The 71,808-nt window shown below is 42.4% G+C and overlaps 3 protein-coding genes and 1 pseudogene across 3 annotated transcripts; 3 read left to right on the top strand and 1 right to left on the bottom strand.

Moving 5' to 3' along the window:
* Nucleotides 1-18,229: 18,229 nt before the first annotated feature.
* LOC121052826 lies at nt 18,230-23,613 on the top strand. The gene is made up of 4 exons (XM_040518715.1): nt 18,230-18,542; nt 21,362-22,546; nt 22,757-22,828; nt 22,937-23,613. Exons 1-4 carry the CDS (start codon nt 18,230-18,232, stop codon nt 23,611-23,613), a joined length of 2,247 nt encoding a protein of 748 aa, XP_040374649.1.
* An 8,232-nt stretch (nt 23,614-31,845) lies between these two features.
* Nucleotides 31,846-34,069, bottom strand: LOC112199103 (inosine-5'-monophosphate dehydrogenase). The gene is made up of 7 exons (XM_024340161.1): nt 33,767-34,069; nt 33,386-33,447; nt 32,834-32,864; nt 32,421-32,549; nt 32,204-32,308; nt 31,980-32,093; nt 31,846-31,878 (listed from the first exon to the last, which is right to left on the bottom strand). The coding sequence occupies exons 1-7, from the start codon at nt 34,067-34,069 to the stop codon at nt 31,846-31,848; spliced, it is 777 nt and encodes a 258-aa protein (XP_024195929.1).
* A 12,366-nt stretch (nt 34,070-46,435) lies between these two features.
* On the top strand, nt 46,436-48,502 carry LOC112199102. The gene is made up of 3 exons (XM_024340159.1): nt 46,436-46,558; nt 46,685-46,920; nt 48,334-48,502. The coding sequence occupies exons 1-3, from the start codon at nt 46,436-46,438 to the stop codon at nt 48,500-48,502; spliced, it is 528 nt and encodes a 175-aa protein (XP_024195927.1).
* Nucleotides 48,503-69,960: 21,458 nt separating this feature from the next.
* Nucleotides 69,961-71,808, top strand: part of LOC112198588 — a 3,003-nt pseudogene continuing 1,155 nt past the window's right edge.

The following is a 71,808-nucleotide window of genomic DNA, read 5'->3' as shown; positions in this document are numbered from 1 at the left end:
GGACCTTGGCTTGAGCTGAGTATACCATGTGAATGCAGATCCTTTAAGGGATTGGACGAATTGTCTAACCAAGAAAGCATCCACCTATGAAGTTCCTTCGTGTTGACGTTTTAAGTTCAGCAGTAGCTAAACCTTTACTAACACTTGTCCGATGGGCAGACCGCTATCAGAGGGCGTTAAGTAAAATACAGAGGGCGTCAAATAGAGACCGCGCTGGGCGGTCTTCTCTTCTCTGATGCCTAAGTTAGTCAATGTATTTATGTTGACAAAGTGACAGCAGGTAAGTATTAATTGCGTAATCAATGAGGAGAGAGGAGAGAACTTTTTATAGGTGAGGAGGGAACTGATCTTCTCCATGTTTTCGATGTGGGACTGATGTACTTCAGTCCGCAGCTTCTGAAGCTACTGATGCCAACTTGGCGTGGCGCGTGGCTCAGGCGATAGCCTGTTTGGCTGTGTTTATGTGGGTAACTCCTTTGGCGGGAGTTGGTACCGCTAGTGGTAGCATGAGCGTGGCTCATTATAGCTAATTATGCTTGTGAATGCCTATGTAAGTACAAGTCCCCCAAGTCCCCAGTCAAGGAGGGTAATCTTGGTTGGGGATTTGCCTAGCTGTTCGAAGCGTTGCTTCTGCCAGTCTTGTAAAGCATAATTAGTGTCAGTGAGTTGTCAACCATGGATTTACTGAGAAAACACTTTTTACCCTTCCGGGAGGGCCCCTGCTAGGCCCTCTAGGGAGTCCCCCACTCCCCGGCTAAGATAGACCTTCGTTTGGTCAGCGTATTGTTTGGTGAGGGGAGCTGCGTTGAGCAGAGGGTGTTGGGTAGCGAACCCAATCTGTGATACCCAAGTAGTGGGGGTCAACGTGCCTGATCAGGGCCATGGAGACTGTTGACACATCCCCCTACCTGTCCCAGAGGATCATGTTTTGACTGCAACGCCGCGTTGCGATCGTTGTCAAAGTGAGGCGTTGCCTCAGGAATCGCCGCTGGCGGAAGTCCCTCCGCTGATGATAAGTGGCCGGAATTGTCACTAGGACCTGCCTGGCAGTAGCCTGGTGTATGGCGTTGTGGTCAGCTGCGACAGTCTTCCCAAGTGTTGAGGGAGGAGTCTTGCTTGCAAGATGGAAAGGGAGAAGTTCCGCTAGCAGAGTTGCACTTAGCGGAGACTATCTAGCTTGCCAGATGGAAAGGGAGAAGTTCCGCTAGTGGAGTTGCTCTTAGCGGAGACTATCTCGCTTGCAAGATGGAAAGGGAGAAGTTCTGCTAGCGGGGTTGCACTTAGCGGAGACTATCTCGCTTGTAAGATGGAAAGTTTAGCGGAGACTATCTCGCCAAGTATTCCGATGATTGATTTTCTTTTTTCAATAGATATCTTAGACAGACGCTTAGTGTGATGGTGCCTGTCACGTGGTGTACATGTATTGGATTAGCGTGCGTGATAACGTTTTTCAGCACGCCCGTCACGCCCGTCACCTCGTCATTAATGCGAGTAATTATTGATTTTGTAACTGAGGCGTCGCCTCGGTTAATCCGGAGAGTAAGTGCGCTTGTGGGGTACGTGTACGGTTGTGGTGCGATGTCGTTTTTCAGCGGATGGCCGAGATTAACTTGATGTGGACATAAAATGGGGGGAAATCTGTAGGTTTGACACTTTGTAACCTTTGCTTTTATCGTCATCTTCAAGCTTGGCCCTATGTTCTGAGAAGCAGATTGCCAGTACTTCGTGAAGTTGTCGATCGTCGAAGCACGAAAGTTATTTGAAGCAGAGACACACCTTTGATTTCGCCACAACCTTCATCTTTAAGGTTGGTACCCCGAATCTCACCCATGTTCCATTGAATTTGTGTTTGGTTTCGTTGATTTTTTTGGGTTTTCGATTTGGGGTGCTCTGTTCTTTTTGACATGGTATGAGGGTGTGAGGTGGGTTGTGGGGGTGATTTTTGGTGTTTGATAGCGAGATGGGGTTTTAGGGATTTCCTAGATGGTCGAATCTGTGCTGACTGTACAAATGTGTTGTGTTCTTGTTTTGGTAGTTTCTGGGAAATTGTTCTTGATGTTCTTGGGTACAACTAACATAGGGATAGCCTAGATCTTGTATGCACTGACTGGCTTTGGGTTTTAGGGATTGGGATAGCTAGCGTCGTAGAGATTTCGAGCAGCGAGGATTCCGGGTCTTGATTATCTTATTTGCTGCTTCGACTTGGTCGTTGGTTTGGGGGTGAGCGACAGATGCGAAACTCATCTTGGTGCCCAAATTAGCGGTGAAAGATATGAGTTCCTTGTTGTTGAACTGCGTGCCGTTATCTGTGATGATGGTGTAGGGGACACCATAGCGGCAGTAGATGTTCTTCCAGAGGAAGTGAGTTACCTTGGCGGTGGTTATTGCCGTTAGTGGTTCTGCCTCGATCCACTTACTATTGTAGTCAATGGCAACAATGATATACTTGAACTGGCCTTTGGCGGTTTGGAATTTGCCCATTAAGTCAAGGCCCCACGTCGAGTGAATCCATGGGCCAATGATGATCGACAGTGGTTCCGCCGGGCATGTGGGAGATCGACATATTGTTGACATTTGTGGCAAGATTTTGATATCCTTCTGGCGTCGTTGCCGAGTGTGGGCTAAAAGTAGCCTTGTCACATTATGCGGTTGGCCAAGGACCTGGCACCCGAGTGGTTGCCGCATTCTCCGCCGTGTATCATTATCAGCATGACCTTTCCCTCCTCTGGGGTTAGACACTAGAGGTTGGGGTGGGTGAACCCCTAGCGGTAAAGCTTGCCATTTTGGATGTTGTAGCGAGTTGCTCTCTGCTTGAGCTGTTGGGCTTCGACCTTGTCATCTGGCAATGTTCCATTACGCTTGTACTCGATGATCTCTTTCATCCAACCGGGATTGACCTCAATGTAAAAGATTTCCGCTAGGGTTTTTGTGATGCTAGGTCTGTCAAGATACTACACCCTTATGTCCGCTGGAATCTGGTGTGGCTGAGCATTTGCTAGTCTTGCCAGTGAATCAGCCTTGGCGTTCTTTTCCCTGGGGATTTGTGTGATGGTGTGAAATTTGAATTTTTTGAGGAGCGTCTTGACGTATCCAAAGTATGCAGCCAACTGTTGGTCCTTGGCCTAGAAACTGTCGTTGACCTAGTTAACAAAAAGCTGAGAGTCGCTGAATATATTGACGCTGTCAGCTCCTGAGTCTATGGCGAGGAGTAAGCCGGCAATGAGGGCTTCATACTTCGCCATGTTGTTTGAGGCTTTGAAATTGAACTTCAACGTGTATTCCACGTCTAGTCCCCCTGGTCCTGTCAGGATAACTCCGGCGTCGCTGGCCTTGGCACAGGCGGAGCCATCCACGTGTAGGTTCCAGTCTGATTGCTGGGGGGCTGGCTCCTCTGCGATTGTCATTGCTGTGGTGGGCTGTGCTTCTATGTTGGGATCATCCTACCGCTCAGTGAGCTCAGCAATGAAGTCCGCCACCGTTTGGCCCTTCATGGCGGCTCTTGGTTTGTAGTCAATGTCGAACTCGCTGAGCTCAATGGCACACTTGCTGAGGCGCCCCGAGTGATCAAGGTTCTACATTACTTGCCTCAGTGGTTGATTCGTTAAGACATGAATTGTGTGAGCTTGAAAATACTGGCAGAGGTGCCTAGCGGCGATGATGAGTGCAAGAGCGAGCTGTTCCAGGGGTGGATATCTTGTTTAGGCCTTGTTCATGCCTTTGCTGGCGTAGAATACGGGGAGCTCATCCTGGCCTTCCCGCCTGACAATGATGCAGCTTACCACTGTCTGTGATACCGCTAGGTATATGTATGTGTCTCCCCCTGTACAGGAATGGAGAGGAGTGGTACTGCCACCAAGTACTCCTTTAAGCTTTGGAATGCTGTCTCATAGTCCAGGTTCCAATCGATGACCTTCTTGTGGGTTGTCTTCAGGACTTTGAAAAATGGGAGACATCAGTCAGTGAGTCTGGAGATAAACCGAGAGACGGCGGTTAGTTTGCCCTGGAGACTCTGAACGTGCTTCTTCCATTCTGGAGCCTTCATGTTGAGGATGGCTTGTACCTTGTCAGGGTTGGCCTCTATGCCCTACTCACTGACTATGTAACCTAGAAATTTGCTAGCGGTGACGCCGAAGAAGCATTTTTCTGGGTTGAGGCACATACCGTAGGCCAAGAGAATGGCGAATATAATTCTGAGGTTTGCTATATGTCCGCTGGCCTTTATGCTTTTTACCAACATATCGGCCATATAGACCTTGATGATTTTGCACATGTGCCCCGCAAACATAGCATTCATCAGCCGCTGGTAAGTTGCCCCGGCGTTCTTCAAACCGAACGACATGACATTGTAGTAGTATAGGTCTTTGTCAGTGGTGAAGGAGGTGTGCTATTGGTTACCAGGGTGCATCTTGATCTGATTGTAGCCGGAGAAGGCATCCATCATGCTGAGTAGCTCGTGGCCAGTTGTTGCATTGACCAGTTGGTCTATGCGGGGTAGTGGGAAACTATCTTTGCGGCATGCCTTGTTGAGGCCCTTGAAGTCGACACACATTCGCCACTTTCCGCTGGGTTTTTTGACCATGACCAAGTTGGAAATCCACTGCGGGTAATTTACTTGGCAGATGAATCCAATGCTCTGGAGCTTGGCAACCTCCTCTCCTATATAATGATATCTTTCTTCATCAAAGGCCCTCCACGCTGCTTGGTAGGGTAGGCGGATGGTTTGATACTTAATTTGTGAGTGATGATCTCGGGGGAGATGCTTGGCATGTCAGCATAGGACCATGCAAAGACGGCGGCGTTGTCACGTAGAAACTGGGTGAGTTCAGCCGCTACCTCTGGGTCGAGCTGAGCGCCGATGCGGACTATTCGCTCGGGTGCTCGTCAGAGATGTTGATAACCCTTAAGGATGTCTCCGGGTTGATCGGCTCCTTTTTGACATACTTCTTCTCGTCATCTCTGGGGTCTTCGAAGATATTTGGCGCCGCTGTATGATTTCCCAATGTTAAGATTTCATGGCGGCGTGCTGATCGTGCCACGGTTGTGGAATAGCACTCTCGTGCCAGTTGTTGGCTTCCCCTCACACAACCTGTTCTGTTGGGAGTGGGGAACTTCATGAGGAGCATGTACTCGGTGATGATGTACCTGAGTTTGTTAAGTGTCGGTCGACTGATGATGGCATTGTATGAGCTGAAACAGTCCACAATGATGAATTTTGTGTGGATCTCCGCCGTTCGTGGACTGGCGCCGATAACTAGTCGCGTATAGTAAGAGCCCAATGGCTATGTGACATCACCGGAGAAGCTAAGCAATGGCTCATGATCCTGCATTAGTTTTCAATTCCGTCGGAGTTTGTCGTAGCACCTGTTGAAGATGACATTTACAGCGGACCCGCTGTCGACAAGGATCCTTCCTACTGACCATTTTGTGTCGATCAAGAATGGATCGTCGTGGGGTAGATGTACTCCACGCTCCTCATCCTCTGAGAAGGTAATGGGCTCCCAACTAGATTTGGGGAGCTTAGCGGACCTTTCATAGCGGATATTGCACACCTCCTTAGGGTAGTTGGCACGCGCGTAGCGCTTCTTTGCCCTGTGAGACATATTGGTGATTGGAGCACCACCGTCGATGGTGTTGATGCGGCCTAAGGGCTCAATGTTAGCGATCACAGGTGGTGGTTGGTGTACCTTGAATTGCTCCATTTTATCGTCTCGGTATAAGGTTTCAATGGCTGTTTTGAGGGTGTTGCAATTGTTGGTGTTGTGGCCAACAATTAGTCGGGGTTCAAGAGGTGGTCCCATTCCCCGCAGCTCTAGTGGGTTCAACGGTACTTGCATCTGTATGATTGGTCTGTGTACCAGTCCGCCGGTGATGGGCTGACTGCGCCTAGTGCTAAAAGACTGCTCGCTTTGCGCTGGGTTAGTGTTTTCTTCCAGCGCCTTCTTCAGCTCGTCAAATTTTGACATCAGCGTGGCCACTTGCTTTTGGGCCTCGGCCTTTTCTCTAAGCTCCTGCTCATGCTCTCTATTTTCCTTGTGAAGGTCCACTAGTGCCAGCTCATACATAGCGGCGAGGTCCTGCACCGGGGGTCGATTGCCGCTCGACTGAGCCTCCGCTGTAGTTTGAGTTGGCGGGGTCTGGTAACTGGCCTGGGGTTCCCCGCTGGGGTTGACCGGTGTGTTGAATAGTGCGTGGTTAATGTTAACCGCTGGATTAACGTTGACCGTGGGGTTGGTGGGGTGGGGATTGGCGGATTGATTCGCTTGCTCCTCAGTGTTTCCCCGGCTACCGTTAGTCATGGTGGATGTGGTGGGATGGCCTTTTGTTCGAGGATTCCCACAGACAGCGCCAATGTTGATGTTTTAAGTTCAGCGGTAGCTAAACCTTTACTAACGCTTGTCTGATGGGCGGACCGCTGTCAGTGATACTCAGAGTCCCCGCTACCTGTCAAGTAAAATACAGAGGGTGTCAAAGGGAGACCGCGCTGGGCGGTCTTCTTTTCTCTGATGCCTAAGTTAGTCAATGTATTTATGTTGACAAAGTGACAGCAGGTAAGTATTAATTGCGTAATCAATGAGGAGAGAACCTTTTATAGGTGAGGAGGGAACTGATCTTCTCCATGTTTTCGATGTGGGACTGATGTGCTTCAGTCCCCAACTTCTGAAGCTACTGATGCCAACTTGGCGTGGCACGTAGCGGCGCGTCAGCAGCGATCTGAAGGCTAGCCGGGGCTCAGGCTATAACCTGTTTGGCTGTGTTTCTGTGGGTCACTCCTTTGGTGGGAGTTGGTACCGCTAGTGGTAGCATAAGTGTGGCTTATTATAGCTAATTATGCTTGTGAATGCCTATGTAAGTACACTCCGCAAGCTGAGTAGAAGTGAGCTAAATGCTCTTGCGGGGAACTATTTATCCCATCGAATTTGTCGAATGTTGGCTTCTGATATCCTTTTAGGAAAGGTATCGTGTCATAATGGTCGGGGTATGGCCTGCGATACCTGAGAACCGGTGTAGACAAGGACATCTGGAATTCTTTGATTCCCACAGCTATCAATATTGTTATCCCTTCAGGTGTGAACATACTCATGTCATCTTTACTAAACGAAGAACCACCCATATCAATCCTGGGAGGCTCTTTATCCTTGTCTTTTTTATTCATAAGCAGAGCACACTTGGCCACAAGCTCCGCAATTTCAGCCAACTTTTTCTTGGCTTCAGCCTCAACCTCCACAAGCCTCTTGGCTTCTGCCTCTTTTTCAACTTGCCTTTGGAGGGCGTCTTTCTCAAGCTGCGCCAGCCTTGTTACCAACTCTTGCATCTGCTTTTGCATTTGCTCTTCTGGGTTTGACGGCGTTGCCATGAATACATGTGCATTGTCAGAATCACCACTTTCACTAGACGCTGCAACATGTGACCGAGGCATTAACGCTTGTGTGGAGCCTTCTTTAGGCATTGATGCTTCATATAAAAGATTACCCTTCTAGGACACATATAAAGGACTGTCCTTCAGAGACAATTATCCCTCTTCTGATGTTGTACTTGTTGACGATGTACCAGGTGTCACCCTTTTAGCCATATTGCGGGTAACCAGTCCAGGGTAAGAATCACCTCCATAAACTGGATACTCCTTGTTCTTGGCTCCCTTTGGACTCCCTGGAGCTTTTGGTGGTGCGTCGAGGGCTTTCACTATCTCCTCAGCTAGTTTCGTTGGGTCTAGGTCTTGTCTCTCCTCTGATGCTGCTTGTTGTGATGGCACGGTTGACCTTTGTGAGTTTCCATGTAAAGGACGAGATTCGCGCTTATCCTTTGAATCATCTTCATCACTTCCCTTGGTGGAAGTTACCATCACGGTCTCTACGATGGGCAGGAAACCAGGGATCGTGCCAACCATGAAATAAGAGGGCATTGGGGCCCTCGCAGCTTTAGGGGCCTTATGGTTTTGGCTAGCCTCCATCCCAGGAGGTGCAAGTTGGGCAATCTCCGCCAAGATGGCTTCAATTATCTTTGCATTGGCATCCTTCTTCCTCTGAGCCCTGGCGGCTCTTTTCCTTTGGTTCCTCAAAGCATTTTTGGAAGGGGTTTTGAGAATCTGGGTCTTGACAGACTTCACAACTGCCTTATTTTGTTTTCCTCCAAGCTTTGGCTTTGTCACAGTGTTAATGACATGAGCATGGCCAATCACAAATGGCATACGGTGGCCGGTCCGCTTTGGGTGGTCAAGAGTAGCTGGGAGCTTGTGGAAGAAAATAGTAATTTGTGGTGCCATTATTGATTTGTTTCTTGCAAAGCACACACAAAAAATTAGTAACTTTATAAAAGGTGATGACAGGGAAAATGGGTCCCACTGGGCGTGCCAAAAATTATGTTGAGCAAAAATTGTAAATTAATATACCCAACACAATTTTGCTCTATCTTATTGACAAAATAGAACTTTTATTATGTCAGGTTTGGACCATTGAAGATAACAATAATCTCTTAATTACAATTCCTCACTTTAAGGGAAAACCCTTTCATTCCAAGTACAAAGTTAACATATGGAGATGTGTGTGTTTGTGAAAAATTGCGGCTGCACCTGGGTTGTTTTACAGGCTGCCTACGTACCCTTGAAGGGATCAAGCCACTCGTAGTTCAAGTTTTTGTGGTTTGGAGTTTCAACAAGTAGATGACCTATCAAAACAATTTTGGTTAGGTGTTTTAGTGAATTTGGTTTTAAAAGAACCAGGGATTGGGTTTAAGTTGTGGTTGCATCCAGATTTAAATCTAGATTGCCTACATACACTGTAAAGGGATCAAACCATTGTAGTTCATGCATTTTGGGAATTTGGGATTTTTCTTGGTTTTGTACCAAAAGGATATATTTTTTTTTTTAGGTTTCGGAGCATTTTTTTAACGAAATCAAAGCCTGGGTATTTGGAAATGGAACCCATAGCGTCATGCTTTGCCGAATTCTTCCAATGGGCCCAAATTTTGAATTGGGCTTCTTTTGTATCCTCGTGAATCATATTCCTCGATTCATGAAGCTTTCTTGACCCCAAACTTAATACGGGGACTTTCGATGCACCAAGTGAACTCTGAGTCTCGATTTTAGAATCCAGAGACATGCATAAACTTTTATTTTTGGCATCAGAAACACTTCTAAAAGGCCTTAAGGCTCTCAGAGGCCAATTGATATTTTTTCTTCACTTATTATTCTTTTTACTTTTTCTTTCCTCACAAATGCTCCGCTTCAATTTCCACCATCCCCAAACCCAAGCAAATACGAGCTTGGAATGTCATTCTTGGCGAGTCAAATCAAAGATGGATTTGAAGACCGAAATCAACTTGGAGATGGGATTGAAGATAGAGTCGCAACTATATTCTTGCCCAAGGAGGATTTCAGAGCCTGCAATTGAGATTTCTGCACACAAACTGGGTGAGGATTTCATCCTTCATTTCACTCCTTTGTTTGATTTGTGTACAACAAAACTGAAATTTTCTTCTCGGTCCTTCTCATCGGCGACTCGGGGAATTGAATATTGTTTTCTGGTGTTGTGATGTCGAACAACGCAAAGGTACACTTTGGGTTGCGAAAGCAATACTCCAGCCTTTTACTTTTCAGGTGTGTTTATGATCATAATTTTGAAGAGGGAATCCATGCTCCCACTGATAAGTCCCTGCGATTAACATTTTTTTTTTGGGCGTTATATGGGAAACTTTACATCTCATCGTGGTCAGGTAATCAAAGCCTCTGGACTCCCAATATTGGTTTTGTTGGTTTCGTTGGTTTCGTTTTGGTGCGTCTGGTTTAGAAGTAAAGACTGGCTCTTTTTTTATTATTAATTTTGCTTCTTTTTGTCTTTTCTTCTTTGTGGTGTTATTGCACACAACACACTTTGCACAGAGAGAATTCATGATTAATTAAACATTCATACTTGGTTGTAAGATTACAAACCAAGATATTTCTTCCTCTACTTTCTCATGTCGGCACCTCTCGAATATTTCTTGCAATAATATTGGTTCAGGACTTGTTGCCCTCTCCTTGAATACATTTAATTTGGCTTTGGAATATGCCTTGAATGATAGTGCACTTTCAACACATTTTTGACGAACAATGAGCCAAATTGTCTCCAATTAAACCTTCAAGTTGGTTCTTGTCAGTCCAGTCCACCGCTAGACTTTCACTACTTTTTTTTTGTTGACACCGCTTCGCAGCTTTTTGGATGACGAATGCTACCAAACTTAAGCACATAATTGGGCTCTGTAGTTTGCAAATTCTTATCTTTCTTTCTTCTCTTGACACACTGCACACACAAACACATACTTGTCATCCCTTGAGATCAAGTCTTGGTCTGTCTCATTTGGTTGTCTCGACCATTTGCAAATATAAGAACCTGTCCATCTGACTTGTCTTGGAATTGGCTGCCACAGAGACTGTGATTAGTTTTGACAACTTGTGACCAGCCTTGCAATCCCACTGCCCGGCCAGTTTTCTTTCTTGTTTGTCACCTTTCAATGTTAAAAGCCTCAGACTATCTCTTTGGTTATTTTGGCTTTGTTCTTGGAATTAAATGCTTCAAAGCTTGTATTTAGCTTTAACAAGTTTATTTCCTGTGCAGGCTCAAGTCGGACCAGGTGATAGTAGCCACAACATTCTAAAGGTGAGTTTCTTCTTTAGAGTATTAGCTGTTTCAACTTATTTGCAGACATTAAATTTAAATTCTTCTGTATAATGATCTTGTCTAGCCACGCCATAGAAATTTGGTTCTTGGACCAATTGAACAGCAGCTGCTTTCACCTTAGGACGATAACCTTGCTTTTTAGGTTTGAGGTGCGGATTCAGCTTCCAGCAAGTCTCCCTAACATGCCCAAGGTCGATGCAATAAGAACACTGAGGACGAGAACGGTTGGTGAAGCCTGGTGGAGGTCCTTGCTGATGAACTGGTACTGATTTCTGCTGCTGAAGAAAAGGTGCTAGTGCTTGAACAGCTAGGCTAGATACTTCAACTTGCGCCTGTTTGAGACTTTCCTGTTAAGACTCATCCTTACGAATGTATGTGAAAGCTGTGGTCAAGCTAGGAGGATCTGACATTCTAAGCAACTCTCCCTTGGCACTGCTATGCTTCTCATCAATCCCTCTCAGGAATACATGAACCCTTTCTAGCTCCTTCTCCTTCTGGTACCACACAAGATCTTCCTGATTCTTGATCTTGCAAGGACGCTTCTGATCAATTTCAGCCCATATATTCTTAAGCTTGGTGAAATACACAGCTACTGGTTGCCCATGTTGTTGCATACTAGCTGCTTTACACATTAATTCATGAACCTGTATAAAATCGGACTCGTTGGTATACAAATCCCCCAACGTCTTCCATATTGTTTCAGCAGTCTCACATTCTTCCACCAACTGTAGCACATCTTCAGTCATGGCTTTGAAAAAGAGAGCCATCACAGATCCATCATCATCCTCCCAATTAGCATAAGTGGCCGCATCTTCCTCACTAGGAGCTTTGATTGTCCCAGTCACGTGCCCCATCTTCCTCACTAGGAGCTTTGATGGACAGACATAATCTTTTTCCATGTTCGAAAATTGGTACCATTGAGTTTTGGACCTCCAAAAGAACCCCCGCCGGAATTTCAAACAGAAACCTCAATCTTTTGGACCTCATTGATCTTAGAACCCTGTCCTTCACTTCCATCACCACCCATCGCAACACTATAGTAGCAGTAATCACACAATCACAGATTATGCAGCGGAAAAGACAGAAGACTCAAAGAGAAAGATTATAATAGAGCGTGCAGATTTTTTTTTTTTTTTAGAACCTGTTGCACGGATCGGGTTGATGCACGGGTTTACAGCAACTTGGTAATGGGTCGGGTTGACTTGTTGCCGGGGTGACGCCTTGGTTGCAGAAGAAGCCGCCGGTCTAGTAATCACAGAACAACGCTGGGCAGGTAATCAAGAGAGGACGACGCTGGTCTGGATTGATGAAAGGAGCGGCGGCGATCTGGGGTTGAAGCCGACGCCGAATGGGCAAGAGAACGCCGACTGAATCGAAAGAAGAGATGACTGGGCAAGAGAGCACCGACTGGGAAAGAGGAGCGCCGACGTCGACTGGGCAAGAGCAGCGACGGTGGTCTTGGGCTGAAGATGAGGCCGGCTGAACTCTGAACTAGAGGAGCGACGACGATCTGTTGGATTGACACAAGGTCGGTCTCTAAAGAGACGAAGACCCGTCTTGATTAATAGTAAAAGACGAAAAAGAAACAAACCCAAATAAAGGGGTTTAGCTATGTATCAATTCCTCGGATTGAGGAAAAGAAAAGAAACTAAGGAGATAAACTCCTTTCGGATCTTTGCTCTGATACCAAGTCAAAGAGAGTAAGAACTTTGGAAATATTGAGAGAATAAATTGTTTGATATTTCATTACACCCATTCTGTGGTGTATATAAACATATTACAACTGTACTACAACGTACTACAACTACTGTACTACACAACATATACAAGGTAAGTAATTATAACAATATATTCCCTTGTAGTCTATTCCTAATAGAGGATGATGACTCACACTAACAGAATTGTATTTATTTTGATATCGTATTTCCATGTTTTTGCAGGTGGATGCGAGAAGAGCAACTATAGTGCAGCCAAGTATCAGAACTCCGGGATTCAAACTCAAGGGTGACGCTTTCTTTTTGTTTACCCATAGGTTTGTTTAGAATAGGTATTTTGGAATGGGGGTTGGGACTGGCTCTTTTTGGCTGTGGAGTTTTGAAAAGGTGCAGGGGAGGAGTTATATGTGGTGTTTAAGTGGAATTGACAGAGTTCCTGTTATCATTTTTATATTGAACCACGACCCTATGGTGATTCACAAAGGGCCCTCTTTCAGTTTGGTGTATTAAAAAGCCAAAACTTGAGGATAATATCAGCACCCTAAGGCACGCAGTGTCAAAGTAAGGCACCGCCACCGGAGCATTGAAAGCAATTTCGGCACCCTAAGGCACACCGAGTGGAGTTCTGAAACAGTATTGGCACCGTAGGCACCGCCACCTGAGCTTCGAAAGTAGTTTTGGCACCCTATGGCACACCGAATGAAGCTCTGAAACAGTATTGGCACCGAAAGGTACCGCCACTGGAGCTTTGAAAGTGGTAAAACCATAAAGAGACGGATTCTCCACCTTTGATTCCTATGGAACACGTTGCGGCTTCTTCTGTCTCCTTTGATTTCCTTCTCCTTCTGCTTTTTTTTTTCTCTTCTTTTTTTGTACGGCCTTTTTGGCTTCTTATATAGTGCATTGACGGTATGATTGAGTTTTAGAGAGCACTTAGCTTCAACATTTAATTGTGGTACAGATATCAAGTGGTGAGATAAAGCAGGAACATATAAGACATTATGTAGCTCTAATGTAGGTGTAAGTCTAACCGAACTGGTTCCCAACACAGGGAAGGCTTCACCATTTGCATTGGTAACTTTAGACACAGGTGGTGGTGACAAGTGGGTGAAATAGGATTTATCATAAGTCATATGGTCCGATGCCCTAGAATCAATGAGCCAGGTATCTTCCCCAATAAAATCAGAAATATGTAAAGCAACACCAATCTTACCACGTCCAACCATGGATACAGAAGGATTACCAGCAGCAGTTGAGTGATCTCACCCCTCCACACCATAGTAATAAGGATTTTGGACTAAATGAGCACGTCCTTGTTGATTAAGTGCTGGTTTTCCCCAAGATGCGGGATATCCATTTAGCTTGTGACATTTAGCTTTAATGTGCCCTAACTGTTTGTAGTAGTTGCAGAAAGGACGATTACCAGTAGGTGATGTAAAGCTAGAGTGAGGACGCAACTGTTGAGTATATGGCGGCATATATTTAGGTGCTGTAGGATTAGACTGAACTGTGACACTAGACAATTCAAAGTGAATTGCATGAGCACTTTCTAGTTGAGCCTCATCCTTGTGAATATAGGCAAAGGCTCCATCAAGGGAAGGAGGAGTAGCAAGCCTTAACAACTCACCTTTTGCGCTAGCATGTTTGGAATCAAGTCCATTCAGAAATATATGCACCCGCAACAAATCGTTCTCCTCATTGTGCAGCTTGATATCATCAGCATTCTTCATCTTATTAGGGCGCCTTTGATCAATCTCCAACCAGATGTTCTTCAAAGCAGCAAAATAAAGGGACACACGTTGTCCATTCTGAGTCATCTTGAATGCCTTGGTGTGGCGTAATCATCAGCTTAAGATATAGACTGAGTTCAAGATGAGGATTAGCTATCACAATTCGATCTGGACAGGGAGTGATGTCGCTGAAGTCCATATAAATGGGTTGGCTCCAGTCTTTAGATTCCCCATTCTCTCTGCCTGCGCACCAAATCGGGTACTAATTTACCTTCTTCTTTTTTTCCCATATATAGTTGGAAGCATTTATGCTAATCGATTTTCTTGTTTTCTTCTTATCAGAGGCCTTGATTTCTTACCCCTATTCACGAAATGCATCTATCAGAGCTATTGGTGTCGAACCCAGAACTAGTGAGAAAACATCCTTTCGACCCAATTTATGCACCACCGATTCATGATTTAGTGACGCCACCGTTTGATTGCAAAACTTGTTTCTTTATGCATGTTTGCATCTTGGTTTCTCTTGTCTTTAACTCTCATTCATAGACAAGGCTGCAGCATACTTTAATTATGGATGAGTCATGATCAGCTTTCCACCATCAAACAAAAGAAAAGAATTTACTCTTTGACATGGCTACCATTATTTTGTCTTTTTGCATTGTCAAACCATGGCACCACCTTATGCTTAAGGTGGAAAGTTTATTTCAAGCTTGCAGCACATTTAACAAACCATTATTTATGTTGCTCCGACCTGCAGCAAATGTGTTCAATTACATATTTTGAAGGTTTTGACTTTGACAAAATATGTGTGAAGCCATTTGTAACTATCTGCATGTTTTAAGATATTCCTCCACCGCCAAGCTTCATGGCTACTTGAGAAGTGTTTTCTGCTTCTTAAATTGAATGTCATTGCCACATGCTTCTTGAACTTTTATTTTTGGCTTGTCTTGAAAGAGACTTGTAGCCTAGCGCAAGCTTCTGCTCTGCTGCCAATAGGTGGAATTAAGCTTCCATTCTTTTGGTGTAGCCGTGACCATGAAACCAAAAGCAAGGACTTCATTTTGCTGAGCATGAGATTGCTTTTCCATCTTGCAGACATCATTTTGAAGGAAAACATTGCAGGCGGTATTCGAACCATTGCTTTATAGAGGTAAGTTTTAACTTCATCAAATGTTGCAGCTTGGCCACATCTTTTCTTTAGGAGTGAATAGGCACGTTCCATCCTTCATAGAAGCTGGTCCACCCCTCAAACATCTCTGCTAATATCTCGTGCCAGGTAATAGGAATCAAACGACCCCCATCACTCTCCCATTTTGTGGCTGCAGTCTAGTGATTCGAGGGAGAGCCAACTGAACATGCCGAAGACTTTGTGATCAAGGGTGAGCTAAGTCGAATACCCTTCCGTAAAACATAGCAACTTCGCCTTCTGTGACACCATTTTGATGATGAATTTGCTGCAGGTGGAGTGATTTCTTCCTTTGGTTTTGAAACTCTTCACGGGGATCATCTTGGAGTAGCTTCCCCACTATTGTGAACCCAAGAACTTTGCACATTTGTCCTTGGCGTGAACCAGCAGCCCACGGCTTTCAGTTGACGCTTACTTCCACCACCCATACACAGAACGCACCGCAATATAGGCATCGGAAGCAAGCGGAGCAAAGTACATAGGTGAGCCATCTGCTTTTCTTCTTTTGCCATCAGAAAGTTGTCGAAATTCCTCCTCCATGAGTGTGCTTCCTGAATTCTTTGAACCTGCAACTTTTTGTGAACACGAAGGTGTTTCGACAATGTTTTTTGGTTTGTTGTTTGTATTTTTTTTTTTCCTAATTTTTGGTGGGCAGCAGTAGTGTGTTTAAGGTTTTGCGGCTTTGTTGTTGGTGTATTTGTCTTTGGGGGGTGTTTGAGCCCAAAAGTATTTTTTGGCAAGATCCCTTTAGGGGATTTAGCGTAGTGGCCCAATACATGCGACCCAAAGATAAGCCTACTTGGATTTGGGTTACAGCTTCACCCAATCCGGGATCCATAAGGAAAACGAGCCTTTATTGGAATCAAGTAGTGGAGATTGAATAGGAAACTTCAATCAATAATCCTTCTATGACATAGAACAATCGAAACCCTAGGGTATAAATACCAGGTTTCAAGGACGAATCAAGGACAACTCTTCAATCAACTAATCGTACAGATTATCAAAGCCTCTCCAGAGCAAACCTACCTGCAACCTAGTTGCAAACAAGCGAAGCAAGGGTAACGCCCTCGCAACCCAGAGAAGCTAAAGTCACACTTTAGCAAAACCCGTGCTTTGTCCAAACTTCCCAGTGATTGCTCTGCTCAACCTACAACATTGAGTATCGATTCAGTGTCGCGAAGAGATCACAACCAAAGCCCTTATCCATAAGGCAAGAAGTCCTTTTCCAAAAGGCATAGAGAAGAACCTAGTGACGAGGTTGGTGCTCTCCTCGTCCACGGCGTTTGAGAAGAAGCCAGGTCAAGGGATTCCCCAACGAATGCACCCCACGGTGCTGGCACGCCTGCACAGACGCTTAAAAGAGACAGTTTGCACCCAACTAGTTTTGGAGCCAAACATTTTGACACTCCCAGTGGGACCATATATAGCGTTTCTTCGTGATCGCAACCATTGGGAAGTCGAGCGCAAATCCTTACCGAAAGGTTTACGTTACTTGCCCGAAGCACAAGACCTCTAGTTACAGTCCGCATTCTCGTGCAGATTGTCGTGGTCTTTCCGATGAACAGGTGATTCAAAGGTTCTCATTTAACCTGCAATCATCAGACATGTCAGCTAAACAGGGCGGAACTCCCCAGCTCGCTACTGAGGATAAAGAAACCCCTGTCGTCTAGCCTAAATAGGCGGGAAGCGCATTCGACACCACCCAGGTAGTCCCGAGCGCGGAGATGATTGAGCCCTATGTGCCCATTCTTGTCCCAAAGAATGAGAGCATAGAGGAGCGGCTTGCTATTTTTCAGCAGAATTCTACTTTGTATAGCGAGAGGACAAGAAAGGTATTGGCGGCACAGCAAAGGAGGATGGATGAGCTTTTGTAAGAATCGCAGCAGACCAGAGAGCAACTGGCCGACATGTCCAAGCAAAGTTAAGAGCACCATAGGGAGCTTATGGGCATGATAGGTGGTCAAGCCGCCTAAAGCAAACAAATTTCTGCTTATATTGCGAGCCAAACCAAGCAGACTGCATCAGAATTGGCCGGTCTTCGCAAAGATAGGTCCAACCTTGCGACTGAGGCCGCCATGTAGAGAGCTGAGCTGAACTAGGCTAAAGAAGTTTTGAATAAGGCGTTAGGAGATCCTAGTGCCATCCTTGGCTCGCTTGGTCAACCCTCAGGATCTGGTAAGTACATACCACCTAATGCTCGCGAGAAGGTTAGCAGCAGTACCGCTACACCATCTACAAATGCCACAGCCTCGTTAACCAAAAGTAGAGAAAAAGCCCTGGTCATTGGTGTTAACAAGGCTACTCCTCCGGCTCCGCAAAAGAATAGGACTCTGAAAATCGGTGAAGGCACTCCTGCTGATCCTATTGTGTTTACTCAATATGACAGTGATGGAGCGGAGAATGCTTATGAAAAGCTCCCAGGGAATTACAATGGCATTGACCAGGCTGGCAATCCGATCAGGATAACAGCTATGGTAAAGGATGTGACCGCGCCAGCTGTGACCCTTCAACAGTCTACTATTCCCCCCACAATTCGCCTTGGGGAAGGAACAGCGGCTGCTAGCCAAGCCATTCCTTTGCAAACCACCCGCCAGACTGTGGCGACTCCTCCTCCTGGTCCAGATTATGTGAAACGCGAAGAGGTTGAGGAGATGATCAAGTTGGCCAACCCTAGGGGCCCATCTAGATGGGGTTTACGAAGGACCTTTCCCACAGCACATAATGCTCGCACCTTTCCCTCGAGGTTATAAAAATATCATATTTTCTACTTTTTCAGGGGAGGATACTGAGAATGCGGTAACCCATCTGGCCAGGTTTAGGGTGTAATGCGGCCAGTACCAAAATGATGACATCCTCAAGTGCAAGATCTTTGGCACCTCTCTTTCTGGAGCAGCCTTTAGATGGTTTTCTAAACTCTGACCAAGATCAGTGGCGGATTGGCTAGTAATGGAAAAACTCTTCCGAGAAACTTTCGGGGCTGTCGAGCCTGAGGATGATTTGGCTTTTCAAACTCAGATGGCCCAACAGCCTACTGAGTCTACTGTCGCTTATCTCCAACGCTTCCAGATCCAGAAGGCCAAACTAAGCATGGTGTTGTCTGAGAAAGAACTAGTTAAGTTGGCCATCAATGGCTTGGAACCCCGCCAGCGAAAGAAGAAACATGGTAGCATGATCCAGTCAATGGGTGAGCTTATCATACAGGTGGGTAGCTTTGAGCATCTTCTCAGAGAAACCGACGTGAGAAAGAATGCGTCCAAAGGTACCTACATACCAGGAAAACACCGCCAGCTACCTATGATCCTTACTATCATCATCAAGGGGAAGAATCTTTCCATGATGAAGATGATGAAGAGGAGAATGATGTCTCCTCATTTGAACTGACTGGAAGGATGAACTGTTACACCCCATATCTGATATACCTTTTTACTGAGTTACATGAAATTCTTTATGGTTACCGTTCGCGGTTATAATTTTAACGTTTAGGGGGTGCTTAAAAATTGACTTTTTATGAGTTAAAAATTTGAGAAAATTTCCTTCATGAAAGTTGTAGAGGATGTTAAACAGAGCGCGTGCATATGTGGTACGTAAAAATCGGAGTTCGTATGCAAAAGTTATGAGTGAATTACGAAAATTACTGTTCATGGTAAATTTTTGATATATAAGGAAAGTTACCCGGGTAGGTTTCCAAAACCGGAAACCCACCCCTCTTTCTCTCTCTCTCTCCCCGACTCTTCCTCCCCTCTCGGCCGAATTCTTTCCCCTTCGATTTCTTCCTCTTCCGGTCGACTCCGGACGTAATCCGGCCACCCCCAAGCTCGGTTTCTTCCCCCGGTCACGTCTGTGGAGGTATCTTTGGACGATTAGGCCGGAAAAGCTCGGATCGAAGGAAATTCCTCCCCGGTTGCAGTTTTGGGATTTTGCCGATTTCCGGCCATTCCGGCCACCTCCGGCCGCCATATTCCCATCGAAGGTACGGTTTTTGATGGTGATTATTTTCCCTAAGGTGGTTCGTTCCAATTTGCATGGTAGAAGCCGAATTGATAATTTGCCATTCTAGGGTTCTTGGAACTTCGGGGCTTTCCTTCAACGGCTCGATTCGGCCACTTAGAGGTAAAATTGATCAATGCTATAGTTGAGAAGTTGTTTGGGTCTGTTGAGATGATGTTGATGCCGGAATTTGGTGGTCATTGGAGAAGGTCGCCGCCGGCGCGTGGTCCCACGTGCCGCCACTGTAGGTAGCGCGTGGAGGCGCGTATAGCAGGGTTTTAGATGTCGTTTTAATCCCCAATACCAGTTAATGATTGTAGAGTGTAATGTGTGAAGTTTGGTTGACATCGGAGGAATTTCGGATTGAGTTTAAATTGTATAATTAACGGTTTACGTGAATTCGAACGCCGGAATTATTTCGAATTCACTCGAGAATTAATTCATCGGTGATTGAATATTGACGGAGTATTAAGGATGGATGTTGTAGAGTGTTGAGAAGTCGGTTTTAGGATGGGGGATTATTTTGAATTACCAATTATAAGTATCGTAAAGTTAAAGTTCCGTCCTGTGAATTATATATATTTATGAATGTTATTCGTACAGGACGAGAGGAGTCTCCACACGAGGAGAATCACGAGCGACGTCAGGATTGACCGCATATTGTGAGTGGACCTTTGATTTTAATTGATGCATGCAAATTATATTCCGCAAGTTTTGAGTTTATCGATTTATCAATTTAATTATCGAGCATTTTATTTTGGTTTGGATTATTGAATGATTTATTGGTTTGAACTTTTGAATTTAGATTCATTATGCTCGATTTAAGGATTTGATTTATGCGGATTCGGAAATCGATACTTATTTATACCCTATTTATATTTGAACCTGAGATGAGCTTGGCGTGCGAGGTCACGTCTTTATTCATTGGATTCCGAATTTTTCGAAATAAGTGGGGAAATTATACAGATTTACTGGCTTTTGACGATCTTCTTCCTCACCATACGCGGGTCATGTGAATAGGTCTCCTCCTCACTTACTTTGTGTTTGTGAGTGGCAGTGAGGTAGCTTTCTCCTCCTCACGTGGGTGGTAGTCGAGGTGATATTCTCCTCCTCACACAATCTATGTGTGAATGGAAGTTGAGGTTATTAGTTCTCCTCCTCGCACAATCTATGTGTGAGTGGCAGTCGAGGGTAGGTTGAGCCTGAGGGGCTCCATTCCCGTATGGTGAACCCATTTTCCCCATGTTCTTTTGTTGTCGTTCTTGACTAGCGGGGCTAGTCGGTCTTTTCTTAATTATTGCATGCATCGGGAGTTTTTAAAGAAATAAATGTGGGAAAGTATAAAATCTTTTTTGTTTAAAGTTATTTATTTTTGTCCACTCACGCTAACGTTTTATATACTTTTCCCTGGGCCCTTCGGTTTCAAATGCCCAGATTGCAGTACTGTTGCTCGATGTACGAGAGTGAGCCATAGTGACCGCACCTGCTTCCGCCATCACATTCTGTAGGTTACCTGGTTAACCTACTATATTCCTTGTCTATTTATATTCCTATAATGCTCTGATTACTAAGGGATATGTGACCCAACTTATGTGTATTATATTTGAGGTCTATGACCTAACTTTGGTGATTGTAGTAACTTGTACCTTTCGGAGATTATAGATGATGTTGTTAGCCTTGAGATGGATTGTCTGAATTTGGGAGCAGGGTGGCTCCAGGAGTTGTGGTTGGTTAATTAGATGTGAATTTTGGTTTCCGCAGGTTTTTGGGTTAACCATCTTTAAGAGAGGTTATGCCGAAATTTTTGGTAAATCTCCTTTAAAGGTGGGTCTCGCAGGGCCACTTCGGATTCCAGGGTGGAATTCGGGGCGGGTCTTGTCAGTTGGTATCAGAGCACTAGGTTTCTAGATTTTGTAGACTTCCTTACTTCCTTGCTACTTTATATGCTTAATGACGCCTGGTACCTCTCGAGTGATGGCCCGACCGCGGCGGATCCCCATCATGTGCTCTTCGGTATTAGTGTGTTATTATGCATGTAAAGTAGATACCTTGTTGTACTGATCCTTGAACTTCTTAAATACTTTTCTTCAGGTACTATGGCTCGAAATCGCCGAGCACGTGAGAGAACTCCGGTTGGGGAAGATGAGCCGATACCTAGGGGGTTTGCGGATTCTTTTGGTCAGTTCTTTCGGCAGATTGCCGCAGCACTCCCCGGGTCACGTACTGACTATACTGTGGAGCGTGCTAAGAGGCATGGGGCTCAGACTTTTGCTTCTGCCGCCTCACCTGTAGAGGCTCAGCGGTGGATTGACAGGATGGAGAGAGTTTTCTCCCAGATGGATCTTCCAGAGGATAGGAAAGTGGATTTGGCAGTACAGTTTCTTGAGGATACCGCCTGGCATTGGTGGATTGATGTTACTAATGACCCTGCAAATGTTGGCCCCATGACATGGGATATGTTCAAGACCCATTTCTATGGACGGTACTTTAGTGATGCCCACCTCAATCGGATGCAAGACCAGTTCTTGAGCTTGGTGAAGAGAGATGAGCAGTCAGTGTTGGAGTTTGAGCAGGAGTTTCTCTCCTTGGCCCATCATGTGCCGGATTTGGTTCGTACTGAGCAAAGCAAAATTCGTAGATTTGTTTTGGGACTTGGAGGAAAGTTTAAGGATAAGATGTTAGGCACACCGTACCGTAGCTTTGCTGAGGCAGTATCTTATGCCATGGACATTGAGTCAGACTCACCTGTTGGATTTCACCCTAGGGATCCTGGTGTCCCTAGCCAGGGTCCATCTAAGAGGGCTACTTCCACATCTGGTTCTGGTTCTTCAGTTGGTAGTGGAAAGAGCAGTGGTTCCAGTTCGAGAACCCGTACTAGATTCAGGGCACGTGACAGGAGATTCTCTCGGGGTCAGTCTAGTGGACGACAGTTTGGACAGTTTGAGAGGTCCAGGAGTTATCATGGTGGTTCGAGTGGGGCTTCTGCAAGCCAGCCAGCCCAGTATGGGCAGTATCAGACAGTTGGATGTTTTATTTGTGGTCAGCAGGATCACTTCAGGAGGGACTGTCCCCTTGCGACTCAGGGAGCTAGATCTACCCCCACTCAGACTGTTGGTCAATCCTCTGCTAGTGGTTCTACTAGCAGCGCCCGCACCAGCTCGGTAGGCCAAGCTAGTTCTCAGCAGGGCAGAGTTCAGCGAGGTCGTCCTGTGACACATGCTAGACTGCACGCCATGACCCAGCAGGAGGGCCGTGATTCACCGAAAGTTATCGTTGGTACGTTGTTTATCTTTCATCAACCTGCTTTAACCTTAATTGATCCTGATGCGACGCACTCTTTTATGTCCAGTAGATTCACATGTTTTGCAAATGTGCCATCATCACTCCTTATTGGTTAGTGGTATGTTTCTTTACCTGCGGGAAGGGCACTTAAGATAGAGTGGGTTTTTAATGGTTGTGGTGTAATGGTTGATGGTTTTTTCCTAGAGGCCAACTTAATTCCTCTAGACCTTGTAGAGTTTGATGTAATTCTTGGGATGGACTTTTTGGAGACACATGGTGCATTGGTTGATTGTTTCCATAAAGAAGTAGTGTTTTGAAGTCCAGGAAAACAGGAAATCACCTTCCGTGGTGAGAGGAATATTCTCTCCTCTTGCCTGATTTCAGCCATTACAGCTGAAAAGCTTATGAATAAAGGTTGTCAGGCTTATTTAGCACACATTGTGGATACAAAGAGGGCGGTGTTGAACATTGAGGATATTCCTGTGGTCAGGAAGTTTCCGGATGTGTTTCCTGATGAACTACCTGGATTACCTCCAGAAAGGGAAATAGATTTTACCATTGAGTTGCTCCCTGGTACTGCACCTATATATCAGGCACCTTATAGGATGGCTCCAGCTGAGTTAAAGGAGTTGAAGACCCAGTTACAGGAGTTGTTGAATAAAGGTTTCATCCGGCCAAGTGTGTCCCCTTGGGGTGCTTCGGTGCTTTTTGTTAAGAAGAAGGATGGCACTTTGAGGTTGTGTATTGATTATAGAAAATTGAATAAGGTCACAGTGAAAAACAAGTATCCATTACCACGGATTGATGACTTATTCGATCAATTGCGGGGTGCCAAAGTCTTCTCTAAGATTGATTTGAGGACAGGTTATCACCAGCTCCGGATAAGAGAGTCCGATGTACCCAAGACAGCATTCCGATCACGCTATGGTCACTACGAATTTGTGGTGATGCCTTTTGGATTAACCAATGCTCCTGCAGCCTTTATGGATCTCATGAATCGAGTATTCCGTCCATACTTGGACCGTTTTGTGATCGTATTCATTGATGACATTCTGGTTTAGTCCAAGAGTGATGAGCTTCATATTAAGCATTTGAGGCTAGTACTTCGGACTTTGAGGGAGGCTAGATTATATGCTAAGTTGAGTAAGTGTGAATTCTGGCTTAACAGCATAGGATTCTTGGGTCATGTGGTATCAGCTGAAGGTATTAGTGTGGATCCTCAAAAGGTGGAAGCGGTTTTGAATTGGGGAAGACCCACCACAGTGACGGAGATTCGTAGTTTCTTGGGTTTAGCCGGTTATTATCGGCGGTTCATGCAGGATTTCTCTAAGCTTGCAGCCCCCTCACTAAATTGACCAGGAAAGGTACTAAATTTGTTTGGTCGGATAAGTGTGAGCAAAGTTTTCAAGAACTCAAAGGACGGTTAACTCGTGCCCAGTTTTAGTATTTCCTGATGATAACGGGGAGTATGTGATTTACAGTGATGCCTCAAGACAAGGTTTAGGTTGTGTGTTGATGCAGCATGGGAATGTGATTGCTTACGCATCTAGACAGTTGAAACCTCACGAAATGAACTACCCAACTCATGACCTTGAGCTTGCTGCTATAGTTTTGGCACTTAAGCTATGGAGACACTACCTTTATGGAGCACGATGCCAAATTTTTACGGATCACAAAAGTCTCCAGTATCTACTTAACCAAAGGGACTTAAATTTGAGGCAAAGGAGGTGGTTAGAGTTGATTAAGGACTATGATTGCACTATCGAGTACCATCCAGGAAGGGCCAATGTGGTAGCTGATGCACTTAGCCGAAAGCCCTCTAGCTCTTTAGCCCATTTGAAGGCAGTTCGAGTCCCTTTACTTTATGAATTGCGATCTACAGGAGTTAATTTGACAATTGAAGAAGGGTCTGGAGCATTGTTAGCTAGCTTCCATGTGAGGCCGAATCTCATTGATAAAGTACGGGAGGCACAAGATGAAGATGAATATTTAAGATATTTAAAAGAAGCAGTGAGTGATGGCACTAGAACGGACTTTATCCTTAGAGGAGATGGAGCCTTAATGTTTGAGAATAGAATATGTGTACCTAATCTTCCTGATATTAAACGAGAAATTTTGGATGAGGCTCATAGTTCTGCTTACGCTATGCATCCTGGTGGGACAAAAATGTATCGAACTTTAAAACCATATTATTGGTGGCGGGATATGAAAAGGGAAATTGCAAAGTATGTGAGTAGGTGCTTGATATGCCAACAGTTAAAAGCAGAAAGACAGAAACCTTCAGGATTGCTTCAGCCGTTGCCTATTCCGGAGTGGAAGTGGGAGCACATCACCATGGATTTTGTTTCAGGTCTTCCACGAACTCGCGATGGTCATGATAGTATATGGGTGATTGTGGATCGACTCACCAAGTCTGCTCATTTCTTACCTGTTAACAAGACTTATGGGATGAACAAGCTGGCGGAACTTTATGTTAATGAAATTGTGAAACTTCATGGACCACCCGTTTCCATTGTCTCTGATCGAGATCCTCGTTTCACCTCAAAATTTTGGAAGAGTCTACATGAGGCTTTAGGTACTGGATTAAGTTTTAGCACGACATTTCATCCACAGACTGATGGGCAATCTGAGAGGACTATTCAAACCTTGGAAGACATGTTGAGATCCTGTGTTATGCAATTCAAAGGAAGTTGGGATAGTCATCTGGCATTGATTGAGTTTGCTTACAATAATAGCTACCATTCCAGTATTGACATGGCTCCTTACGAAGCTCTCTATGGAAGACAGTGCCGTACTCCTTTATGTTGGAATGAGGTGGGAGAAAGAAAGCTCATAGGTCTAGAGATTGTGCGGATTACCACCGAAAAGGTTAAGTTGATCAAAGAGAAACTCAAAGCTGCTCAGAGTAGACAAAAGAGTTATGCGGATAACCGCAGGAAAGACTTGGAATTTCAAAAAGGTGATTGGGTATTCTTGAAATTGTCCCCTTGGAAGGGTGTTGTAAGATTTGGAAAGCAAGGGAAGCTTAGTCCCCGATTCATTGGACCGTTTATGATTAAAGATCGAGTTGGCCCAGTTGCATACAGATTGATTCTACCTCCGAGGTTATCAAAGATCCATGATGTCTTCCACGTGTCCCTACTCCGCAAGTATATTGCTGATCCCTCCCATGTTTTAGAAGAACAACCCCTTCGTTTGAAGGAGGACCTTACTTATGAGGAGAAACCGATCCAGATACTTGACAGAAGAGAGCAGGTCCTTAGAAACAAGACGATACCTTTAGTTAAAGTATTGTGGAGTAATCATTTGGTGGAAGAAGCCACTTGGGAACCGGAAGATTTAATGAGACGACAGTACCCCCATCTGTTCTGACAGGTACGTAAATTTCAAGGGCGAAATTTTTTTTTAGGGGGGGTGAATTGTTACACCCCATATCTGATATAACCTTTTACTGAGTTACATGAAATTCTTTATGGTTACCGTTCGCGGTTATAATTTTAACTTTTTATGAGTTAAAAATTTGAGAAAATTTCCTTCATGAAAGTTGTAGAGGATGTTAAACAGAGCGCGTGCATATGTGGTACGTAAAAATCGGAGTTCGTATGCAAAAGTTATGAGTGAATTACGAAAATTACTGTTCATGGTAAATTTTTGATATATAAGGAAAGTTACCCGGGTAGGTTTCCAAAACTGGAAACGCACCCCTCTTTCTCTCTCTCTCTCTCCCCGACTCTTCCTCCCCTCTCGGCCGAATTCTTTCCCCTTCGATTTCTTCCTCTTCCGGCCGACTCCGGACGTAATCCGACCACCCCCAAGCTCGGTTTCTTCCCCCGGTCACGTCTGTGGAGGTATCTTTGGACGATTTGGCCGGAAAAGCTCGGATCGAAAGAAATTCCTCCCCGGTTGCAGTTTTGGGATTTTGCCGATTTCCGGCCATTCCGGCCACCTCCAGCCGCCATATTCCCATCGAAGGTACGGTTTTTGATGGTGATTATTTTCCCTAAGGTGGTTCGTTCCAATTTGCATGGTAGAAGCCGAATTGATAATTTTCCATTCTAGGGTTCTTGGAGCTTCGGGGCTTTCCTTCACCGGCTCGATTCGGCCACTTAGAGGTAAAATTGATCAATGCTATAGTTGAGAAGTTGTTTGGGTCTGTTGAGATGATGTTGATGCCGGAATTTGGTGGTCATTGGAGAAGGTCGCCGCCGGCGCGTGGTCCCACGTGCCGCCATTGTAGGTAGCGCGTGGAGGCGCGTATAGCAGGGTTTTAGATGTCGTTTTAATCCCCTATACCAGTTAATGATTGTAGAGTGTAATGTGTGAAGTTTGGTTGACATCGGAGGAATTTCGGATTGAGTTTAAATTGTCTAATTAACGGTTTACGTGAATTCGAACGCCGGAATTATTTCGAATTCACTCGAGAATTAATTCATCGGTGATTGAATATTGACGGAGTATTAAGGATGGATGTTGTAGAGTGTTGAGAAGTCGGTTTTAGGATGGGGGATTATTTTGAATTACCAATTATAAGTATCGTAAAGTTAAAGTTCCGTCCTGTGAATTATATATATTTATGAATGTTATTCGTACAGGACGAGAGGAGTCTCCACACGAGGAGAATCACGAGCGACGTCAGGATTGACCGCATATTGTGAGTGGACCTTTGATTTTAATTGATGCATGCAAATTATATTCCGCAAGTTTTGAGTTTATCGATTTATCAATTTAATTATCGAGCATTTTATTTTGGTTTGGATTATTGAATGATTTATTGGTTTGAACTTTTGAATTTCGATTCATTATGCTCGATTTGAGGATTTGATTTATGCGGATTCGGAAATTGATACTTATTTATACCCTATTTATATTTGAACCTGAGATGAGCTTGGCGTGTGGGGTCACGTCTTTATTCATTGGATTCCGAATTTTTCGAGATAAGTGGGGAAATTATACAGATTTACTGGCTTTTGACGATCTTCTTCCTCACCATACGCGGGTCATGTGAATAGGTCTCCTCCTCACTTACTTTGTGTTTGTGAGTGGCAGTGAGGTAGCTTTCTCCTCCTCACGTGGGTGGTAGTCGAGGTGATATTCTCCTCCTCACACAATCTATGTGTGAATGGAAGTTGAGGTTATTAGTTCTCCTCCTCGCACAATCTATGTGTGAGTGGCAGTCGAGGGTAGGTTGAGCCTGAGGGGCTCCATTCCCGTATGGTGAACCCATTTTCCCCATGTTCTTTTGTTGTCGTTCTTGACTAGAGGGGCTAGTCGGTCTTTTCTTAATTATTGCATGCATCGGGAGTTTTTAACGAAATAAATGTGGGAAAGTATAAAATCTTTTTTGTTTAAAGTTATTTATTTTTGTCCACTCACGCTAACGTTTTATATACTTTTCCCTGGGCCCTTCGGTTTCAAATGCCCAGATTGCAGTACTGTTGCTCGGTGTACGAGAGTGAGCCATAGTGACCGCACCTGCTTCCGCCATCACATTCTGTAGGTTACCTGGTTAACCTACTATATTCCTTGTCTATTTATATTCCTAGAATGCTCTGATTACTAAGGGATATGTGACCCAACTTATGTGTATTATATTTGAGGTCTATGACCTAACTTTGGTGATTGTAGTAACTTGTACCTTTCGGAGATTATATATGATGTTGTTAGCCTTGAGATGGATTGTCTGAATTTGGGAGCAGGGTGGCTCCAGGAGTTGTGGTTGGTTAATTAGATGTGAATTTTGGTTTCCGCAGGTTTTTGGGTTAACCATCTTTAAGAGAGGTTATGCCGAAATTTTTGGTAAATCTCCTTTAAAGGTGGGTCCCGCAGGGCCACTTCGGATTCCAGGGTGGAATTCGGGGCGGGTCTTGTCAAGAACTCAGCCCTAAAGCAGTTGAAAATATCTAAGGAGCCTGTCAAACTCAAATCTGTAGCCTTCACCAAACCTGAATTCACGACGTATACATATGATGCCAATAAGGCACATGAGATTTTAGATGAGATGATCGCCGCGAAGATGGTAAAGATGGATTTTGGACCCTTCCCTTGCCCAGATCAGCTGAAAGGAAAAAAGAACTGCAAATTCCACAACCTATGGAATCATAACATGGCTGGCTGTGTAAAGCTAAAGGACCAGATTCAGGTATGGCTCAATAATGGTAGTTTGCAGGTGGAAGCTTCGGTGACTGCGGCAGCACTAGTGGACTTGAACCCTTTTTCGAACACCGGGGTCAATATGTGATACGCTCAAAGCAAGCATATAATTTAACCCTATAAAATGTCATCGTTAGTATTTAGTAAATAGGGATCGTTCTATTCCGGGGATTGAGGATACACATGTCATTGTACAACAAGCTTTTAAGCATTGCCTTGATCTGAGTGAAGAAAGAGTGGATATACCTTGTGAGGATATGAATCATACTTATCTGAAACATGTTGAGCTCTACCCATCACCATTGTTACAACCAGGTCCTACTTATTTATATGTGGATTATATGCTTCAATTAACTCTCGAATATCTAAATATTGATTCTTGATTAAGTGCTAATTTTAATGCCATGAGAGACAGGATTCATGAGACAAATGTTAAGGGCAATATAGTCTTTGTGTGTCATTTGTGTAGAGTCTAGTAGTGAATTGTTTGTTTTGGTTGAGTCTTTTGTTTTCATTTTGCTAAGGGACTAGCAAAAGCTAAGTGTGGGGGTATTTGATAAGATCACAAAGTGTGACATTTTAATTATATATTTTCCCTCATTTTGCTAAGTTATTCTCTTAAAATTAATAATTATAACATAGATTATGTTTTTAGGTACTTCAAGGACTGAAATGGAGAAAACAAGCGAAAAAGAGCAAAAATGAGAGTAAATGAAGGATGAGTTATTTTAGAAACTTTCCTCTTTCATTTTAGGAAATATTTCCTATTTTGTTTTAGGAAACTTTCTTCCTTTAAACTATCTAATTTCTGATTTTCTTGTTTTAAAGAGAGTCCATCAAATTAAGAACTCTTGACTGATGAATTCAAGGAAAACTTAAAGCAAAAATCATGAAGAATTGAAGGAGATAAAAGGGAGTGTTTATAATCAATATTTATTCTTGATTATCTTATTTACTATTGATTATAACACTAATTAAATTCTGATTTTTCTTGATTGTAGGAGTTCATTATGTGCACAATTGGAAGAAGATATTAGTGCAATTTAAAGGAGAGGAATAAGGGATGTATCTGGTCACTATTCAAGGAATATACAAGGAGTCATTAAGGGGAAAAGAAATCAGAAAAATCAAGACATTGTCATGAGAAAATCAAGCAAATTTGGAGGAGAAATCACCTCAAGATAATTGGCCATGATTGCATCACAAGAGATGAGAATTCCACTATAAATAGCAGTCATTCTCTACTCCAAAGGCATCACTTCTTCATACAAAATTCAGTTCATTAGCTTAGCTCTCTTCTCTCCAAAACCCTCTCCAAATATTCAGAAAAAGCCTCTGATCGTGAAGAGCTTTAGGACTTCTCCAAGGCTGTTCGTGTTCTTGAAGGCCAAGCCTTGTGTTCTCTTGACGTTCTCCAAGCTTCCTTGAAGATCAAAAAGTGTAATTCATGGCCCTTATTTCTGTTTTCGTACTCTTTAGTATTGAATTTCAGATTTCGTTTATGAGCTTTATTATTGGAATTGGATTTTTGTTGAGAACGAGTTTATGTTAGTAATTTTCAGATTTGTTTCTTTATGTTCTTGATTTGTTTATGATATCTTTACAATCTGATTTTGTGCCATCCTTTATATCTTTAAGCATATGATTTTGGTTGAATAATGATGTTAATCTGCAGGTTGATAAAGCCAAATTTGTGTTCTGATTCACCTAATCGTTTTGGGGCATAAATTGAAGTGGTAAAGGCTATGTACAATGGTCGAGATTATATGCTACGTGTTTGTGCGTTTGTAACTTCTTATGGATGCATACATGTTTGGATTCAGAATTCTAACTGCACTTAATGATTCATATTTAATGTTGACGGATGCTCTTCAGTATTAACGTGATGTTTTATATGAAATATTTTGAGTTACGGACTTTTCCTAACTTAGGAGATTCAAAAGAAGAATTAAAGTGGTACTCGATCTCTTTAGACTTGTACTTCGAATTCATTTATGATATTTAGTGTTGGCACGATTTTAGGTTGTTTAGATTGAAATAATTCATTGCATGTTGATATGGTTTGGAAATTCTGATTTGAGTGTGAAGAAGTTGATCACATGTATATATTTATCTTTTGTTTTATTTCGTAGGAACTTAGAAACCAAAACTTGAATCCCCCCTTTTTATGGTTGTTTCTTGTGTAAATTTGTAGATAAATACTTGTTAATATTTGTTTTATTAATTACTAATTTAAATTGACCTTTTTGTTTAGGTGTACCCTACAATCCCCGGACTGAACGATCCCTGCTTATCCTATACTAACAACTACATTTTGCAGGGTTAAATTGTGAGGCTATTTCAGCCGCATCAACCTGTAGCATGTGATCTTTAGTAGCCTGCATTTCATCTTTCAAATTCTTAATCTCATCCTTTGCAGCACGTAATGCCAACATAGCCTACCAAGTTCAACCAAGTCAATGTCAGACATCAATCACATAATAAATGTATCTGCAAATTAGATACAGTAGCTCCCAAAATAAATAAGCCAATCACTACATAAAATCAAAGAAAAAGAAAAAAGCAGTATCTTTTTATGTCTACAAAATAAAACATAGGACTAAAGATTGAAATTTGAAAGACAACCGTGGGAAATGCATTTTAAGGGCTTCACAATGATAATACAACCCTTCATAATCCATATTTTGATTCAGTGGAAAGTTAAATGAAAATATGATTGAAGTAATTGACACAAATGCGAAAAGTAGAGAAAGACACCTAAACCTACATACTTCAACCGTCCATCCTGATTAAAATTCTGTTTAAAAACAGATACTCCTTTGTTTCAGAACTGGACCGAACTTGATACATTTTAAAATTTAGCAACCACAATCATTCATCAGATCTTGAATCTGAAGAAGATAGTGACACCTTTTTGTCATATGGTTTTGAAAAATACCCATAGGTAGATGTGTGTGTGTTGTGTTTTTTTTTTTTTTTTGGGGCGGGGGGGGGGGGGGGGAGGGGAGAGGGAGAGAGAGAGAGAGAGAGACCTGGAGCAGCCTCTATTAAATGGGGACCAGACGAACGAAGTTTATGCTCCTCTTCATACAACCTTTTGTACATTGCGACTTGAGAAGAAGTTAGGATTTAAAGATGAGGAGTCAGAGCAGAGCAATTATTTCATCCCCACCACACTGTAATCCACACAATATAAGGTAAAGAAGAAGAAAAACAGCAATGATAAAAACAAGATGACATGAGTGCTTGCTCTTCAGAGGGATTCACTAGGGCTTACAGAGGTGTGAAGGGATTCAATCATTTGCCCTTGCTCTTCAGCTCTTTGTAATACAGCCTCAACTCTAGAAGCAGCTTCCTCAGTATGCTTCTTGAGCTCCTTTTCAAAATTTTCCTAGAATTCCAAGATACACACACATGCATCATATAGTTTTCAAGTCAAAGATAGTACTAAAGAACAAGCTCCATAATGAATTAATTAGTCGTGGAAATGTTCAAACCAACCTTGAACTCCTTTTCCCTATTTTCAAGCTGGTCAGAAAGATTGCGAACAAGACTCCTGAGCTGGGCATTCTGCTGAACCAGACCATTTATGTCCTTGAAGGTCAACTATTTCATTTTAAAATCCAAAATACCACTAATAAATAAACATCCAACAATACAGGAAAGAAGAAGAGAACTTAAAAGACCCATGCTGAAGAAAAATAAGAAGTCAGCTTACAAGATGTTCAGATATGACTTTTTCAGCATCAGATTCCGAGTGCACCACAACAGCATTGTCATAACTATCATGAACCGAAGATGCACCACGAAGCTGTATATCTCGACATTCTTTCAAAAGGACTGCCACCTACAAGTTATCACCCAGCAAGTTGAGATAGATTCATCAAAGCAATAAAAAGACAAGATGTTTTAACCCAACATTCATAATATACCCTTTAAAGTAAGATTTCACGGCCCAGGTGAAAATTACCCGACAATGACACAGTTAGCCTAACAAGTACTGGATGGTATCGTTGTTTCCATACTGTTAATGTTTCTTGCTAGTCTAAATGGTATCATTGTCCTTGCAGTAAAGCCTACGTATTACAGCAGCTAGTCTAAATGTTTCTCGCAGTAAAGCCTAAGCATTACAGTAGCAGAACAATGAGCATATAGAAGTACCCTGATATGCAGAAGTAGCAGAACAATGAAAAAACAATTGGCTATTACATACGTTGCATCGTAGAAACATCAAGTCAAGCTCCCGATACGCAAAAGTATAAATCAATTATGTGAAATTTCATGAACAAAATATTAAAAGCATACTTGGTCACAGGTCTTAAACAAATTAGAAATTATACAAGCAAAAGTACTGGTATGACAGATAATATCTCAAACAAATCTTACGTTGTAAAAGTTCACGAGAGTCTTTGCATCATTTTCACATTCTCTCCTTTCCAACTACTGCAAAAGGAAAAACAAAATGTATCAATATAATTCCTATACAATGGCAATATATGCACAAAAACAAGCAACACTCTTTTCATGAACAGATAGGAACAAAGTGAATAAGGCCTAATAGTTGTTAAATAGGTATACTGCACATTTTCATCTATCTGCAAAACCTAGAAAAATTCAAAGAGAAAAAAAAAATACCCAGAAAACCTGAGATGACAAAGATCGATGATAAAGAAGCTAGCATACCTTCGTTGAACAGGCACACCACTTTGTGAAGCAACAGATGCAACCTTGTAAACAGCAGTTGCCTGAAACATATTGCCAACATAAAAAAAAACCTTCAGTACAAGAAGGCATAGCTATCACACGATCCACACTTCTTCATAAGTTAAGAATGGTATTATAGTGCTATATATTACACCGCAGGGTTTCAAACCTTTGGTTAAGTTCTTTGCTGGCATTAATATCATAACAAGAGAGTAAAAGCAAGCACCAATGAGCGAAAATGCCATCAATTCGACAAGTCCTCAGTCCAATGTTCATCCACTAATAATCTGAATAGTCTAATCAAACTCTACACGTACATCTCAAAACCAATACTTGAACAAAAAGAATGCATCTTTATACCTGTCCCCTGCCGCCGACGCAAACCTCTTGAGTAGTACAAATGGAGCCAAACCCCATCCCAACCCTCAACCCATCAACACCAGCCTGAATTAAATTCTGCGCCTGACTCACAGTCAACACATTCCCACAAACCACATCCAAATCTGAGTACATTTTCTTGAGTACACGGCCTTTCTCCGCCATGAACTCCTCAATCTTCCCCAAATCGGAGCTCCAAGGCAAAACCATGTCCTTACAGCTGATCATGTAATCGTAAATCTTGACCTCCTTGTCCGCCAGCTTCACCCAATCGCGGCTCGCCATGTAGCCCAAAAGCTTGGAGCTGGGGGCGCTGGACTAGGTGACGAGGACGTAGGGATTGACGCCATAGTCGAAAACGTCATCGTTGTGGATGCGGTCTCCGGGGGACATGAAGACGGGGGCGGAGAGGAGGGGGACGCTGCGGGCCTTGATGGATCTGACCTTGGCGGCGTTGGAGTGGAGGATGCCGATGCCTCGACTGCGGTGGTGCTCACCCTCCGTGTACTGCATCGTGTTCATGGCTTCTCTCTCTTTTTCTCTCGTTGATGTCGTCCAACCAACGAGATCAATTTCAATCAAAGATGAAGAGCGAGACCTAATAAGTGAATTAGCTAGGGTTTCAAGGATAAGAGTAGATCGAAGGAGAGCTGCAAAGAATTGGGGATGGAGTTGGTGAATATGAGGAACAGTTACGAAGATAATTTGGGTCGAGAGGCTATTCTGAGGGTTGATAGTGTGTATGTCGAGAGAAAGGGTCGAGAGGGTCGAGAGGGTTTGAGAGATTTTGTTTTGCTTCTTTCTTTTGGACACGATGTGGCATGACAATTAAACTTAAAAAAAATTCTCAAAGTCACTCCCACAACAGAAAGCTCACCATCCGTTGTATGAGTGCACTACATAAAATCAAAATTTGGAAATATGGAGGGAAACATGCCGCCTATAACATTTTGGCTCAAAATGTTACCGCTTATGTTCCTTCTTCACACAACAGAATAGCTTAAATCTGTTGTCTAATTTCTACAGATTGCGACAGATTGCAACATTCAAGTAAGCTTCCGCAAAATTTGGCGCCTAGTTTTCAATCACACAACGGAAATCTTAAGCACCGTTGTGTCTAGTAGCCCAAATTTCAGATTTCAAGAGGCAACCAAGACTCCAGAGTGGAGGGAAAACTGCCGCTAAATTTTCTAAGACTCAGACAACGGAAAATACTTAATTCCGTTGTGCAATGTACTTATGATAAAAAAGTTATCATTTTGTTGACATTCACACAACAGAACATCACAAATACCGTTGTACAATAGACTTTACTTAAACACACAACAGATGATTTCTGTTCCGTTGTGTGATTGGTGTTGTGTGATTAACTTTTTGTAGTAGTGGCCTTTACTACTTTTGATTTAGGTTCACAAAACTATTAGGTGAATCGTTTACCTAAATCTAGCACCAATTAAATTCAAATCCTATAAGTGTCGACCCAAATAAGATAAACACATAAAAGTTATCAATCAAGTAAATTTAATTGAACAATCTCACAAAAGCAACTTAGAATCATAATCATAGGAATCGAAAATATCATTCAATCATAAAATTTCAGAATTAAACTTTGTTCAAACATTGTTGTCAACTAGAAACAATTCCAACGAAATCAAACAAGGTTACAAAGAAAGAGGGCGAATTACACCGTGAGATGGAGATGGGGATGGATGCTTGGCGTTTGGATTCTTGAATCTTGGAAGCAAGTCTTCAAGATGGAGGATGGATGATGATGCTCACGGCTTGGTTCTTCTCTTCTTCTTCCTTGCTTGAAACATTGAACTTGTACTAGAGGATGAAGAGAGACTTGACGTTATGGACAGAGTATTTTCTGAATTGTGTGTTGTGTAAAACGTTTAGGGAGAAGGAGTATATATAGGGAACGGCAAAGTACTCTCCAAGTCTTCATGAATCTTCTATTATTTTCCAAGGAATTATTAGAAATTGCCACATAATTCCAACCAATCGTAATTTGCCATGTAAGCCCTATTATGTTGTCCAACCAATCAAAACTCTCCAAAATAAGTCTAAATCCCTTAAATATATATTATTACCAAAATATATAGAGATTTATTCTGATTTTCTTCACCAATTTCGGCAACAATATCTTTAGAGAAAATAGGGGACGAATCTAAACTTGTTTTGAACCTTTTCTTCTTGCACACACTTCTTCTTTCCTTAAAAATTCTCCGTTGAATATCTCTTGCGTAATCTTTTTATTCTCCCTTTGATTTTCACTCCAACTCTCTCTCTTCCTCTTGGTATTTCATGGCAAACCCTCCAAACTTGTCTCATTGCGCCACAAACCCTAAAATCCAATGGGCTTTTATCCATTTTGCCGAAAATCCAAGTTAATCTAGAGAGTTCTTGGGCCTTGTTGTGTCATCTTCAAGCCTTGATGATCTCCAACGCCGTATCCATCATTATTTCGATCAAGTTTCTTGGTTGGCTTCGGAATCTTGCTTGGTACACTTTCCTCTTTTGAACAGGGTTTCCTGGTTGGAGCAGGAAAGCTTTATTTCTTCATTTCTGCTCATTTGTGTAGCCTTTTGTGTCTCATCTTCACACCTCTTAATGTTTGCTAGCTTCTCTTTCCCTTCGTGAGTTCATTTCCACTTTTTCGCTCCAAGGACCTGAAAATAGAAAGTATTACTAAAAATAGAAACTTTCCTAAAACGAAAAATAGAAACTTTCCAAAAATGAAAAATAGAAACTTTCTAAAAGTGAGAAATGGAAACTTTCCTAAAATAAAATGGAAACTTTCTAAAACTAAAATGGAAACTTGCTAAAAACTGGAAAAAGAAACTTTTTTAAACTAAAGGAATTCATTTAAGGAAATAACTAAGTAAATATGAGGAAATAACTGTTAAAACATCGCATTAAAATGCTCTTATCAAATTCCCCCACACTTAGCTTTTGCTAGTCCCTTAGCAAAATCACAACAAAGACACAATTAAGACTCAACAAAAATAAAGATAGAGAGACTCAAATATACGAAAACTCTATTTCCTTTCAACATTTTGTCTCAGAAATCTCTTACTTTCACAACATCAAAATTAGCACTCAACCAAGAATCAATGTTTAGGCATTCGAGAGTTAATTAAGACACATAATTTACACATACACAAGTAGGACTTGGTTGGAACAATGGTGATGGTTTCTGTTAAGCATGCATGTTTCAAACAAGTATGATTCATATCCTCACAAGATATATCCACTCTTTCTTCTCTCAGATCAAGACAATACTTAAAAGCTTATTCACTCAAGTATATGTGAAAGAATAGCAAGTATATCACATATTGTAAGAAACGAAAGCACAAATGCATAATTTTCTTTTAAAGATCTCATGAAAGATATCAACTACTTGCACAGATGGACTCAAGCCATAGGTTCAACTCTTGTAACTCATCTCCACAGATCAAAGGCTGTCCCATCTTAAGGATCAAGAAGGTCTTCTTAAGGGTTGTAATGGGGCCAAGGCTCAAGGTTTTGAGAAATGAAAGGTAAGAAATTTAACAAAGTGTCCTAAAAACCTAGCAGAGCTCATGTAGATGTAGAGAGACCACTTTTGAAATCCACCAAGCATAGCAAAACATCATGTCTTCCCTTGGGCTTTATAAAAATGCCTAATGTCTTCATGTTGGACCCAAACTTCATTCTAAACTCCTTTGAACTCTAGTGAATTGGACAAAGGCCAAATTTTTCAATAGTGGGCCTTCAATTCAAAGTAAACTCCAAACTCACCAAGTATGGGGGACTAAAATCCATAAACATTTTTTTTCTTTCTTTTTCTTTTCTAGCAGTACACATGTTTTCTTTTTCACTTTCTTTTTCACGGTTTTACATACATTTTTCTTATGGACAAGTCTACCCCCTGTGCAAGATTATCTAGAATATCAATAGAAAAACAATCATAAACATCAAGAGGATACCTCATGGCTTCAAATATGTTGAAGCCAATAACATCGCCATCGAACTCCATGGTGAGAGATCCAGCATACATGTCAATCTCTGTCCTAGCTGTCCTTAAGAAAGGGCGACCCAATAGTAATGGCGTTGAACTTACAGGAGATTCCTCCATTTCCAACACATAAAAGTCAGCTGGGAAAATAAGATGGTTAACCTGCATAAGCACATCTTCCAACAAACCCCTAGGGTATGCATTGGACCTGTCAGCTAATTAGATGATAACATTATCAGATTTAACCTCTCCTAGACCTAGGGTTTCATAAACAGAAGAGGGCATAACGTTAACAGACACTCCTAGGTCTAACATGACATTCTTAAATCTAAAGTTACCAATAGTGCATGGAATGGTGAAACTTCCAGGATCCTTACATTTGGGAGGTAGCTTCCTTTGAATGAGGGCAGAGACGTTCTCACTTACCTTTACCACCTCCTTCTCACGGTTTATCCTCCTTGTGGTACAAAGCTCTTTCAGGAACTTAGCATACTTAGGCACTTGCTTGATGGCCTCAAGGAGGGGTAGGTTCACTTGCACCTTCTTGAAAGTTTCCAAGATAGCTTGGTCACTCTCATCCTTCTTAGATTTAGCAAATCTGCGTGGGAAGGGCATGCAAGAAGAAGAAGAATCAGCAATAACCGAATTCGATAAGTTAGAGTTTTTACCTTTGTTTTCCAGAATTGCTTTTGGAGGTGAGGATGTCCTAGCTTCCACCCTGGACGTTGCAGGGTCCTTTTCAAGTCCCAACTTGGTGGGCTCTTGTTCTTCCTCAGCTTCAATAACCACTTGGGTGTCCTTTGATTTCTTTGGTTGATCCACAAACACTCTTCCACTCCTAGTAGTCACAGCAGATGCATTCTCCACATTACCTTTTGGATTAGGTATTGTGTTACTAGGGAGCTTTCCAGTCTCATGAATCTTGCTCATGAAGTCCACAACTTGGCCCATTTGCTTTTTAAGGTCTACAATATCCTTTGTATGGATCTGTTGTCCTTGGACCAAAGCCTGAGTAGAATTGGTGAGAGCCTCAAACATTTTGTCATAGTTAGGATTCGAACTACCTGAGGCCTGTTGAGTATGCATATAGGGCCTTTGAAAAGGTGGCCTTTGAGGACGTTGAAAGTTACCACCAAGGGGATTCTGAATGTTCTCATTGTTGGTCCACTTGAAGTTGGGGTGGTCCCTCCATCCAGGGTTATAGGTATTTGAATAAGGATCATACCTTAGATGTGGAGGACCTCCTTGAGATCCACCTATGGCATTTAGGGACTCCTATCCTCCATTATCTATCAATTGGCAGAATTGATCAGTCACGTGCCCTTGCACAGAGCACACCCCACAAGCTTGCATGGGTCCTTTGGTGCTTACAACTTGATTCATCATCAGAGTAAGTTTGTTCAGCTTCTCCTCAATAGCAGAATTTATACTGATCTCATGTACCCTACTAGTGGTGTGTCCTACACCCTCATATTGGTGGGCATTTAGGGCACGATTGGCAATGATCTCTTTCTCAGCTGTAGGTGATTTGTCAACAAAGGCTCCTCCAGTTGCAGCATCGAGCATGAAACATTCCAGAGGTAAGAGACCTTCATTTGATGTTGAGGACACTGAGCGATCAGAGACTGAAACCTCTCATAATAAGTGGCATAAGACTCATCTTGTGCTTGTCGTATCCCACTTATCTTCTTCCTGAGCATGATGACCTTAGACGTTGAGAAGTATTTCTCCAAGAAAGCTTTCATCATTGCATCCCAGGATGTAATATGCCAAGCAGGAAGTTCAAATAGCCAGTCCTTGTCTCTATTAGCTAGTGAGAAGGGAAAGGCCTTCAACTTAAGGATATCTTCATCAGCTCCTTGTGGAATCATGCTTGAATAGACAAACAGAAACTCTTGGAGATGCTTGTTGGCGTCCTCCATAGATAGGCCATGAAACACAGGAAGTCTATGCAATAATCCACTCTTCAGCTCAAAGTTTGCAAACCTTCCTTCAGCTGCATCAGGGAACACAATGCTCGTAGGGAGTCCTCCTTGAACCACGAATGAGGAAAGTTCCCTAATAGATACCATTTTTTCGTCCTCTTCTTCTTCAGGGGGTGGTGAAAGAGGTGGTGTGATCTGAGTTGATGGGGAGTTGGACGAAATAAAAGGAGATGGAGTTCGTGAGGGAGGAGATGGGGTTGGTGTAGGCGACGTGGACTTCTTAGAAGGAAAGATCTTCTTCCCTTGCTCATTAAATGTGTATTCTTTGAACTTCAAAAGGGAAGATCTTCGATACTCAAGTTGTGGAGGATTCTGCAAACGAGCAAGTCTTTCTTCAATCTCTCGTGCACTAGGGATTTTAGAAGGCTCGGTCATTCATGGAAATCCTGAACAACATTAAGAGGTAAAGAAATTAATAAACTATACAATAAAATAAATACAACTTAATGATTTATACAAAAAAAAATGTCACTATTCACTTTTCACCATACAAAGATACAAAACCTCTCAATCTTTACAAGTATAAGGAGAAGTAAAATGTACTACATTTTCACTCAATACCAAGAGTAAAAAAAAAAGTCACATATATGTACATTTTGATTTAGGGTGTGAAATAAATAATTAATAAAAGCTTGAATCCTATTATAAGCTTTTAACCAAAGTTTAGACGTGCGGCCCAAGGGCTCGATCCTTAATACTAGTTGCCCTTCTCAATCTTTTGGTAACTCTTTTCACACAGAGCAAGGTAGTAGAGGAACAATTTTGGCGGAGCTCAGCTCACTTGTTTAGCAGGGGACGAGACCCTTTGCTACACTTCTCGGATCCAATCAACCTAGACACCCTATGCTACTAAGGTGCGCTACACGAAAGAGAGGGGTGGATGACTAATGTTAAAGACAAAGTCCTTCACCTATTCCGTTATTGTCAAAAACTCATAATAAAACTCTCACTCTTACAAACAACAATTTTCCCGAAAATTATGTACAAGTATCTCTTTTCTTTTCTTTTATTTACAATTCAACACTTAGGTACGGAAACAGGGAGTCTTGATGTGCAATGGGACTGAAATAGCTACCCTTTTCAAGACTATGTTTAATCCAATATACCTTAGTGTAGGACAACATTTTCTTTTGTTATAAATATCATTGATATCTAATTAAATTCCGAGCGGTAAATCAAGTGGACGTGCGGCCCAAGTATAGTCGTCTAGACACCAAGTTCCTCTTACATCCTTTGGGCAACCTTACTGAAATGGCCAGGTAGGGGAGGGTGACCACAAGAGGCAGAATCCATTTTGGCATGAGCTATTCCCACATAGTGGTTTAGGCCAATTTGTAAGCACTTCTGGATCCAAAACCCGTTATGAACGTTGTTCCCTTCCTAGACACCATCCCACATAGGCTATACTTACTTAGATGAAAAAGGTCCTAAGTGTGAAGACAGTTCAATGAATGTTAATAAAGGCCGCCCTCAACCTTAAGGGACCTGAACTAGGTACCAATAAGGGGTTTAGGCCAATATTAATAAACACGACTTCACCTGTTCCACTCAAATTACAACTTACAATTAAAATTCGTGTTCAACAATAAAAATAACAACCTAAATAATTAATTAACTAATTTTCTGAAAAGATTATGAACAAATACTAATTTATTTATGAAAACAATATAAGCAACAATTATTCACACTTCAACAAGTGATTTTTCAATCCCCACCAACGGCGCCAAAAATTGATACGCTCAAAGCAAGCATATAATTTAACCCTATAAAATATCATCGTTAGTATATAGTAAATAGGGATCGTTCTATTTTGGGGATTGAGGGTACACCTATCATTGTACAACAAGTAAAGAATTAAAATAAAAACAAAGTATATTATTTACAAAAATAAAATAAAGTATATACAAATTTATGAAATAAAAGGGGGATTTAGGTTTAGGGTTTTCGAAAATTAAAAGAAATAAAACTAAGGAAACACAAAAATACAAGTACAAGAATGAAACATAAGAAACAAAGATCAAACCAATTCCATAATCAAATTCGAATCAACCCTACAATTGTTCTTCCAAGTCATGAGAAATAAGTTGATCATGTGAAACATTTGAAGCAAACGATTTCTCATATTTTACTTTCTTTTACTAATTAACCTAAGTGAAAGCACAAAGATCAATCCTATCAAACATGCAATCAAGGTCTGGAAAGCTAGCAAATCAAGACATGTTCAACGCAATAAACAAGAGAAAGGTTATCAACTTAAGTGCACAACTTAGTATGAATAAGTTCATCTAATTGCAATCGTCTTCAATTAAATTCGACCTTTGTCCAAAGCCTTTACTACTTTTGATTTAGGTTCACAAAACTATTAGGTGAATCGTTTACCTAAATCTAGCACCAATTAAATTCAAATCCTATAAGTGTCGACCCAAATAAGATAAACACATAAAAGTTATCAATCAAGTAAATTTAATTGAACAATCTCACAAAAGCAACATAGAATCATAATCATAGGAATTGAAAATATCATTCAATCATAAAATTTCAGAATTAAACTTTGTTCAAACATTGTTGTCAACTAGAAACAATTCCAACGAAATCAAACAAGGTTACAAAGAAAGAGGGCGAATTACACCGTGAGATGGAGATGGGGATGGATGCTTGGCGTTTGGATTCTTGAATCTTGGAAGCAAGTCTTCAAGATGGAGGATGGATGATGATGCTCACGGCTTGGTTCTTCTCTTCTTCTTCCTTGCTTGAAACGTTGAACTTGCACTAGAGGATGGAGAGAGTATTTTCTGAATTGTGCGTTGTGTAAAATGTCTAGGGAGAAGGAGTATATATAGGGAACGGCAAAGTACTCTCCAAGTCTTCATGAATCTTCTATTATTTTCCAAGGAATTATCAGAAATTGCCACATAATTCCAACCAATCGCAATTTGCCATTTAAGCCCTATTATGTTGTCCAACCAATCAAAACTCTCCAAAATAAGTCTAAATCCCTTAAATGTATATTATTGCCAAAATATATAGAGATTTATTCTGATTTTCTTCACCAATTTCGGCAACAATATCTTTTGAGAAAATAGGGGACGAATCTAAACTTGTTTTGAAACTTTTCTTCTTGCACATACTTCTTCTTTCCTTAAAATTCTCCCTTGAATATCTCTTGCGTAATCTTTTTATTCTCCCTTTGATTTGCACTCCAACTCTCTCTCTCTTCCTCTTGGTATTTCACGGCAAACCCTCCAAAAATGTCTCATTGCGCCACAAACCCTAAAATCCAATGGGCTTTTATCCATTTTGCCGAAAATCCAAGTTAATCTAGAGAGTTCTTCGGCCTTGTTGGGTCATCTTCTAGCCTTGATGATCTCCAACGCCATATCCATCATTATTTCGATCAAGTTTCTTGGTTGGCTTCAGAATCTTGCTTGGTACACTTTCCTCTTTTGAACCGGGTTTCCTGGTTTGAGCAGGAAATCTTTATTTCTTCATTTATGCTCATTTGTGTAGCCCTTTGTGTCTATTCTTCACACCTCTTAGCGTTTGCTAGCTTCTCTTTCCCTTCGTGAGTTCATTTCCACTTTTTCGCTCCAAGGACATAAAAATAGAAACTATTACTAAAAATAGAAACTTTCCTAAAACGAAAAATAGAAACTTTCCAAAAATGCAAAATAGAACTTTCTAAAAGTGAGAAATGGAAACTTTCCTAAACTAAAATGGAAACTTGCTAAAAACCGGAAAAAGAAACTTTCCTAAACTAAAGGGATTTATTTAAAGAAATAACTAAGTAAATATGGGGACATAACTAAGTAAATATGAGGAAATAACCGTTAAAATGTCGCATTAAAATTCTCCTATCAATATGGTTGATGTGAACTGGACCAAGAAGAACCAGAGGAAACCAACCTTGGATTTGACCACAAAGGGGCGAGAGGAGAAGACTGAAGGGGATGAGACCCCTGTAAAGAAGAGAGCTAAGCCCGTTAGATAGGCCTCACCAGTGGTCCTTTGCTCGAGATGCAAAGAAGAATGTGGGGTCCAAGTGTCGCATGAAGAAGTCGAGCAGACGTTTCGTTTTGGCTCTTTCCCGCCAATCAAGTAGGCCTCGCAGTCGCGAAATTATCAACCTTCTAGCCTAAAAGCAAGAGACAAGATGGAATCACCGCCATCCCCAAAAGACTCCAACTTGTTTAGGAAATTGAAAGAGGTTGCGGTCGAACAGAAACAAGATGGAAGGAGTGAAGGACTAGGAATGACCATAAAGATATCCTGACCAAGCCGTACATTCCACCTTCTTCAACGTCTTCCATCAAGGAAGGCAAATGGTACACCAGAGAGAAGGGGAAAGCGGTAGAGATCAGCCCTTTCAAGAAGAGGATGCTGTAGTGCAGTTTGGAGAAGCCAAGCGAACACTAGAGGCTCTCGATCAGGGCCTGATCAGGCTTTCTGAATTGGTCAAATCTTCTGAACAGTATCAGAAGGAGATGAAGGCCCTAGTAGCTAAGCCATTGATGGCTCCCCGTAACTATCAAAAACAAGCAAGCTCAGAGTCAGGGGCATCTAAGCCTAGTGTTTTCTGTAGGATCACTAAAGAAAAGACACCTCCGCCAGTTAGGAAGCAAGGTTCGCCGACTAGGCGGCCACGTGTCAGGCGCAGATTGTTTCGCCAGGAACCAGAAACCAAGTCCTCAGTCTTTGAGAGACTGGGGAGCAAGGACGACACTCTAGAAACCTTGCAGTGGAGACCTAAGAATGTTCAAAACTTAGTGATCGCGCCCACGAAAGAGATCCCTGCAGAAGAGCAACAACTGGATTCACCAAGGCAGGTTGCTGTGACGCCGGAACACAACCAGGATGCGAAGTTCATCCTTGAAAAAGAGTCGTTGGTGGTTAGAATGGCTAGGTAGTTCTATACTGAAATCTCCGCAGACAAACCCAAGCTCAACCTCGAGGAGGATATGGACTAGACAGAAGCGGTTGATACCTCCTGCAATATGGTTTATGTACTTCCCGCAAAATTTGCTCTGCCAATCGCCATACAGGAGTGTGTGTGAGCTGCAGAGGGCACCAATCAGCCTTTGCAGATACCTCAGCAATAATAATACCTCTGGAAGATGCAGTGTTTCTTGAGACTGAAGATGCTGACGATATCACAGCGGAGATTGTTGACACTAAGGTTAGCGAGATTATGGTTAATATGGGGGCAGATGTCAATGTCATCACCACTAGAACCATGCATCTGCTGGGAATCAAGAAAGAAAAGATCCAATCCACGTCTCTCAAGCTAAAAAACTTCGCGGGGACTGTAACAAAGACTCTAGGACTACTTTTCTTGCATATCAAGGTTGGCCCTGCAGAAGGGGTTTATGCTTTCTTTGGGATAGACTGCTACGCGGCTTATAGCCCCATTCTTGGCCTAGACTGGATCCACCGGAGCTATTGTGTTCCATCCACTCTCCACCAGGAACTGATTATGTGGAACCGGGTAACTGACAAGGCTGAGGTGATTAAAGCTGATCCTCGCCCGTTTCCTGTTTCTGCAAATTATGTAGATGCCAGATACTATTTGGAGCCCATTACTCCATTGCAAGTCAGTGAAATCGATGATAAGGGCCACCCCACAGGGGTGACAGCCTCTGAATTGGCACAGTGGGGGCTTACGCTCGCGAAGGAAGGCCTAGAAAGGCCTGGCCACGCTATTCCCAAACCCTTGAATCATTAATGGATTACGACCTTCAACAGGAAGGGATAGAGGCTTCCATTCTTTGTACGAGAGACTATCCTTGTATCTAGTGGAGAAAGAGGCCTATGATCGAGTCGCGACCTTAGAAATTGTCAAGAAAGAGTTCTCTGACCAAGAAGAGGAAAACGAGGAGGTTCAGCTTGCTCCAGCGGCATTGGATGATACACCTCCTAAAGTCAGGGGGCCCTACGGAGAAGGTCAACTTGGGAACAGTCGACGAGCCTATGGAAGTGGCTACTAGTTCTTATTTAGAGCCTATCGAGAAACAGAGGCTTATTGATTTATTGCAAGAATATAAAGATTGCTTCGTGGGAAAATACGAAGACATGCCAGGCCTATCTTCAGAATTGGTATGCCACCAGCTGCCAACGATGCCTGATAAGAGGTCTGTAAAGCAAGAGCTGCGAAGAATGAACTCGGAGACCCAAGTTTTGGTTAAAGAAGAGGTCGAAAAGATGCACAAGTCAGGCATTACCAGGCTGGCCAAGTACAACCAATGGCTATCTAACATAGTGCCTGTTCGTAAGAAGAATGGTAAAATGAGGGTTTGAGTCAATTACAGAGACCTTAATATGGCTACACCTAAAGACGTATGCCCCATGCCGGTAGCGGATATGTTGTTAGATGCAGTAGCAGGACATGAATTATTGTCCTTCATGGACGGAACTACAGCGTATCACTAGATTTCGGTTGCAGAGGAAGATAGGCACAAGACCAGGTTCCGTTGCACAGGGTTCGCGAGAGTTTTTGAGTATGTAGTCATGCCCTTTGGGCTGAAGAATGCCGGAGCGACCTATCAGCGTGCCATGAACCTGATCTTCCACGACCTACTTGGGAAGATTTTGGAGGTTTATATTGATGATGTGGTCGTGAAGTCGAAGAAGTGAAGGTACCACATCGTAGATCTCATAAAGGTTTTCGAGCACATGCGGCTACACAAGCTCAAGATGAACCCCGCCAAGTGCGTTTTTAGAGTCCAGGCAGGTGACTTTTTGGGGTTTATAGTCCACCAGTGGGGCATTGAGGTCCCTGACGATAAGGCAAATGCGGTTATCAATGAGTCTCCCCTGCGAACGAAGAAAGAGTTATAGCAATTGTTGGGTAAGATCAACTTTTTGCGACGATTCATCTCTAACTCTACAAGTAAAATCCATCCATTTTCCCCATTGCTGAAGCTACAAGGACAGAACGAGTTTGTGTGGGAACCTAAACATCAAGAGGCTTTCGACAGAATCAAGGCCTATCTGGCAAGTCCACCAGTGCTTGTTCCTCCTAGAGCTGGATTTTCATTGAAATTGTACATTTCAGCAGCTGAGGCTTCCATTGGCAATCTCCTCGCTCAGGTTGATGAAGAGGGTGTTGAACATGCCATCCTTTACATCAGTAGGACACTCATAGATTGTGAAACGAGGTATACTCTAATGGAAAAGTTGTCTTACCTTATACTTCTCGGCATGTAAGTTGCGGCATTACATACTATCCTTTACAACTTGCATCATTGCTCAAACTGACCCAGTCAAATATATGCTATCGCGACCTATTTGGAGAGGTCGTATTGGCAAGTGGGTGCTCGCCTTGTCAGAATTCTCACTACAGTATGTCCCATAGAAAGCAGTAAAGGGGCAAGCCATCGCAGACTTTCTGGCGCATCACCCTATGTTGGACGTCCCGGCTGTGAGAGAGTTGGAGGTCGCAACCACAATAATCACTCGACCAGATTTGGCGTGCATTCCAGAGTACGCCGCCCTGTATCAAGCTACAGTTTCACTCCAACCTGGGTGTTATATTTTGATGGCTCGAGAACGGAGACACTAGCAAGGGCAGGGGTTGTCTTGGAAAACCCAACTGGCGATCGTTTTTCAAATTCCTTCCAGTTAGAGTTCTGATGCACTAACAACCAAGCGGAGTATGAGGCCCTCATTATAGGCCTGGAGGTGTTGTTGGAACTAGGAGTCCAAGACATCCAAGTACGTGGTGATTCTTTGCTGGCGATTAATCAACTTCACGCGAAGTACAAGTGCGCGAGCTACCTGCTCGCGCCATATTTGGATCGTGCCCTTGAGCTTTTGGGTCAATTTGAGGATGTGGATTTAGAATATATTCCGGGCGAGCGCAACTTTGCTTCCAACGAACTTGCTCAGTTGGCAACAGGTATTACCTTGAAATACGGTGTTCGCGAGAGACTTTTAAAGGTCGAACGTCGCACGATGCCTTCTTGGCTCGCGCGACCTGACCCGCTAGAGGAACCAACGGTGGCAACGTTAGATCCTATTGACATGGATTGTCGTGTTCCTTTGATCGCTTACCTCAAGTAGCCAGAACCCACTGCTAACAGGGAGGTTTGTTTTCTCGCCTTAAATTACTTCCTCAAAGGTGATGAGCTGCACCGGCGCAGTGAAGATGGCATAGACTTTAGGTGTGTGTATGCCCGCAAGACTAAGCATTTAATGCGAGTGACACAAGCAGGTGTGTGTGGAGCTCATCAGGCGGGTCCGAAGATGCGTTGGCTAATCAAGAGACATGGGTATTATTGGCCCAGTATTTTGAAGGATTGTATCGCGTTCGCGAAAGGATGCCAAGATTTCCAGGCTCATGGACCAGTCCAGCACATTCACAATATCCCCATGTAGCCTATTATTAAACCTTGGCCTGCGCAAGGCTAGGCGTTGGACTTGATTGGAATGATTCACCCTCATTCTTCACTCCAGCACAAGTTGATCATTGTCGCTACTGATTTCTTCACTAAATGGGTCGAAGCTGAGCCTTTGAAAGAGGCTTCCGGTACAACCATTCGCCAATTCATCTTTCATAACATTATCTGTAGGTTTGGCATCCCTGAGGTGTTGATCTCGAACAAGGGGGCAGCATTCATGGGTGGTGATGTTGAGAAGTTCATCAATGAGTTGGGCATACAGTTTGTCCATAGTACTCCCTATTATGCTCAATCCAACGGTCAAGCGGAGGCCAGTAACAAGATTGTCATTACCTTATAGAAGAAGATGCTTGTCGAAAACCCCTGCCAATGGCATGACACACTTTACGAGAAACTTTAGGCCTATCGCACTTCAAAACGTACTCCCACTACCATGACACCCTACGCTTTGATGTTCGGCCATGATGTGGTTCTCCCTCTGGAAACAAATGTTCAATCCTTGTGCGTCCAAGACCCGCATCATTTGATTGGTGAGGATTATGTCCAGGCCATGTGGCAGGAGCATGAAGATCTTAGTGACAAGCGTCTGGAAGCTTTCGACAGTCTCGTAATGGAAAAACAACGTATCGCTCGCGCCTATGATAAGAGGACGCGTGGCCGCAGTTACAAAGAAGGTGAGCTCGTTTGGAAGGCGGTCTTACCGTTTGGCGAGAAGTTGACCGGCCGCAGTAAGTGGACTCTGCGCTGGGAAGGACCCTTTGTGATTCACAGAATTTTGGAGCGAGGGGCTTCTCACCTCAAAGATTTGGATGGCGACATCCACTGCAACCCAATCAACAGCCGGTTCTTAAAGAAATACTACCCCAGTGTTTGGGAATTTGAAGATCCGCCATATCCACCTATTTCTGGGACAGGGAGGCAAACATAGTCTTACTGTGTTCGTATCCTTCCTTCCATTTAGGCCTACTCAGTGGCCCCATTCTGATATATTCGCTTCACCTAGTAAGACTAGGGGCTATACTCTATGCAATCAGGCCTTGTATTCGCGGCCTTTAGATGATAATTGTGCTCTATAAATGTTCGAAATTTTCACAATTTTCACAATTTTTTCCAATTACCTTTTGACAATATGAACAAGTGTTAAAAGTATGTGTAACAAGGCCTATACCAGAGGCCTCAATATAAGAAAAGACATGATAACAGCGAATGAAACATATTTGCATTCATAAAGTGGCTTAATCGGCGAAAAGCATTACAAGTATATTCGCGAAAGTTACATTTACAGATTATAAGCCAAAAGTGGCTACAAGATACAGATTTTCAGATCTTGTAAGAGCTTTTGGATCTTTTTTCAATAGGGAGCTGACGAGCCAATTACTCTTACTCTTCCTCTCTTCACCCGCCCTTCTTGAGCCTGGGCTGCAGCTGCTATCATTTGTACTGGAGCGAGAGTGGAAGGAAATAATCCATCCCAACCCTTCTAGTGGGTTATCCTCTGGGATGGGGATGGTCACCAGATAAGAGCGCAGCTCGGTTGTCCCATCTCCCTCTAGGGAAAAACGGAAGTCTGTCCCTTAAACCCCTGAGGTAGGGCGCCGAAGAAAAGCGTTGGGCCTTGGGTGGCCTCCCATCCTTCTTCGTTATGCTTCACGCAGGGAAACTTAAGGAGAAGAACTCCTCAGAATGTGGTATCCCGCATCAGGAGATCATCATGTTCTTCAGCATATCCGATACCTAGGATTGTTCTATCCAGGCTTTCAGAAACCAAAGACATGAGGTTGCCTGAGATTAGGCCATAAGGCCTACTCAAGCATTGAGATTAAGCCATAAAGCGTAAGATCTAGAGGCTAAAGGGGAGGTTGTGAGGAGAAGATTTTTGAAAGGAAAGGAAAAGAAGCAGGGCTTGTAATGTTATTTTTGGGGAAGCCATGGTTGCGTGTCATTTTCATTTCCTCCAAGTACAGATATTTATAGGGCTGACCTCAGTGGCCTCAGCCTTTTGATGGATAGTTGAAGTAGGTTCAACACCATCAATAGAGCCATCAATGAAATTGAATGCTATGATCTCGAAAATGAAGGAAAATTGAAGACGCGTGGGAAAGGGAGCGGTCTTCAAGGTAACTGTTCTTTTTCGAGATTATCCTTTTTGAAACTATTTGAATGTGCAGTTAAGGCAAAATTGAACGCTTTGTTACCTGCGAGAAAAAAACAGGAATTTGGGCCAGCAAAGTGGGCTAAATAGATAATTGATAATAATATTAAATATTGTTCATACAAAACAATGGGCCTAATACTAGAGGCTTAAAATCCCCGGCCTGCATAAGTTAGGCGGAGAAAATGTTCGTCCAGGAGAAAGCTAGCATTAGCGGCAGCATGGGCGGCCTGTTGGGCTGCCACGCGAGCTTGGGCCAGGTCTTGAGACAACACCTCGAAAGCGGCTAGGGGTTGCTCCAGCTGAGGTTCCTCATGGGCAAGCCTGGCTGTCACAGTAGTTAATTGGGCCTAAAGATCCTGAATTTGGGACCAGAGATGGTTTCTCGCAATCGTCAGATCCTTGATGAGATTGGCCCGGTCACCCAAAGAATCGCATGAAGTGTCCGTCTATTGAGCAGGGGCATGATAATGTGTCTGGGTCTGCTTGGCCTACGCCGTCGCGGCTACCTTTTCATTGAGCCAGTTAGGGAGATCCTGTAGCAGCTGATCAATGTCAATGAACTGTGCTTCAGTGATAGGGCGCTGGCGGAGGAGTACCCTTAGGTACACCAAAGCTATCGCGGGCACGCCAGGCGTCAGAATATCAGGTCCCAGGAGATGGCGAAGGCCTTCTCAGGCATCTTCTATGACTCTAGGTGGAGTCACTTCAAGCACGCGAGCTAGCCGTTCTAATGTGAACGGAGGAGCTTGTTGAGCGACAAGAGCCTCAAGAGGCTCTGTGACAGTAATTGCCTCTGGCACGGGCTCAGGAGGTGCTCCTCCTTCCCCTGCTTCAAGTACTTAGGGGACATAGGGGGCAGGTTCCTGGCCAACCACATCTTTGAGAACTGGTTCAGCGGGGTTCTCGATTGCTCTTTCTTCGGCGGCGACAACCACCTCCTCATTTGAAATGACGTTTTGATCCTAGAAAGAGGGGTTGTCAGAAAGAACTAAGATGGGGGTTAGGAGTAAGACATTTATATGGAAAGATGCCTCTTCAGCAGGTGGTTCGCGGAGAGTTGTTCTTGCCGGTTGTTCCAGGGTAACCTTGGCAGTGTTTGGCGTCGAATATGGCGCTACTTGGTCCAGGAGGGGTGTGGTAGTTGGCTGGTCGTGAGGGGTGGTTCGCGGAGATGGCTCTCTTTCCTCAGCCTCAGGCGAGTGGTCATCCAGAATTTGTATTGGCACCAGGGCCAGCTGCAAATCCCTTGCGGTATTAATTGGAGATGGAGGATTAGTCGAATCAGGCCACGCTTGGGTCACTTCTTTGCCAGCAGTAGATGATCCTTCATCAGTTTGCCTTGAGGACCTGTGATAGACCTGCAAGTAAGGAGCATTATAGGTTCAGACATAATGATGGAATGAAGTTCAGTGGTCGCGTTAAGTATGTAGTACCAATTGAGAAGCGAGTGGTTCATCTTTTACCTACGGGTCAGTCCGGGGGTCAGCGCGACTGCGTTTGCGGGCCAAAATGGCGATAATCTGTCAGGATTGAAAGAGAATCAAATTAGACTTGGAAGGAAAATGTCAAAATATTAGATTCTAAGAGAGATTCCTTATAGTCTACCGGTCATCGTCATCAAAAGAAGAGTCTTCAACTCCAAGCTCTGTCGCTATAGCTTTTAGTTTCGCGGCCTGACTAGTGGCTGGGGGAGCATTAGAACGAGAAGGCAGTACACTCCCCTGCTGAAATGAAGATTGAGGTAAGGAGATGAAGGAGTGAAACAGAAGAAGAAAACGAAGAATATTCTAAGGTGTTACTTCTTGGGAAGGCACGCGTATAACGATGCCGGCTTGAACAGGGCGCGGGGCTCGCGTGGGTTGCGGAGCCGATTCGGGTAGTTGAGATTCTGCTTCATCTTCAGGGAAGCGGGCAAGCAATTATGTATAGGCCTCATAGGGGTACCTTAAATCCTGAAAGAGGGTGGCGAAGAGCTCGTCATCCCTTTGTCTTCAGCAGTTGACAGAGACTTCTTTCCACCATTGATTGTAATCTTCAGCAGTCCAATAGATGACAGCGATTTAGTTGGCCCAATTAGGAAGGTCGACCAGCGCGAGCATGCTTTGGGCTGGCGGAGACCCAATTGGGGGACCAATTCTACGATAGGAGGTGTTGTAGTTCCAAGTGTCAAAGAGGGGGGAATGGCACTAATTGGATTAGCTTGAGTTGACGAGAAAAGTGGTTGGGGGCATATAGCTCGTAACTAAGTTCATCAGCGGCGAGCCTAATATCTGAGCAGAAGATTGCTAGGCGAAAATCCAAGCGCGTGCGATCACTGTAGTTAGGGTCCCCAGGGATGAACCCATATTCAAGTAGAGGCGGGAATCTCCTACTAGTTACTATGTCTGAGTAGGGCATTTCGTGTAAAAGGTACAAATATGTGAAACACTTGGAGTAGGGTGGGGATATGTACCTTGCCTCGCGGCTGAGCTATTGATCAAGAAGCTCGTCAACTGCTGGAAGTGGTGGGATGTCATCGCTGCGGAAAAATGGAAAGTAAATTTTAATCCAGAAGTTAAGAATCCAAAAGGGGCCTGAAATGCCAGTCTCGAAAGGATGCATGTTGGCCTGGTATAGAGTGTGGTAAAGAGCACCCAAAACTGGTTGTCCGAGCCCTACGCTGCAGCCGTTGTAGAGGGCCGTGGCCAGGAGAGTCCAAGGACTAGTGGGCATGTTGGCGGACGTGCAGAAGATGAACTTGCATAGCCAATACTCAAGGAAAGCAATTCTGCCGATCACGTTATGTTCTTTACGGTAATGGCTCAGTCACTGTGGGTAAGAATCATTGTAGGAGCTGCGACCGGTTTTGGCCATTGTCGAAGTGAATGTGACAGAGTCAAATTGGCCATGCACATAGGGCTCGCCGTCGATGGGTAACCCGGTAATGGTGAGGATGTCTAGCAAGGTGATGCTCATTTGGCCGAATTGAAAATCAAAAGTGTTGGTGGCGGTGCTCCAGAAACAAAGAAAGGCGGCCAGCGGTGAGCGATTACCACCGCGAGGAAGGCGAAAACATAGATCAATGGTTTGGGTAATACCCGCCGCGTTCCACCGAGACAGATCTCACGCTCGCGCTTCGCCATACCATGCGAGCTCCTCCGCGTTGATGGCAGTGGGCCAATGCCTTATTTTGGCTCTGTGTTGATGCGCGCCCCAACTAGTGAAATCTTCGAGCGTTCTTCTGAGGACCGGAATGGGTCTTTGGATGGGCAAACCGTAGAGGGTAAGTGCATCTTCTGGGATGGAGTTTCACAGAGAAGGACCCAGTCCAGCATGATGGTTTGGGAGTTTGAGAAGCAAAGGTCTCTGGACGAAGGTATGGATGAGACAGCGGGCACCGACGCTGGTTCCCCAAGTGTGAGCGACGTTCTCATTGATTTCCTCCTCTTGATCGATGATCATTTTCTTGGGCGGAGGCATTTCTGTTGGCCATAAATGGGTCTTTGTTAGAAAGCGTAATGAGAAAAATGAGGTTGTTAGATATAAAGCCCGCCTTGTGGCGTACGTAATGTTTCTCACAATTGTCTAGAATCGATTACGAAGAGACATATTCTTCCCTAATAGACGTTATAACGTTCCACTTCTTTGTCAGTTTGGTAGTTTTCGAAAAACTTGACATGCAACTTATGGATGTGGTTACAACATATCTCTATAGGGATCTAGATTCAGAGATATATATGAAGGTTCCAGATAGCCGGACTTCAATGACCCAAATCAAGTGGCTCTGAACCACGAAGCACGCGAAGCACGTTTTTAATAAGATTAAAACGCTCACTATATAGATTGAAACAATCCAGACGGATGTGGTATAACTGTTTAAGTGACTAATTGATTGGGAAGGGATATGTCAGCAATGAAACATGCCTATGCGTGTTCATTAAAAGAACAAGTTTGAGATTTGCAATTGTAGCAATTTATGTTGATGACATAAGCCTAATTCGAACTCTAGATGAGTTAAAGAAAACTGCTAAGTACTTGAAATCTGAATTTGAGATGAAAGATCTTGGTAAAACACGGCTTTGTCTCATATTAGAACTCGAGCACCGTAGTGATGGGATATTGATCCATCAGTCAGCATATGCTAAGAAATATTAAGGTGCTTTAATGAAGATAAAGTGAAGCCTGTGAGTACTCCCATGACTGCCCATAATCTTGAGCTTGGAAAAGATCTGTTTCGTCCAAAAAATGAGGACGAAGACATTTTAGAGGCTGAAGTGCCCTATCTAAGTGCAATAGGCGCATTATTGTACTTAGCTCAATGCACAAGACCGAACATCTTATTCGCAGTGAACTTGTTAGCAAGACATAGGTCTGTACCAACACGCCGCCATTGGATTGGTGTAAAGACAATCTTTCAATACTTAAAGGGCTAGGCTTGTTTTATCCATATAGAGAGAAAAAAGAATGACAAAACAATGAGATCGGACCCCATTGGCCCAAACGCCACTGTCCATGGCACTTTGACTGGACATACTGCCGATGCCGGCGCCGCGGCCATCCATGGTGGCCGGTGTCACCCTCCTTCCCTCCATCAAAACGGTGGTGATGTTTTTATGGGTTTTGCTGATGCAGGGTATGACAGGACCCGCCCCGGATTTCACCCCGAAATCCGAAGAGACCCTGCGGAGCCCACCTTAGAAGAAATTCTACCAAAAATTTGGTAGAACTTCCCCTAAAAATGGACAACCCAAAACCTGTAGAAAGCATAAATACACTTCTAGATCACCCATCCTTATTCTCCTGGAGCCACCCTGCTCCTCAAATCCACATCAACCAAAAATCACATAACACAAATCACAACTTAAATAACATTAATTTCCTTAGGTAATCAGAGCAATTCTAGCAGCAAGGGTAATCAAGGAAAACCTAAATCAAATAAAAACAAGGAAGCCATGCTGTTGACTATGCCTCAACTCCAATGTACGCCCGACCTCAACTAATTTCGCCTACAAACTGAGCATTTGAAACCGAAGGGCCTAGGGGAAAGTAATTGAAAAACTCGTTAGAGTGAGTGCACAAAATAAACGGCTAAATAAATAATTTAAAAGAAAAGAGGTTGTATTACTTTCCCACGAATTTAAATTCGTAAAACTTCGATGCATGCAACGTTTATAAAACGTATGTCTTTAAAACTCGGAGTCTCGTGAAAACATACCAGTCCCCGCTGGCTAAAAGAATCGTACTAGCCCCGCTAGTCAAGTAACAAATAAAAGGATATGGGGAAGAGATGTCACCATACGGGTAAAAGAGCCCCTTAGGCTCTACCTACCCTCGACTGCCACTCACACATAGATTGTGTGAGGAGGAGAACTCATAACCTCGACTGCCACCCACGTGAGGAGGAGAATAAGCTACCTCAACTGCCACTCACAAACACAAAGTAAGTGAGGAGGAGACCTAATCAAATGACCCGAGTATGGTGAGGAAAAACAATCGAAAACCAGTAAATCCATAAAGCTTCCCCAATATCTCACGGGAAAACAATAAGTATCTTCAAGTGACGTGACCGCGCACGCCAAATACTCTCAAATTCATAACCAAACCCGGAAATTAGTACGAGCACAAATTCCTTTGGAAAAATCTCATTTCCAATAATATTCCAGAATATCTCAAAATTGACTACTAAATATAATATGTAATCCGAAAATCATCTCGGTAAAATAAGTCGTCGAAAAATCACGTAAATCATATTTCCAAATAATTATCATATATTCCGAAACCAATTCCGAAAGTCATACCGAGATAAATCATAATTAATCTCTGAAAATCATTATTGAAAGCAAAAGCACTAGATAAACCGAAATCAAATTCCGAAATCAATTCATATGCTCGAAAAGTAATATGATAATTAAATAAACATTAATTCAAGAAAATAAGCGCATGCATCATTATTTAAAACAAAAGTCCACTCACTGTACTATTCAGGTGATCATGCATATGAGTTCCTTCATCGAGGAATCGCTCGGCACGTCACCCTGTACACAATTATATTCCGTGAATAGTTATTCAACAAATTAATACGATTCCTAAAATCAATTCCTTATAATTACATCTCCACTTCTTCTCGGATTCAACCCAAATTATACCACTAATACCAATTCGTTAATTTAAAGGTTCCAAGGCAGAACCAAGAGATATCCGACGGTCGGATTCTCGTAATTCGATAATCAAAACCCTAAACTTCAAAACTTCATAATTAATTCCAAGCTTCTCCAAAATTCACCAAAATCACAATTACACCTCTATAATTCAAATGTTATTTAAAACAACTAAATTTGGACTTAAAGCTCCGCCTACGCGCCACCACGGGCCGTTCACAGTGGCGGGGCGTGGGCCCCATGCGCCACCGGCAACCACCACCAATGGCCACCAAATTTTGGCAGCACCACCTACTCAACAGACCCAACAATTTTCATAACTACAACATGTTTCAATTTTACCTTTAAGTGCTCGAAATCGGCTGGTGAAGAAAATCCAGAAAATCCAAGAACTCTAGGATCAGGTTCTGATCGATTCACCCTCTACACTGCAAATCGTGGCTCAAGGCTAGGGGCAAAATGATCCTTGGCAAAAACCTCACCCTCGACGGTGGTTTGGTGGCCGGAAACGGCAGGAATCGCCGAAAATCGACGAAACCTCCGTTCGGCTACAGTAAACTTCGCGGCTCAATTTCGAGCTCCTCCGGCAGAGCCACCGAAAAACACCACCCCAAGCGTGACAAGGAAGAGGGGGCGAGTCTGCCGGTGCCCGGATTCCGTCGTGGGTCCGCTGGAGAAAGAAGAATTCGGAGGAAGAAGAAATCGGCCAAAGAGGAAGAAAAGGGTCGGGGGACAGGAGACAGAAAAGCCGGGTAGGTTTCCAAAAATGGAAACTTACCACAGTAACTCGGCTATTTATAAAAAGTTACCATGAACAGTAACCGTAAACAGTAACTTTAATCTTTCGCTTATAACTTTCACATACAAACTCCGATTTAGGTGTACCACATGTCCACGGACTCGGTTTAACGTCCTCTACGACTTTTATGAAGAAAATTTTCTCAAATTTTGACCCAAACAAGAAGTCAACTTTTAGGGTCACTAAAAGTATCGAAACAAAGTAAAAAGTGAAAATAGTTGTCGTTTACCATCCAAATGACTAGTAAACGGGTAAATTAAGATACGGGACGTTACATTCTCCCCTCCTTATAAAAATTTCGCCCTCGAAATTTCAAGCCGGTTAGAAAAGAAAAGGCACGCTAATTGATTCAAAATACCACAATCTCAAGACTTATCAACTCTTCCTTAGATTAAGCTTTCCTTTTCGTAACCTCAAATCAACAACCAACAGAAACTCTTATGATCCCCCACTACAAAAGCAATGAAGCCATGCTTATAATCCAAAATTATCAATGTCCAAAGTCAAATCACTTGACTAGCTGAACCATGTTGCACCATAAACTTGCATGCACATGAATTCCGATGTAAGAGAAAAATTCATTTCAATGGTTAGCTCAGACGACACCTGCTATTGACGTCACAAACCACCCTGTTAAAAATATGGCGTTCGTAACCTTTTCATAAAAATCGTTCGGTGAAGATTCAACCCGGTCAGCAATAACATTATGATAAACACATGAGAGTCATTGCTAATCGGCAATTCCAGGACTAGTAACTTCCTTAGCTACCACAAAATAGCACTTCCTCCCTGAGTTGTTTGTGCTTAAAAATTTCTAATCGAATTTCAAGCCGGTTAGAAAAGAAAAAGCACGCTAAGTGATTCAAAATACCACAATCTCAAGACTTATCAACTCTTCCTTAGATTAAGCTTTCCTTTTCGTAACCTCAAATCAACATCCAACAGAAACTCTTATGATCCCCCACTACAAAAGCAATGAAGACATGCTTATAATCCAAAATTATCAATGTCCAAAGTCAAATCACTTGACTAGCTGAACCATGTTACACCATAAACTTGCATGCACATGAATTCCGGTGTAAGAGAAAATTAATTTCAATGGTTAGCTCAGACGACACCTAATATTGACATCACAAACCACCCTGTTAAAAATATAGCATTCGTAACCTTTTCATAAAAATCGTTCGGTGAAGATTCAACCCGGTCACCAACAACATTATGATAAACACAAGAGAGTCATTAATAATCGGCAATTCCAGGACAAGTAAATTAATGTTATTTAAGTTGTGATTTGTGTTATGTGATTTTTGGTTGATGTGGATTTGAGGAGCAGGGTGGCTCCAGGAGAATAAGGATGGGTGATCTAGAAGTGTATTTATGCTTTCTACAGGTTTTGGGTTGTCCATTTTTAGGGGAAGTTCTACCAAATTTTTGGTAGAATTTCTTCTAAGGTGGGCCCCGCAGGGCCTCTTCGGATTTCTGGGTGAAATCCGGGGCTGGTCCTGTCAGGGTACCTCTATGACCCTCACAAAAGGTCGACCCCAAATAGGTTATGTCTTTACCATGGATATCTTGGAGGTCTACAAAACAGACCCTTGTTGCTACTTCCTCGAATCATGCAGAGATTATTGCTCTACATGAAGCTGTACGTGAATGCATATGGCTAAGATTCATAATTAGACATATTTGAGGAACTTGTAGTTTGAAATCTACCACAGATGAACCTACATATATTTATGAGGATAATGCAGCTTGTATTGAACAAATGAAGTTAGGTATAATCAAAGGCGACAACACCAAGCATATATCGCCTAAATTCTTTTATAATGAATAACAACAAGCACTTCTAAAGATTGAATGAATCAAATTCAATCAGAGGAAAATGTAGCAGACTTATTCACTAAGCCGTTACCTATATCCACCTTCGAGAAGCATGTTCAAAGCATCAGATTGAGAAAGTTATCCGAACTCCTACAATTGTAGTAATCAGGGGGAGATTTCGGCATCAAGGGGAGGTATGATGTCCACATGTTCAACCTCGAAGAGGGAATGACGTGTTGTACTCTTTTTCTCCTCCTTGAGGTTGTTTTTGTCCCACAAGATTTTTATTACTCAAGCAAGTTTTTAACGAGGCAATGATTGAAGCATCGATCATCACCATATTTGAGGGGCATAAGGGGAGTGTTGAAGAATGTTGACCTTAGTGTGCCTTGTCAAAATAGGATTAGTTCTAGAGTTGTAATAAGAGAAAACTCCCAATATAAGTTAGAATAGGAATCCTTGTACTCTAAAAAAATCATACTTTGTAATCCCTATGTACAGGGGTTCTATTATCAATGAATAGACACACAATTCTCTCATCTATCTCTCTTGCATCCTACATTCTTAAACACATATTACCATTTTGTTCTTGTAAAGCATCGCACATATGCCCGAAAAGATGCTTATTTATGAATGCATCCCCAACGAAAGCATCGACAATATACTATTTGGTTTATACACTGAAGCATCTTATATTATATCCTAGTGGAACAGCATTACTTTAACACTGATTTGATATTAGTTCTTTGATGATAAATTGTTTACTTGATTTTGATGATTTGATTGCAAACCTTGAGAAACAAAGACAACTAGATTGGTCGATACATTACAAAATCATTGTAGGGTTTGCTCGAGAATTATGTATCTACATGAAGACTCCCAGCTGAGAATTATATATCGTGATCTTAAAGCCAGCAATATATTTTTAGATGGGGAAATGCACCAAAAAATATCTGATTTTGGCATGGCCAGGATTTTCAGCGTTGATCAAACTCAAGCAAACACAAATAATATCGTTGGAACATAGTAAGTTTCCATTCATAAACTGCATTTTTGAATTTGATTGTAGAATCCTTGTTCATGCTCTGTGCATTTACCATTTGCTAATATTTCTTCACTGATGATTCTTCTTGCAGTGGTTGCATGTCTCCAGAATAGGTCCTAATGTGTAGATCATTTCTGCAAATTTTCAGCCAAATTGATTATCATTAAGGCATTCAAAACAGTGACTTAAGATTATAAGTATGAACGGTTCAAGTTTGATAGATTTGGTTCGTTGATTGATTTAATCTAGTTTGATACCTTAACGATCACTAGTTTGGCTGAACATTTGTAGAAATGATCTATACATTAGGACCTAAAAACTGAACGGTTGAGATGCCGAAATGTGATCCAAAAGTAGATCATATTTCGGCATCTTAACCGTTCAGTTTTTAGGTCCTAATGTGTAGATCACTTCTGCAAATTTTCAGCTAAATTTATTATCATTAAGGTATTCAAAACAACGACTTACGATTATAAGTATGAACGGTTCAAGTTTGACATATTTGGTTCATCCATTGATTTAATTTAGTTTGATACCTTAACGATCACCGATTTGGCTGAAAATTTGCAGATATGATTTACACATGAGGACCTAAAAACTGAACGGTTGAGATGCCGAAATGTGATCGAAAAGTTGGTCTACTGCCCTATCCCTAGAAAGACCGAAAAAAGGGATCCCTTAGTGGAAGGGTCCTTTATATATATATATATATATATATGTTAAAAGAAAGTCCAATCTGTTCAAGTAAATCCAGAATATGTGTCTGGTCCAAACTAGAGGTTACTTGCTCTAGTTGAAATAGGGTTTATATTAGAGATATTCTCGGAGACTCTTAGGAGATATCCAATCAATGTACGATTATGTTTCCATGTACAACTCTATCTCTATGTTTTTAATCCTCTATATAAAGAGGCCCCCATTATCAATGAAAGTACAACTCAATTATCTCCCAATTCAGTTTTCCTTAAACACGTTATCAGCACGAAGCCCTAACCCTGAAACCCTAAATTTGTAGTCTTCAACCCTTCACTCTAGATCATCTTCTTGATCTTCTTGTTCCATATAGTGAGCTTTTCTTGCTTCACAATATGCTTTGTAGGGGGTTTAGGATTTCTTCACGAGCTCTACAAATGTGTGCCCAATGATCAGACACTCCACATCGAGAACATACATCTCTTTGCTCAAACTCCATTGATTGAGGCAGTTTGAAAGCGTCATTTAGATGGCTCTTAGTGTTGGTGGCGCCACCAACATGGCCAGAGGCGTTGCCACCCTCTCTCTTTCCACGTTTACCTCTTCGGTTCCGTGTTCGCCTATTTTGGCGGTTACCTTCCCAAGTAGAGCGATTATATGGACCATAATCTCCAGAAGTATCCCTAAGATTAGGGTTACGCTCTTGGCGCCTTCTCTTAGGGGCGCGACTATAATTGGAATATGCTCTATTTTCACGGATCTCGAATTATAGTTCTTCACAAGAATGTTGTCATGCTTTTCAACGACAATCATAGCTCCAATGAGCTCATGAAACCTTGTGATTCGTCTTGCAGTAATATCAATTCGATAGTTCTTAGCAACCATCAATGCAGAGACGGGGAAGGTAGAGAGAGTCTTCTCAATCAAGTTCTCACTGCCACGTCAGCACTACGACGTCAGCAGCAGGACCCACTACCACGTCAGCAGAAAGACCCACTGCCACATCAGCATCAGTGCCATGTCAGCCCTCCTATCAATGCCGGTCAACCCCGGGTCAACGACTTTTCCTCCGACTTTTTCAGACCACTTTTTCAGGTCAAATTTTCCGACGACCTATTTTGAGGTATTTTTTACTAAACGTTCCCGTTTTTTTAGAATTTTTAAATTCAATTTCTCTTCTTTTTTGGGGACTTGCAACATCCCTCCTTCTACCCCCCTTTCTTTATCATAGGGGAGACCAAATTAAGCTGAACTGTGGGGGTTCGTGCTCACTCCAAGCTTGGAGCTTGTAGAGTCCTCCAAACTTAGAGTTTGTTAAGATAAAATGATCGACCACAAGCATCATTGTTTCGATCTAATCCAACCCCTCTTGGAATCGAATTTCTTGGAAGCGACTACGCTTGGAAATTCATAATTTCTTGGCAGTGACTACGCTCAGATATTTTATTTGTTTTCGTGGTAGCCTTTTTCGCTCCGAAACTAACCCTAATTTCTTGTTCTCTTTTAGGATGAGTAACCTGAACAAATTGGACTTTGCTCCATTGGGAACAACTGGCTTTGAATATCACAGGTGGGTTCGTGATATCCGCTAGCATCTTAAGGCCGATGGAATCTTGGATACGATTCTCGAGCCTAGCCAGGACGGCTAACTGTTGAGCAAGCTCAAGCTCTGAAAGAAAATAGAGCAGCCTTAGAGGCAAATAAGGTGAAAGCCATCATCCTAATGACTCGTCATATGGATGATTCTCTCCAGTACCAGTGTATGAATGAAGAAGACCCCAGAAGGTTGTGGGTCTCACTCGAAGATAGATTTGGCAATGTCTGTGACTCCCTGCTTCCTGACCTAGAAGTGAGATGGCATAGCCTCCGCTTCTGTGATTTCAAGTCAGTTCTTGACTACAATTCGGAAGCACTTCACATTAAATCCTTAATGGAATTCTATGGTAAAGAGATCACAAATGCGATGTTGATTGGGAAAACTCTTTCTACCTTCCCCGTCTCTGCATTGATGGTTGCTAAGAACTATAGAATCTATGTTACTGCAAGATGAATCACAAGGTTTCATGAGCTCATTGGAGCTATGAATGTCGCTGAAAAGCATGACAACATCCTTGTGAAGAACTATAATTCGAGATCCGTGGAAATAGAGCATATTCCCAAATCCAATTATAGTCGCACCCCTAAGAGAAGGCGCCAAGAGCGAAACCCTAATCTTAGGGATACTTCTGGACGTTCTGGTCCATATAATCACTCTACTTGGGAAGGTAACCACCAAAATAGGCGAACACGGAACCGAAGAGGTAAACGTGGAAAGAGAGAGGGAGGCAATGCCTCTGGCCATGTTGGTGGCGCCACCAACACTAAGAGCCATCTAAATGACGCTTTCAAACTGCCTCAATCAATGGAGTTTGAGCAAAGAGATGTATATTCTCGATGTGGAGTGTCTGATCATTGGGCACACATTTGTAGAGCTCGTGAAGAAATCGTCACCGCCTACAAAGCATATTGTGAAGCAAGAGAAGCTCACTATATGGAACAAGAAGATCAAGAAGATGATCTAGAGTGAAGGGTTGAAGACTACAAATCTGGCTGGGATAAATAGATCGCCAATTCTGTTTAAGTCTTTATTTTTCCAAGAGATGTAATAGGCAATTGCCATATATTTTTGTAGTAAATGCCAATGGTCTAGTTTTTCTTTAAAGTAGGCTCACTCAAAGTAAGTGTGATGTCTAGGAAGGTTATGAGATTAATGATACTTAAGCGAGCCTTGCTCCACCGACATCTCTCTACTCACCTGGTCACATTTATTTTGGAATTACCGAAAGAAGTTAGACGACTACCATTGTTTTGCATTAGCTATCATTTTGGATTAGATTTTGTTTAGTCAAAGAGACAATGATGCAACTCCGTTGGCTTATGAATAAAATTTCGAGTTCTTTATGACTCCATTTTGATTATGAGCATATTACTTTTGTAACTACGATGGCTGGGTCATCAATATTAATTCAAAAACATGGAATAGCCCAAGTTCCCCCTGCCAAATGACACCTTGATTACTGTCGCAAAAACTCTCTACACTCCTAGGGCAAATCGCACCTATGAATTGCCAACGGATTCCAGGTGAAAACGCATGTAGAGAACGGAAATGAGTTCCTTTGCAATACCTCTAATGATTGTGAACAAAGGTGCATCTTAGAGAAGTTTATGTGTCTCTCTAGTGGACTTTATGTCACTATTTGAGCTATTAAATCCAATAAAGTTATGAGAGAAGATCTCTAGGATTTAGACAAATATTGGCTTTGTCACGACATGATAGGTCATCTTGGTCATGATATGATGATGCGTCTACTAAAGACTTCACATGGACATCTTTCCTATCGAGCGAAATGAAGCATGAATCAAAAGTTGATCTCTGGACTAAGTGTGACCGACGCTGCTACCTAGGGCACCGCCTCCATCCACCACCAGCCTAGGGCAGGCACAGTCCCTATCCATGACACCATGGATAGCGTCCATCATGGTGATGGCGCTCCAGGTGATGCTGCAATCACCAACTTGCTTCAAATAGCTTTTCAGACGCTTAGGCCTAACCAAAATTCTCATTGGTTGCTTCTAAAGCCTCTCGCTCATTTTACAAAAGCCGTTCCTTAGGAAAATTAGGACTAAGACAATCCTATGCAAAGGATATGAAAATACTCATTTTGTTCTGACATAGAATCCGTGGGGATTATGTGGACTGATTCAACCAACTTGCGGACGTTTAAATATCTCATGATGTTGGTTGACACGCAAACACGCTGGTCACATGTTGTGCCATTGTCCACTTGTAATGCTGCTTATGCTACACACCTAGCACATACTATATGACAACGGGCTCACTCCCCGGATCATCCTATTTAGTCAATTAGATTTGACATTGCTAGAGAGTTTACAGCGAAGACTTTTGATGGTGATTGCATTGGGACTGATGTTGGACATCATATTCCCATGAACACACCCAAATGGTCTTGCGAAAATGTCTACGATGGTAGTCCGGACATTGGTAATGCTCAACAATCTCCTTATATCCGCTTGGGGTGATGCAATATCGCATGCAGCCATGCTAATTCGTCTACAACCCATCGCCACTCAATCTACCTTTGCGTTACAGCTAGTGACTGGGTACAAGTATCATACTTACGTATCTTAGAGTGTGCCATTTATGTGCCAATTGCGCCGCCACAGCTCTCTATGATGGGTCCGTACAGACGAATGGGCAACTTCGTTGGATTTGAGACTCCAACAATTGTCCGGCACTTAATGCCCTTGCAATGCGATCTCCTTTCCGCTAGATTTGCGGGTTGTCACTTTGATGAGACAGTCTTCCCGTCATTAGGGGGAGATAAGAACACGGATGTTCAGCAGGAATGATAGGAATTGTCGTGGCCTGTCCCCACTATGTCTCATCTCGATCCCTGTTAAAGTGACGAGTTCACACAAATATGCTGCAAACAAGCCTGCAAGGAAGGATGTCCCTATGAGAGGACGTAGCGCCACCCTACACGGAGATAGGCATGGCGCCAACGCCAAAGAGAGTGGCACTCTGGCATTACAGGACATAGCCCCAGCTAGGATGCATGGGAGGTCTGTGGGTTCGAAGGACACTTTGGCACATTCCAATCCTTTGATCATCGATACTCAAAATCCGTCTCATGAGAATCTTCCGGGTTAGGGTTATCGTTGGGGGACGCCTCAACGTTAGAACCTATTCCTGAGAATATAGAGCTCTATGAAAATTACACTAGTGTACATGAGACGTGGGATAGAAACTCCATCATAATTGATGATGTAGTCACGCACTTCATTGCACATGAGTTTGTTGAGTCAGATGATATCGAACCACACTCCGTTGATGAATGAATACCAACGTAGAGAGATTTGGCCTAAATGGAAAGATGAGATCCAGGTTAAGATGGATTCTCTAACGAAGAGGAAGGTTTTCGAGCTAGTGATGCCAACACCTCCTAACATAAAACATGTTGACTAATGGGTCTTTGTTAGAAAGCGTAGTGAGAAAAAGAGATGGTAATCTCGCCTTATGGCACAATCATAAAACGCCCTAGAATCGACTATGATGAGACATATTCTCTCGTAATGGATGTCATTGCACTCCACTACCCTGTCAGTTTGGTAATTTCTGAATAACTGAACATGCAGCTTACAAATATGGTCACTACGTATCTCTATAGGGATCTAGATATGGAATATACATGAAAGTTCTTGGTGAACTTCATTTACCCAAGTCAAGTGGCTCTAGACCACGGAGCGCGTTTACAAAGAGGTTGAAACGCTCGCTAAAATGACTACTTGATTGGGAAGGGATATGCCCACGCGTTTCCATAACAAATTTCGGATTCCATCACGGTTCATGTTGGACATGATCTTCATTAGAAGCCCTTAAAGAGTTAAGGGAAACCGCTGAACACTTGAAATCCTATTTTGAGATGAAGGATTATGGGAGAACACGATTATGTCTCGGTTTGGAACTTGAGCATCGTGTCGATAGATGCTTAGGCATTTTGACAAGGTCAAACCTTCAAGCACCCCCATGATCGTCCGTAGTCTTAATCCTTAAAAGGATCCTCTTCGTCTGAAGGATGATGACGAAGATGTGCTAGAGGCAGAAGTGTCTTACTTGAGTACAATAGGCGCATTATTGTACTTAGCTCAATGCACAAGACCGGACATCTCATTTGCAGTGAACTTGTTAGCTAAGGTATAGCTCTGCACCAACGCGACGCCATTTTATTGGTGTAAAAGATATCTTTCGGTATTGAGATGTACAATTGATATAGGCTCGTTCTATCCCTATAGAGAGATGATGGATTCAGACCCATCACACACCAGAAACGCCGCCAACACGGGCCTGCGTCCACTATCCCCATCCCAAAACGACATAAGTGTTTTGGAAGGTTTTGCTGATGTTGGGTATCTCTTTGACTCATACAAAGGTCATTTCCAAATTGGTTAAGTGTTCACCATGGGAAAATATCGTGGAGGTCTACAGAACAGACCTTAGTCGCTATATCTTCGAATAATGCAGAGATTCTTGCTCTTCACGAAGTGGTTCGTGAATGTATATGGATTGGATCCATAATTACGCATGTTCGAACAATTGTGGTTTGAAGTCTACCAGCGATGGGCCTACGAGCATATGGGATAATGTTGCTTGTTTTGAAGCAAGGCTACACCAAGTATAATCAGCAACAACAAACTCTCCTCAAGATCAAAGTGAACTAGGTTCGATCTGAGGACAATATGGCAGACTTGCTCATTAAGTCATTATCTAAATTCCACTTTCGAGAAGCATGTTGGTAGCATCGTTTGCGGAAGTTATCCAAACTCCAATGACCGTAGTCGTCAGGGGGAGATGCAGACATTAGGGGGAGGTGTCTACATGTATGGTCTCGAAACGTGAAGGGTGTGTTGTGCTCTTTTTCCCCTTCGACCGAGGTTATTTTTGTCCCACTAGGTTTTTGTTACTCGGTAAGGTTTTTAATGAGGCAACGAGAGAAGCACCACGTTTGGGCGACACAAGGGGGAGTATTCAAGTAAATCCAGAATATGTGTCTGGCCTAAACTAGAGGTTACTTGCTCTAGTTGAAATAGGGTTTGTATTAGAGATATTCTCGGAGAATCTTAGGAGATATCCAATCAATGTACGATTATGTTTCCATGTACAACTCTATCTCTATGTTTGTAATCCTCTATATAAAGAGGCCCCTATTATCAATGAAAGTACAACTCAATTCTCTCCCAATTCAGTTTTCCTTAAACACAATCTTCATTGTTGTTTATTTTTTTGCTGAAAGTGTAGAAATTTAGGAGGCCCAGAACTTATCTTTACATCCTGTTAGGCTGTTACAAAAATAAGATAGAAAAAAGTGTACATATACTAAATGATGATGATGATGATGATTGTGCATTTAAGAAACAAGGACAACTAGATTGGTCGAGACGTTACAAAATTATTGCAGGGATTGCCCGAGCAATTATGTATCTACATGAAGACTCCCAACTGAGAATTATACATCGTGATCCTAAAGCCAGCAATATATTTTAGATGGAGAAATGCACCCAAAGGTATCTGATTTTGGCATGGCCAGAATTTTCGGCGTTGAACTCAAGCAAACACAAATAAAATCATTGGAACATAGTAAGTTTCCATTCATAAACTGCCTTTTTGAATATGATTGTAGAATCCTTGTTCATGCTCTATGTATTTACCATTTGCTAATATTTCTTCACTGATGATTCTGCTTGCAGTGGTTACATGTCTTCAAAATATGCAATGCATGGACAATTTTCTGTCAAAGTCCGATCTCTATAGTCATGCCCATACCCGAGGTGAGGCCAAAGCTGACTAAGGCCCAAAATGTTTTTTTTTTTTTCCTCTTGTTAGAATGTTATATATATATATATATATATATACAGATCCTATCCAGAGCGGAGCTCCGCTTTGAAAATTAACGTGTGAAGTTCAAGTTTTTGGTCACTTTTCAGTGGCATATTCACATCTCGACCGTTCAGTTTTTAGGTACTAGTGTATAGATAGTCTCTGCAAATTTTCAGCCAAAATGATGATCGTTAAGGCATTGATAACTGCCTTAAAGCTAGTACAGTTCAGGTTGATAGATTCAGTCCGTCCATTGGTTTAAGCGAGTTAGATACCTTAACGATCATCAATTTGGTTGAAAATTTGCAAAGATGATCTATACACTAGTACCTAAAAACTGAACGGTCGAGATGTGGATATGCGACCGAAAAGTGAACCAAAACTGGAACTTCACAAGTTAATTTCAAAGCGGAGCTCCGCTCTGGATCGGATCTGTATATATATATATATCTTATTCCAGAGCAGAGCTCCACTTTGAAATAAAAGTGCGGAGTTTGTGTTTAAGATCACTTTTCGATCACATATCCACATCTCGAACGTTCAGTTTTTAGATACTAATGTATAGATCATCTCTGCGACCGAAAAGTGACCCTAAACACAAACTCCACACTTTAATTTCAAGGCGGAGCTCCGCTCTAGATAGGATCTATATATCAGTCCAGATCGAGAGAGGACGTCTGTGAAAGAGAAAGAATGCGGACAAAGCAATCTCAACCATTGATTGCTTCAAGTAATAACGGACAGTTCAAATGCAGAACAGTCTCCTCATTCTAATATGACACAAAAGTAAACGCTTCTGAAAGTCTAGAAACTTGGGGGACTCACAACTTATCTTTATTTTCAAGTGATAACTTTCCTTACGTTACCAAACATCAGAATGAACAGTTGTTAGGAAATTTCATTTCCCTTCCCATGGAAAAGATAAGGGAATTACTTTCCTTTCCGTGAACCAAACAAGGCCTTAATACTCTTAATAAGAGGAAAAAGTAAACCAACCAAGAACACAATTAATTTGTTTGGAAATTGCACCCTGATCATCAATTTACTTTTCAATAATCTTGATTTCCAAAAAATCAAACTTCTTCGTTCGTCTCTTCAAACTTTGACCATAAACTCAGACTGCAACCTAACAAGTCACCACTGTCAATTTATAGCCACATCTCAATGATAATCACGTATGGCCTAATTTGAGCTATATTAGCTGAATCTTTCTTATAAATTGAATAGGAGATTAGGTGATCATCTAAAACATAATAGTTATCAGAATGCCCTTCTTTTAATGTGTTCATGGCCCTTGTGCTCCTCACCACTCTAAGCTTCCTTAGCCCTAGCAGTGTAATTGACACAACCTTTTCTTGTAGCCATCGTTATTTGTATGTAATATATAGATGAAACGAAATAAATACAATTTGTAGAAGATGCTACGAACGTTTACTTAACTTAAGATAGTAAACGTATTAACCACGTATATACTTCAGATCAAGAATCTCATCATGATACGCCCATAATTTGCAGAATGAGTCTTGTGAGAAAAGTAATGTCCCAACTCCTGAGTCCTGACAAACGCGGAAAGAGTACAAGTACGGAGCTGCTTTTTTTCCAGAAGTGTGAGTCTGAAAATTGAGACCGAGACTCGATCGTCCTCCTCTGTGCCCCATTTCATCAATGACTTTATTACCATAACAATTCGTCTTCCAACAGTTGCCGGCCGAGACTGAGACGAATGCAACCTCACAAATCCTGCCAATTTATAGCAACATCTCAAACAGGGCAGCTGTACCTTTCTTATACATATGTAAGAGGAAGTGATCATCAGAAAGGAGATAATTATCATAATGCCTTCTAATCTGTTCATGGCCCTTGTGGTGCTCCCCATTCTTGGCTTCCTTAGCGTTAGGGTTGAAGCTCAAGCACCAACGTACCTGTATCATATCTGTTCAAACACAACCAGTTTCGCTCCCAACAGCACCTACCAGTCTAATCTTAATCTTCTCCTCTCTTCTCTCACATCCAACGCCACACGTGATATTGGATTCTACTACACCACAGCGGGCGTGCAAAATTCAACTTCAGAAGTAGTTTACGGTTCTTTCCTATGCCGTGGAGATCTCACCCCTGACTTGTGCCAAGAATGTATTACTACTATAGCCAAAGATGGTGTCCAAAAGTACTGCCCCTTGGAAAAAATTTCAATAATATGGTACGATGGGTGCATGTTGCGCTACACAAATCAGTCTTTCTTGAACAGGTTGGACAAAGATCCTCAAATTTCCATGGTTAACATTTGGAATGTCACTGACCCTACCTGCTTTACGCAGCTGCTAGCAGAAACAATCAATTAATGGCTTGGTGGCTCTGGCTTCAAATGCACCATCTGGTGCTAAAAAGTATGCAACGAAAGAAGCACCTTTCACAGGGTTTCAGCAGTTGTACAGCCTTGTTCAGTGCACACCAGACATATCAAGCACAAGTTGTGATACATGTCTTCGAGAAGCTATTGCGCAACTTTCAGGTTGTTGTACTGGAAAGGAAGGTGCTAGAATTTTATCTCCTAGTTGTAATGTTCGATATGAAGTTTATCCATTTTATACAACTGAAGCAGTCACACCTTCACCCCTCCCACAACCTCCGACTCTTCCTCCCCCACCTCCAGGTTCAGTAGTGAGATCTAGAGAATTAGTAGCAGGGCTTATATTATGTAATTGGTCTTACTAATTTTTAGTTACATAAACCTTAGTATTGACTCTATGCAGGAAAAGACCAAATCTCAACCTTAATCATAGTGGCCATTGTTGTTCCAATTTCCATAGTGCTTTTATTGGTAGGCTGCTTTTTTCTACGAAGAAAGGCAAGAAAAAAGTGTAATGCTTTACAAGAACAAAATGGTAATACACATGTTTTTTCTTTGCTCTTGTACAGTGTAAGTTTTAATTGTGCATATTATTAATTTAGTACATTTGTTGATGTGTAGTGGGGAATAAAATTTCCACTGTGAAGTCATTGCAGTTTGATTTTGCTACAATTGAAGCAGCCACAAACCAGTTCTCTGTTAATAACAGATTAGGGGAAGGTGGCTTTGGAGAGGTTTACAAGGTAATTATGACGTTTAATTCATAAATATGCTGCATATAAAATATATATGAGAGAGTTCATGATGGTTAATCAATTAGGTCTTTGTTTCTATATTACATTTCAGGGAACCCTTCCTAATGGGCGAGAAATAGCTGTGAAGAGGTTATCCAGAAGCTCCAGGCAAGGTGTCAAGGAGTTTGAAAATGAGGTGGTTTTGGTCGCCAAGCTTCAGCACAGAAATTTAGTAAGGCTACTGGGATTTTGCTCTGAAAGAGAAGAAAAGATACTTATCTATGAACTTGTGCAGAACAAAAGCCTTGACCACTTTTTATTCGGTATGTGCCTTCTAACATTTGCATACATAACATAATGTATTGACTAAATGAGTTATTCTGTAAGCAAACTAAATAACTTATTCAAACTTGTATGTATACTTTCTTTTGACAAACATGTAAGCAGACTCGGATATTCAAGTAAAGTTGGATTGGT

Source organism: Rosa chinensis, chromosome 4 (assembly GCF_002994745.2).
Source record: "Rosa chinensis cultivar Old Blush chromosome 4, RchiOBHm-V2, whole genome shotgun sequence".
NCBI classification, from domain to species: Eukaryota; Viridiplantae; Streptophyta; class Magnoliopsida; order Rosales; family Rosaceae; genus Rosa; species Rosa chinensis.
The sequence above is the reverse complement of the archived record's forward strand: the minus strand, read 5'-3'. Positions and strand labels throughout refer to the sequence as shown.

What these genes read in the sequence shown, in the direction of transcription:
- LOC121052826 (XM_040518715.1), top strand. Translation starts at nt 18,230, where the DNA reads ATGGAAAAACTCTTCCGAGAAACTTTCGGGGCTGTCGAGCCTGAGGAT. An exon ending in GAGAAAGAATGCGTCCAAAG is followed by an intron (nt 18,543 to 21,361) that starts GTACCTACATAC and finishes ACTTTTCTTCAG; the next exon opens with GTACTATGGCTCGAAATCGC. An exon ending in GGACTTTTTGGAGACACATG is followed by an intron (nt 22,829 to 22,936) that starts GTGCATTGGTTG and finishes GCCTGATTTCAG; the next exon opens with CCATTACAGCTGAAAAGCTT.
- LOC112199103 (XM_024340161.1), bottom strand. Translation starts at nt 34,069, where the DNA reads ATGGCGAGCCGCGATTGGGTGAAGCTGGCGGACAAGGAGGTCAAGATT. An exon ending in GCGTCGGCGGCAGGGGACAG is followed by an intron (nt 33,448 to 33,766) that starts GTATAAAGATGC and finishes AATATGTTTCAG; the next exon opens with GCAACTGCTGTTTACAAGGT. An exon ending in ATAGGGAAAAGGAGTTCAAG is followed by an intron (nt 32,094 to 32,203) that starts GTTGGTTTGAAC and finishes TTGGAATTCTAG; the next exon opens with GAAAATTTTGAAAAGGAGCT.
- LOC112199102 (XM_024340159.1), top strand. Translation starts at nt 46,436, where the DNA reads ATGCGGCTACACAAGCTCAAGATGAACCCCGCCAAGTGCGTTTTTAGA. An exon ending in CTGACGATAAGGCAAATGCG is followed by an intron (nt 46,559 to 46,684) that starts GTTATCAATGAG and finishes CCATTGCTGAAG; the next exon opens with CTACAAGGACAGAACGAGTT. An exon ending in CTCATAGATTGTGAAACGAG is followed by an intron (nt 46,921 to 48,333) that starts GTATACTCTAAT and finishes CATTATCTGTAG; the next exon opens with GTTTGGCATCCCTGAGGTGT.